Consider the following 72,089-nt stretch of genomic DNA (forward strand, 5'->3'; position numbering starts at 1 on the left):
CCAAGTGCCTACGTATCTCCTTATGGAGAATCAGAGTCAACGTAGTTCTGGCACAGGGTTGTACGCCTTAGAATTGATTATGAAGGTGTTTGAAGGCTTTTTGAATGGCCTATCGTAGTTTTGAAATGCGAAGTTCGAAGGTATTTTGAATTACTTTATCGTAGTTTTGAACATCGCGGTGTTGCAGAGATGAATTTTGTAGTTCCGTGGTTTAGTGTGTTTTAGATGTTTGGGCGTACAACCCTGATTTAATATGTCACCGTTAGTTGCGATGATCAATAGGTTTGATCATTATAGTTAACGGATTAATGGGGTATTGCTGGTTACTCTGACCGATAGATTCGATTGTCGCGGACAGCAAATAAAATTTATTTTAATAAATTTTATGTTTTTTATCTCTTGTCTAATGCGGCTAATAGGTTTAGTCGGATCGAGAAGAGAATTAATTAAGAGTAAATGTTTTGCCAAATGGCAGTGGGATTTGGCAAACCCTAATGTATTGATAATAATCTCCTAAGGTTTTTTTTTTGTGGTTTTTATAACTAAAATTAGATTAAAAATAAATTAAATCGAGTAATCGAAATAATCGGAAAATAAATCCTAAAACCTAATATGGCCCTAGTCCTAATTTTAATTATGTCATTAGTTCAATTTAAAAATCAAATCATGAATATAAAATAATATACTAAGTTTAATCATACAATTATATAAATAATATAAAAATATAATAGAACCTGGGCAGAAATCCAGTGTAACAACATATTGATAGTGTATGGTAGGGATGCATCCTTGGTCCTTCAGATCTGCCTTGGTAAGAATCCAAGAGCTGATGATGGGAAGTGCATCATGGACTTCGCCTTGGTTAGCACACCAGATCCGTGAGATTGTAAGTGTAAAGAAAAAAATGTTTTCTCCTGGGATCGAACCCAGGTTAAGCCAGATCCGTAATATCTTTTGATAGAATGCAAACCCTAATTTAGGAGGCCCTCGGTTAAGAGAGTGTTGTTTGAATAAACCCTTGAACCTTGAGTCATTGAAGATGAATTGAACAGGGCAAATTTTGGGGTATGACAATGGGTGGCAGCAGGATCACCTTCTCTTGCAGCCTGTGGTGGCATTTTTCGTGATGATGATGATGCATCTTTCATAACTAGCTTTTGTGCCTTCTTGAATCATGGTAGCTCTATTCAGGCTGAATTCATGGCTGCCATTTTTGCTATTGAAAAAGCCAAGGAAATGAAGTGGTCTATGCTTTGGCTTCAAACTGATTGTGTCTTGGTTGTGAAGGCTTTCTCAAATTCTAATTTGGTGTCGTGGAAATCAAATCTCATTGGCTTACGTGTCGGGCGTATACTCTCACTATTGATTTCAGAATCACACATATTTTCCGTGAAGCCAATTTTTGCGCGGATTTTCTGATTAACATAGACTTACAGAGCAAAGCTTTCGATTGGTTTAATTATGTTCACGAAGAAATGTATACGTAATACTTTTTAGACAAGGCAGGAACCCTAAATTTAGATTTTGTTTTCTAAGAGGTTTGGTTTGGTTCTTGTAATTCATTTTCCTTTTGATTATTAATATAATCCCCTGTTGTGTTTTAAAAAATAATTGCTTGTATACTTATTTATTTTTAATAATTTAAGTGTTGTTGTTCATTTTCCATTCGATAGCCACTTATATTATAGTCAAAAAATAATAAACTTTTTTACACAACTAAATGATGTAGAAACAATTGTTAGTTTTTTACATTTTTCAAAAAAGAACCCACAACAATTAATCCCATGATGCGTACAATTAATGTATGGACTCTAAATTTTCAGGTCTATTATCATATAATACAAATACTTTAAAAGTATAAAAAAAATAAAATATCTTAAAACTTGAATTCTCTTTTTAAATAAGATTTTAAATTTGAAACTTCTAGGAAATAATCAAAATGCTAATGAAGACAAAAAGCACATGACTTGTTATATATTAAGGTTTGGAGACAGTTGTATAATAAGAATAATAATTAATATATGCTTGTTGAATAACATTTATTTTAATAAATATCCAAAAAAAAACACATGACTTGTCATTGAGGCCTTGCTATAAATAAATGGAATAGTTTTATTATATGGGATTTTCTCAAATATGGGAATTCTTTCTCACCAAGTATTCTATAAATTGTGGTTATGTGTTAATTTTATACTTCAATTTCTCTCTTTCATTTCAGGCATAATCAATGGCTTTTGTTTTCATCTACTTTTTTTTTACTCTCAATAGTAAAAATAATTTTTCTGGATTTTACTTAATTTAGAAACCTATTTACTACTGTTTAATGCACAGAAGCTTATTATAGGTAAATGACTCTTATTTTTTTTTAATGAACTTTTATTGATTCTTTTTAATTTGTTGAATTTGAATTCTATAAAGTCTGTTGTATTTGTGTTCATTTTGTTAAATCGTTTTTCCCTAAACTAGCCATCCTAGAAAAATGAAGCAACTTGTTTGTCTTTGCATGATGATCATCTTGTGGGCAAGTGTGTTTGGAATGGATAATAGTTCTACATATCCAACGGAAACATCATCATCATCTTCGGTCGGTGAAGCATACATCCAATGGAGGATGAAATATAGAATCACATATCCAAACAGTTCGGAGGCGTTTAAACGTTTGCTGATATTCAAAGAGAATTATGACTTCATTGAAAAGTTTAACAATGAAGGAAACCACACTTACTGACTTGGCTATAATAAATACGCTGATTTAACATTGGAAGAAATTTATGCTTTATGTGGTGCATAAATTCTTATCATTCTCATGACTTTGACCACGTGAAGCATAAATTTCTTCCTCTGTTAAATCAGCATATTTATTATAGCCAAGCCAGTAAGTGTGGTTTCCTTCACTGTTAAACTTTTCAATAAAGTCATAATTCTCTTTGAATATCAGCCAGTATCAGTTGCTATGTCTATTGGCAGGAATCAATTTAATTATTACACGGGCGGGATTTATGAAGGGCCATGTGCTCTCCCTATCACCCATGCGGTTACTGTAGTGGGTTACGGTGACGAAAACGGAATGACATATTGGTTGATCAAGAATTTTTGGGGTAAACACTGGGGTGAGGATGGGTACATGAGGCTACTAAGACAAGATGGTGATGCTAATGGTGTTTGTCATATTGATGTACAACCTGTTTACCTAACTATTGTAAAAAAAAATTAATAGAGTAATGCAATTTTTAATAAAGTCCTAATTCAAATCAGTTGGTAGTTGTCATCCAATTGAATTGTAATTAGACTATTATAAAAGCATTTTAATATATTGTGTGGTTTGTCAAATCACTATTGGTTTGTTTGTTTGTTTAGTGATGATGATATATATAAAATTATTTTCTTTATCATTTCACTCTTTAATTCTCTTACTTATTTCATCATCAATTGATTAGGTTTTGATTATGTTTCTGTTACAAGTTCTTTTGGTGAGTTGAGTTGAATTCTGTTTGTGATTGATTTTAGTTAGGGTCTGAACTTAACTAGTCCCATGTAATTTCTAATATTTTAATTTTAATTATATGGCCTTTGGTATCCTTGTCTACAGATACCAGCACCCCACCACTCTCAGTTTCCAAAGATATTGCAATGTGCTTAACTTGGACAAACTTTTTACCTTTTACAAGTATCTTCACCAACTCACAATATTTCCATTGTAGATGCATATTTTCTACGCTGCCAGCCCTGGAAATCTCATGCTGTTAACAATTTTTGTAAGATAAATTTGCACAAAAGCATCTAACTATAGAAATTACTTGTTCTTACCTAGTTAATAGCTTCATACTCAAACCAATCTTCCTAAACAAAAATTTCTCTTCATTAGTTAATGTTTCCAAATCAGTAGGAAGGTCAGCTGGATTGAAATCACCCTGTATTTTCACTAAATTATGGCAGCATTGGTGTATTGGGTACTTCTTACAGATTCCTTTTTATTTTCTTGGATTTATTTTCTTTTGAACTTGAATGTTTTACTTGTTATATTTCTGTCACACTTGATTTGTTCACTGTTATTGGCATCATGGCATGGTTGCTCTGTTTTCTGTCTATGTTTAATATTTTAGATAAGTTTAGAGTTCTTACCTTAGCATATAGCCGCTAACTTTTCTCTTATTTATTATCCAGAGTATTTAAACTTGTTTGATGCAAGTTCAGCCCCAAACTTATTTTTTGATTTTTTTATTTTTATTTGTAAGTTAATTGTATTCTGTGATATGTGGTTGTTAGCATTTGTTTGTGAATCACTTTAAGACTTTTTTGTACCCTTAATTGATTATAGTGGAGCTATTTCTTTGGTCTGCACAACTCTTGATTTTTACTCTAAAATTGAGGGGTTTTCCACGTTAAAAATATTGGTCTTCTTTTGTGCATTTACTTTGCCGTCTTATATTTGTTGTTGATCCTCAAGCTTCCTGCAAGTGTGGGGAATTTTATATGCGCTGCATGTTGTTCAAATATTGTGTCTTAATTTCCCATCAGAATGGCATCAGAGCTCTTGGTTAAGTGTTATTTTACTTGTTTGAACGATGGAGTCAAATACAAAGATAAAGATGATATATATTGTTGAATTGTTCGGCCTTATTGGAGGATGATTGGTCGAACTCTCTTCTTTCTTTGGAAGATGTTGGTTCTGGCTATGATTAAAGCTTTTGGGTGGAGGGCTTTCTTCAACAAGTTAGCAACGAAAGATTAATTGAAAAAAGAGGTATTTGTCTCTCGATTCATGAAGGTATTTGTGTTTTTTTGTTTTCGTTCGGATGAAGATTTAAACTAACTTTTCTTTGATTGTGTTGTCTAAGAAAATTTGGGAGAATGTAGAAAATTGTCTTGGTTACGCTGAGTATATTGCCGCCCTCTTTGAAAGCTTTTTCCGCATTGGTGCAAATTTTGTAATTTGGTTGGCAGTTTTGTGGTGTTTGTGGAATATTAAAAACTATATTCTTTTCAACGGTGGTATTTGCAACTTGAACGATATGACGTGGTCTATCAAACATTTGGCTTGGAGATGGTGTCTAATAGGAAAAATTTCTTATTCCAACGTCAATTTTTTAGATTTTAGTATGGCTCCTACTATCATTTGCTTATTTTGATTTTGTTGGTTTGAAATTTTTCTTTGTTCTTTGATGGATTGATATGGGTTTTGAGTACATTGATAATAGCTTGCTTTAAGGAAAAAAAAAAAACTAATATTAATTGCTTGTATACTTATTTATTTTTAATAATTTAAGTGTTGTTGTTCATTTTCCATTCGATATCCACTTATATTAGAGTCAAAAAAAAATAATAAACTTTTTTATATAACTAAATGATGTAGAAACAATTGTTAGTTTTGTTCTTATTTCAAAAATGAACCGATAACAATTAACCCCATGATGCTTTACAATTAATGTATGGACTCTAAATTTACAGGTCTAGTATCATATAATACAAATAATTTAAAAGTATAGAACAATTATTTCCATAAAAAATATCAAAAATAAAATAATAATAATAATAATAATAATAATTATTATTATTATTATTATTATTATTATTATTATTATTATTATTATTATTATTATTATTAATATTATTATTATATCAATAATAATAATTAATATATGCTTGTTGAATAACATTTGTTTTAATAAATATCCAAAAAAGCACATGACTTGTCATTGTGGCCTTGCTATAAATAAATGGAATAGTTTGATATATGGGATTTCTCAAATATGGGATTTCTTTCTTACTAAGTATTCTATAAATTGTGGTTATGTGTTAATTTAATACTTTAATATCCCCCTAATCAATCGCTTTTGTTTTCATCTACTTTTTTACTCTGAATAATAAAAATATTTTTTATGGATTTTACTTAATTCAGAAACATATATACGACGGTTTAATGCATAGCTTATTTTTTTAATAAACTTTTATTGATTCCTTTTCTATTTGTTGAATTTGAATTCTAAAAACTCTTGTATTCAAATCGTTTTTCCCTAAACATTTTGTTCTATAACCAGTCATCCTAGAAAAATGAAGCAACTTGTTTGTCTTTGCATGATCATCTTCTTGTGGGTAAGTGTGTTTGGAATGGATAATAGTTCTACATCATCATCATCTTCGGTCGGTGAAGCATACTTCCAATGGAGGATGAAATATGGAATCACATATCCAAACAGTTCTGAGATGGTAAAACTTATGTTGATATTCAAAGAGAATTATGAGTTCATTGAAAAGTTTAACAGTGAAGGAAACCACACTTACTGGCTTGGCTATGATGAATATTCTGATTTAACCGATCAAGAGTTTTACGCTTTACATGGTGAGAGTCATGAGAATGATGAGAATTTTGTAGACGATTAAGAATTCTTATGGTACAAAATGGGGGTGATAATGGGTACACGAAGTTATCAAGGCAAGCTGGTGATGCTTCTGGTCATTTTCATATTGCTGTAAAACCTGTTTACCCAACTATTGTAAAAGCATTTTAATAAAGTGCAAATTCAAATCAGTTGGTAGTTATAAGGACATCCAATTGAATTGTAATTAGACTATTATAAAAGCATTTTAATATATTGTGTGGTTTGTGAAAGAGCATATATTACTATTGGTTTATTTGTTTGTTTAGTGACGATGATATATAAAATTATTTTCTTTATCATATCACTCTTTAATTCTCTTACTTATTTCATCATCAATTGATTAAGTTCTGATTATGTTTCTGTTACAAGTTCTTTTGTGAGTTGAATTGAATTCTGTTTGGGATTAAATGGCAGCATTGGTGTATTGGGTACTTCTTACAGATTCCTTTCTATTTTCTTGGATTTATTTTCTTTTGAACTTGTATGTTTTGCTTGTTATATTTCTCTGTCACACTTGATTTGTTCACCGTTATGTTTACTGAGTATATTATTAGCTTCATGACCTGGTTGTTAATCTATTCTCGTAGATATTTAATGTATCATCACTATGATACTTCCTTCTAAACATCTATTTACATCCGATGAATTTTTATCCTTTAGGTAAATCGACAAGTTCTCGAATGTAGTTTGACATTATTGAATTTATTTCAAGAAACAAACATATCTCTCTTTTAAAAATCATGTTAGATGACATGAAGAAAAACTTAGAGAGAAAGTAAGAAAATGTGGGAAGAATAGTTGAAGAATGGAATATCATTTATAAAAAAAAACATAAACACACTCAAAAGTCATATGTGATGGCGCCTTCTCACAAAAAAAAAATACATATACATAACCATTAATATTAGTCATTGCTGAAATTTTAAAATTGAATTAATATCCTTTTATTAATAAATTTAAACTAAATACTTGTGCTATGCATAACCACTAATATTAAATTAAATTAAATTGCAATTCGAAACTACATTTAAAAGCACGATATTGTTTGGGATAATCTTCAAAAACCGCAATATTGTCTGGGATAGTCTCTCTGCAACCACATCAAAACAATTTCGTGATTTGAAATCGTACATCCTTCCATACTAAGAACCGCTTCAAACATCGCCCAAATTGTTTCAACATTTCTTTATAACTCAAAATTCATACGACAAAACTCAATTTACTTTTAAAAAATTCTAACATTAAATGTTATTAAGCGTTTTTAGCAATATGTTACAATTTTCTCAATCAAAATTTACACCACAATGGCCGCATATGCATCGCCAAAGCCACAATTACTACAACTGCAATATCCGTGAGTGCAATTTAAAACGTATATAAATTTTTGTGAAGCTCCATCTCACAAGCATTAATATCTACTATAATTAACCTAGATTTTTCTCAGGAAAATAATCATCTTAAAGGAATTCAAGTGAAAAATCAATAACAAATAATTTCAACAAAACCACGACAACAATTAGCATTCAATAAACTCAAAAGTTTTTAATAATATGTGCGCAACATTTGTAAAAGAAAAAATGAAGAAAAAAAATGCTATCTCAGCATCTATTAGAGATTTGTCAGAGTGAGTGATGGAAAGTAACTGGCTTCGCATAGTGCAAAGGGAAGGGAAATTCAAAACTGAAATTGCAAATATTACACCCAATTAGTACACAAACCATTTAGCATAAACTGGAAGAATGATTATACATCACTATTCACAATAATTAAGAGACTTACAAAACAATCTACCTACAAGATTTACCTACCCTCCACTAAATGAAAAAGATATCTATCATTTTTCATATTTTGACTTGGAATAAATACAACTATATCCCAGTATTGGGATTGTTCCCTGCAAGGATTAAAGAAATTTCTAACCCTCGGCTAAATGCCTGGTTAAACATCAGGCGAGTTTGGAATGTTGATACAAATGGAAACCATGAAAAGAATGCGATGGGCACAAAGATGAGCATGCCCATGGCAGCGTCATATAGACGAGCAATCGATCGAACAAACTTCCACAGCCCTAGCTTCTTCATGACAGGCTTCCAAGCAGCAGCAATCTACACAAAGGACAGTCAACATATAAAAATCAGATTGGTACAATTAAGATATTATAACTATTGATGCAAAATCAGCTCCATTTCAGCACATGGAATATCTGGACAAGTTTAGGAATTTCTAGATTTCAAAAAATGAAGTACTCTAAATAACTTTAGGATCTATTTAATGGTTAAGATAAGATAGAAACTGAAAAGGGACATAAAAGGGATTTTTTTTATCAATTTTGCCAGTTAATCAGAGATCAAACTGATGTACTTGTTGATCACAATTCAATTGGATTAACCACGATGGAATAAGATAGCTAATAAAAAAAAATTATACAATTAAACTAACTATGGTTCAATATGATTCTAATGCACTATGATCCGTGGTTGAATCTAGAGTATGATCCGTGGTTGAATCTAGAGTAGTCAATCCCGGATGGCGGGATGGCCATTATTTAATCACTTTTTAGATAAATTACAAGAATAATAATTATAAACATGAAGTGAGAGGCGAGGGAGGTTAGCTTAGAGTCTTAACTCAAACTTGATTGAAAAACCCAAAACTACCCTTAAAACATTCTAAATTTAAGAGGTAATTTCGGTTTTTCAAAGGGGCAAAGAATAGGGGAAAGATTAAAAACACTAGTAAACACATTGCATCAGAGGAAAAGAGAACACACCGATAAAATTCCCCATCCAGTAGGAACGAAAGCTAAAATAGAAGCAAATATGTCTGTCACTGATAGGTCCGTCAATACAACTGCTACAATCAAACCGGCCAGTGCTAACAAGAGAGATAGACCTTGTACAAATCGCAGCACGAGCTGGAAGTTGACTGATACCTTCTGGCTAAAGGTGAATACCTATTGAGCAAGAATACAAAATAGCCTCGAGTCAAAATTAGCAACAAACAAGTAATCTAAGACAACATAATTCAACATTGCACCTTAAAAAGAACTATTAACACTGCCAGCACAACCCATGAGAATCCATAAATCTGTGCAAGATAGAAAACATAAGCAATCAGTTGACTTCTTTACTCAGAATCTGCAATAACGGTTGGTTATAAAACAAATAAAGAAACTACTTTGTTGTATTGAGCAATAAACTCTTAATTAGTTTCTATTAATTCCTGTTTTTCTGTTATACAGATTTAGTTTTCCTTGATTTTTGTTACTGTGATAGATTTCAGATTGTATGGCTGGCGGGCATTCATTAGAATGTATGTGCATTAGTCTATACAGTATTACAGTGCATATTATTGTTGTAATATGAATCATCAGAAATATTTAGTTTCCACTTTTTTTCAAGTAGGCATCAAAGTTCCTGATCTGGGAAACTAGGTTTCCATATCAGAACCCTAACCACCTTCATTTCAGCCATCTTAGGCTACCATTATTTCAGCCACGTAGACCATTGGTCACCTACACTTTCAGCACATCCATTGTGCTTCGAATTGCTACAGAAGAAAATAATGTCTGCAATACCGTAGCCACCATCTGCAACCACCCCCAAATCTAACAGAAAACTGTACACCACAAATCTAATAGGCATCTGTACTTAGCGAGTTCAACATCTCCACACCCAGATAAATCAAAACCACCCAAAAATTTGTAATGGTTTCCACATAACACCATGACCCAAATTCTTGGTAGTGTCAATCAACTATCTATTTTAAGCTTCACCCATCTCAAGATTTTGTTAAAATTCCAAAGGATTGACTAGGGGGTTTTCTTGGATCTAAAAGCCTATACAGTTTTCATGATTTTGGGTTGTCTCATCTAGAACAAAAGTGCGGATTGTCCCATTATCACATTAAATTAGGTCACACCCATTTGTTGTTAAATGCAAAGCCATCTCTTGTAATATTCCATACATTAATAAAACAGCCAGTCGCTTTTGTTCAGCTTGTTGTCTAGTTAACGCTAAGGTTAGGGCTAATCGGCTACCTTTTGTGCTTCATGGGCAAGCAATACTAGTAAGGGAACCAAAACGTTTGTTGCTCCTTTTACCATAGCACAGCATATGTGTGTTAAACAACATTTTGGGGTGACTTTCAACAGTACGTTATGGTGCTTTACGGAGAAGGAAGTGAAAAGAAAAAAAATTTAACAGTTGGAAACAAGAAAAGAAAATTTTTTAAAATTAGTAAGAATTCATGGGCAAACAGATGAAATATAAACATACCGTCAATGAAGTATCCATTCCTTTCACATCAAGCTTGTAGACAATACCATATTGAAAAATGAAAAATCTCAGACTCAGGATGGTCTCTGCTATCCTAGAACCGAAGCTCCTGATATGAGCCTGCAGATGGAATAATTTTAAAATAGTTTATCTTTGTCATAATTAGTCTCTTTTTTCTGATTGGGATTTCTAAATTACTTAGTCAAATATGAGGATATGGTTCGCAATTCACACAAAAGCAGCTTGGTTCCTATCAATTTTTTTCATAAAAAACCACCAGTCTTTACATTAACTACATAATGCATAATAATAGTCATTGTTCATGAACATGAAAAAAGATAAGCTACAGCTCCCTTCACTTGCTCAATACCCAACCTATCATCTTGAAGAAAGAGGAACGCCTACTTCAAAGATTAGTGTGGTCTTACTGTTTCAAAATAATATAATTTTTTTTAATTTAATCCCTCAGCATTTATACTAAAGGCATCCATTAATTGAGAAAGATTATGTATCCAATAGGTTTGTATTCAACTTCAGTTAGCAAATAGCACAAAACCGGTGGTTTATAAAAGTCACACTTTCCTAGATTCCAAAACAATTTATTTTGAAAGATAAAATTGAAATGACTTAAATAACTTTTTAATCCATGCAATATATAAGGATGTTGTGTTGGATGTATGGTAAGACTAGACGGAATAACATTAGAAATGACAATATTAAAAACACTATTAAAGAGAGTGTTGGGGTAGCACTTATTAGTAAAAAAGATGGTGGAAAATAGGTTTGGGTGGTTTAGGTATGTAAAGAGAAGAATAGTAGATTATGTTGTAAGGAGAGTAGATCAAACGGAGGTGTCAAAAAACTAGAGGTAGAGAAAGACCTAAAAATCTATAAAAAAATGTATTATGAAAGATCTCAAGATTAAAGATTTGGCTAGAAACAAGTCCTTGGGCAGAACATTATGGCGGAATTTGATCCATGTAACAAACCCCACAAGACTTGGTTCGGTTGTTGTTGTAGTCTTTGTAATTTATAAGATCAAAAACAGAGAAACCTGGTGTAATAAAACTCCCACACTGAAGGAATCAAGGCAATTTTTGAGAAATTGAACTGCGCAATAAGTAGAACAAATGATGTAATGCATGAAAAGTTATCAATATTTTGTGGGAGTTTAACTACCAAGTGCTCGAATTATTAATGACCATGATAAAATATACAAAAGCAAGAAATACACTTCAAATAATGAGGGAAAAATATTGAATACCAGTTCTTCTTCCCACCAAGCTTCCCAGCTTTCTTCTCCCTTAACACCAATTCCACCTCTATAGAGAAGCCAATTTGTCCAATCTCGGAAGTCTGAGACTACCCTAAAATACACAATAAGAGAAATTTAAAAGATGTAAGAGGTATACCGGAAAGGATATGAAAGTTGAGAAAGTGAGAGAGATTGAGTCCTTAAAATGAAAAAATAAATAAAATGATATTCTTGTTTCCTAGCTTCAGAAAGCTTTAGGGTCATAATTATAGAGTAGAATTAACCAAGCAAAACAAGGCCTAACAGCTCCACAAATGTATAAATCTCTAACTGACTAAACAAAAGGAATCTAACAACACGAGAGCATCGCGAAGAGAAAATATAACATAAACAGCTATTACAACTGAGGCATAACAGGCAGCTTAGATAGTACTTACTTTTGCCACTCAAATCCAGATGGGTTGAATAAATATGGAGCAAATAACCAGGATAGAGCCATAAACCAACTGCTTATACTCAAAAGAATGTATGATAGTGCACCATCACTGTAGCCATAAGCAAGATATACTACCAACAGAAGCACAACTTCCAACCTGAAGACAAGAGGATATAGGTAAGGATTATTCCCTTTGAAGCGTATGCAGTCTACACACGAATAATTTCATAAATGCGGAATAGAATAAGATGTGAGATATAAATCACTGAATCAAGCAAGAATGGGAGACAAGGGATTCAGAAGATTCCAAGCATTTAACTTTAGTAATTCTTGAAAAACAAGGATGGAGAATAATAAGTAACCAAGACTCCTCTGTCTGAGAACTTGGTTTTTCCCAGGAGAGGTTTCCTAGATCCGCACGGATACTCACCTGTTAGAGATACTGTCAGTTAAGGCATGACAGCCGCGCTTGCGCCAGCTGACAAGCTGTTAGTTTCTGTTATAACAACATTCTGTTAGTGCGTATTATAACAACATGCTGTTAGTTTGTGTACAGCTCCTTGAATTCAGGAACTGTTCCCTTGATTTAAGGGAGTTAGTTTAGCCTAACTACAACTATACAAATAGAGTTGAATCTATTGTAGTCTGTAACAATGAGATCATAATAATATATTCTAAAATTTCAGTATGGTATCAGTTTAGTTCTCTCTCGATTCTAGCCTGTATCCAAGGCTTCTTCCAATCCGTTTGGGAACCAATCAAACGATTTTCCCTCCTCTAAAATTAAACTATCTCATCTCATCTGACCTCTGTAAAGCATGAAGACAAGAATTTCAAACAATGGAAACAGAAAATTGATGGTGTAATCAGAGGCCACAAGTTGCAGAAAGTCATCCTTGATCCTTCACCTTCAGATCAGTACATCACAGATCAAGATCATGTTGCCGAGAATTTCAATCCTTTGTATCTTGAATGGAAACAACAAGATCAAGATGCACTCATGTGCACTTGGTTGTTATCAATAATGTCCGATTCAATTCTCACAAAAGCTGTTGATCGTCACTTTTCTTGGGAAGTTTGGGCAACAATTCAAAAATATTTTCACACTTAGCTTACCACCAAGGCGAATCAGCGCCCATCGGAATGGTGAAGTCTCACCAAGGGTTCTTTCACCATTGAGGAATTTGTTCGGCTTTCCATGTATGCATTCAAGTCTTTTGAGTAAGATAACAAACCTAACAGCTAAGATTATAATGTTCCTGCTCCTGCTTTTACATGGGACAAATCTGTGGAAGATTAAAGCTATTCCAATACTCACTAATTGGGTGTGAATTAGTCGGAACAAAATTTGTTTTACAGTACGACAACAACGACATGCCCCAATGCCTACGAAGGTGCTCCCACCTAAGCGGGGTAAGGGGGGTCGGATAGTATGCAGCCTTACCCCTGTGTAACAAGGAGGCTGTTTTACAGTAAATAAAATAAAATACAATTGTCAGCGCAAGATGTTGAGTACCATGTGATTCTTGGTTCAAATCTCAACTCACACTCACACAAGGACTCGAAGTAGTGGAGAAATGTAGGTGGAATAACATGATAGACAGAGTTGAATAATATAGGATATGCTCTCATAACAAGATGAATAATTTACAATGAATGACTTGCATTACAAAATAAGATTGCATAAATATAAATACAAGAGGATATCTCGAAAAAGGGAAAACAAGAAACAATACTAACGATAACAAACAGAGATAATTATGACTTCAATACTCCCTCTCAAGCTAAAGCATATATATATCATATGCATTGAGCTTGTTAAAATAAAAAAGATAATAATTAATTTGAGGTCCCCAGAGAGAACTTGCAGAAGATACCGACCCACTGAGCTCATTGAAGAAGTTTTAATGATGCCCAAAAGGATATTCTCTCTCATAAATGATGATTAACTTTGTGTTTGGTCCTCTCGTGAAAGACAAAGATAGATGCATATTAGTATCAGATCCTAACGATAGGGGGCTTAAAAATAGGCGCCTGTGTTTTGCTAGGCCCAATCTTAGATGGATTTGAAAGTAAACAGTGGTTGCTTGATCCAAGACAGAGGTTGAATACCATGACGGTGCTATCACTGCTGTGGAACTAAACACATCGAGTGCAAGTACTTTATCAGACAATGGCAATGCTATCCTATTTCTACAATATACACATGGAGTTCAACCTTTTTGTAATGTGAGCCAAAGATATCAGAAAAATATCTCCATGGGTTGCACATTCCTTCTGAAGACCATTGTTTCCTGAAAGTTTCCTTAAATAAAATGATAAACTGGAGATGTCAAACTTCTACACTAGTTCAACCGCCATGAGCTTGGGGAAGAGGAGGAGGGGAGGGGTGATATGTTAGTGTACTCAGAATGTAAAGTGAATACTGTTAGTCTGTTCAGCAATGACGCTCATTTAGTTGTACAATTAGCACTAGTTCTGTTTAGTTGGTTTGAGTTCCGAACTTGCGACAGTAAATGTAGTTACTGTTGGATACTCATCTTTGCGAGAAATTGTAACTCATCCTCTATACAAACATTAATTACATTAAATCATACACAGAAAACAACAGAACTTCACAACCAGCTTTTCTCTCAATTTCTATCTCTATAGTCTTCTCAGATTAAATGATTAGAAATTCAAGAAACTTAATCGCAGACCAATAAGGACAAAAAATATTGCACATATGTAGAGCCGACTTAGAGAAACGATAAGCCTCACCCTTTAACAAAATGGCTACGAGAGTAGAGTCTGTAGTTTTCGGAAAATTTGATATGGCGGACGACAAACCCTCGGCCAGTCGCTTGATACTGTTGCCAAATAAATATATTAACAATTATAAGAGAAATGGAGTAAAAGGGAGCATAAAGTTGGTCCACAAACCCTTGCACCACCATGAAGTATTGTCCTTCCAAAATAATGGGTTCTTGTACCCAAAGAAAAAGTGAAAAAAACAGTGCAGAGCTGAAACTGCATCGTGATAAAATTGACAACAGCCTGCAGAGCAATAAAAAAATAATAAGAAAAAGTAGGATTTTTCTCAAAGGATCGATTTTCATATAACATCATTCAGTATAAAAGTTCAAAGTAGAATAAAAGAACCGAAGAAAACCAGAGCACTTGTTCAGACTAACAGTATACACACGTGTACCGGATACAGGTACGTAACCACTTTAAAAGTACACACGCTTCAGAGATTAAAATAAAAACGTAGAAACATACACACTTACCCTCAAGAAGCCTTGTTCAAGAATAAAGCCCAAGACCATTGGCACAGCAGTGAAGATACCAATTTGGAAGAGAAATTGTGTATTTAAAGCAGCACTCAGAGCCGTGTTCTTGGTTATCTTGGCCCTTCCTTCAATTTCTTCTCCAACACCAGAGAGTGCCTAAAACAAAAATGTTCCTTTATACACCAGTATAGAAATATGTGTAGGTCTTTGTTAATTGTTAGTATTCAGTGTGTAGGAATACGAGCTTTGTAACCATTAACTTGCATGACATGTGTAGGCAACCCCTTTGACTGACTGATGAGAATAGCCCCCTAACTTAAATCTCTGAAAAAATAATACTAGGAGAATGATAAAAATTAGATGACCAATAACAATTATTCATTCTAGCCAATTTGACTCTTTCTTCCTTTATTTTTTGCTTTAGATTTAGACTTCTGTATAATCAAAATACAGCTCACATTAAATTCTCTTTCTGTTAGAACGGGTAACAGATTTACAAGCTTTGCAATTGACTCCTTGCCGTGATCTACTCACAACACTTTCAAGCAAGTCAACATCATTTTCTCTCTTTTCAGATCTATAATTTCTTTCGGAAAATTATGCCCTCAAATTTTCTTCAACCTAGAAATAGTATCAAGGCCTAAAAATCCAACTATGAATCACGCAAATGACAGTACAAGTAATGATAGTTATGTAAGAAAAATGTGATAAGAATCTTAGAATTGAGACTATCGAAAGGCCAAAATCTGGTTTGACCACAAAATTTCCACAATAAAACACTAGTACTATGAATAAATTTTGAATGCATGAAAAATACAATTTAACACTATGATAATAATTAAGTAACAGAAAGCAAAAAAAATGAAACATCAAATCATGAAGAAACTCAACTTACCAAGTACGTTTTTCCATATAGAAAGGCATAAACGGTCAGCACTGTTAACTGCAAAATGACAAAGGGGAACATAATCAAATTACACTGGTATAATACTTGAGTATTATTACACCATAGCTATGACCTTAATGATTTGGTAAGGTCCACAGAACTTAGGACTGAGATTTTCATTAAAATTTTAGCCAATGATTTCAATCTGTAAGTTTTTTGTTTCCAGTAGAACCAGTCCCCAACACCACAGGTTCGTCCCTGCTATGTTTGTTAATCTGAACTCACATAAAATTTTGAGCCTTAACAAGTTAGATCTGAGACCATGCAAGAAAGAGTCTCACATTGGATGAGAAATGGCCTGAAAATATGTTTGTAAGTGGGGGACCGGGGGTAATCTTCACCTCACAAACCGGTTTGGTACGGATGAGTTAGGCCCAATATAAAATCTAAGACTGTTGAAGGAAATGTTGTTCTGTTAGTTGAGTGTTGGAATTTCCGCATTCATTGCGCTCCACCCTTAGCCGCCTAAATTGTGGCATTTGGCTTGCCTTCATTGCAGCACCCAATACCTTCATTGTGTTGTGTTGTGTTTATAAGTGGGGGCAATCTTCACCTTACAAGCTGATTTTATAGGGATGAGTTAGGTCCAACCCACACATTCTAAGGATAATCGTGACCATTAAGAGCAATGAAAGGGTTAAATTCGGCAAAACTGTTGTAGTCGGAGTTAGGCAAACTTCTGCCCAAATTAACCACTTTTTACATAACTTAGATTTGACCGCACTCAAGCACCTCGATTAACTCTCAAGATACCTATAATCAGGTTGACTCTTATACTTGATTGGTATTATAGGTGAGTCTAAACTATTTTTACAAATGTCTTGTTTCTTTATTTTTTATCCAAAATTATTTCAATTTGATACTTGTGCGAATCGATAAAAAAATTAAAAAGGTGACGCATGAATGACATACCATGGTACAAAAGTAGTACCCAACTGTTGTGAAGTAAAAAGACATCATCCGGAAGAAATCAAAAAGTTGCCCAAGTCTGTATATATCCCGACTGAGAACTTGTTCACCATTACCACTTGAAACCTTCCCCTCAAATAGTGCAATTTGATTGAGGCCGACATCTCTTCCCTTACCAACCTGTACAATTTATCATTAGAGCTGGATTTGTAGAAGATACATCTTTAAATAACAAGCCTCACCTGAATATATTCATGATGAGTAATGTTTCCTTGTCGCAAGGTTGAATTGAATCCTGTGAATAAACAAGAATCAAAAGAAGAAAATATGGAGAAATGGTAACAGTGGCAATAAAAAAACGCAGGGACATTAAGTTTAGCTTATTTGAAATTCATTGAATCATACAGGAATGCGGTAAGAATTGTAATTATAATATATATTGTCAATATCAGCCATAGAAGATGCTACTATCAGCCACTATCACCCGTAGCACGATGTAGTGACCCTTAGGCACTAAGTAAGATGCTGTAGCATTGTAGTATTGAAACCGACAGTAATGACTTCTCCAGTGAAGTTACAAGTTGGTTATGCTCTCACTTTAAAGCCATTCCCTACTTTTTGACTTTTTGGGTCACTTTATCCTTGCCCTCTCCTGAATGACTATAAAATAGGACTCGAGTTTCTCATATCGTATTTGTTTTTAATAAAATTTGGATTAGGTCTAACGCAACTTTCAAAACCAATTTGTAACGTGAGGGATACCTCCCACTAATATACCCTTTTTTAGGTCATATTACATCCAATATGGGATTCTAATACAAGAAACAAAAACCTCTGATATTACCACGAGTTGAAATACAACATTCCATAAATATTTGTTGGACTTTCCGCCTTAACTGCGGTCCACCCGTTGTCTTAATTGTGGCACTTCGGTTTGCCTTAATTGCAGCCCCCAACATCTTAATTGTGTTGGGTTTAAAGGGGTGGATTTAGTCCCATATTGCTTAGAGATATGGTCAGTGTTGTGTTTATAAGTGGGGGCACAACACAATGAAAGTGTTGGAGACTGCAATGAAGGCAATCAAAAAACCGCAATTAAGGCAACTAGGGGCAGACCGCAATGAAGGCGGAAATTCCAACAATATCATATATATTTTCAACAATGGTAATATGCCTTTAGTCACGAAATATGGTTATTTGTTAAAATAGGCCCACCTTGAATTACATTTATTATTCAATGAATTGTTCCACAATAATTTTGTAGCCATTAGATTTCCAAAAAAGTCCAAAATGTTTTGAAGTATAGAGCGTGGCCTGGAGTAGGAACATTTGCAGCATCACCAGGGCAAATAAAATTCTATGAAGCAAAATCAACTGTTATACCTGAGTAAATATCTTCACTAATATTGATAACACGAGAAGCCTTGCTGATACCACCACGGGTTATATGAAACACTCTATCAAAAACATCAGGATGACCATAATGCATCCGAACCCTGAACAAATCATAATTAACACATTACAGATTTTGATATGAACAGATGAAATGAATATTTAACATCAATTGGGCTTACTTCAAAGGATTTGCTAAAACCCGCTGACCCAAAGTCACAAAACTAGTTTCTTGATTGGACATGAATGAAGCCAAAGATGACACACTGTACAGTAACATGAAAATTTGCTCAACAATATACAAACAAAATTTAGTCAAAAAAAGAAACAGAGTCATAGAACTTAAGCTACACATACCTTCCAGTAAAGACGTGCTCTCTAACACCAAGTATAGTGGGAGGACGAAGACCATGGTCAGAATGAAATTCCTCAAGAAGATTTCTCATCTTCAAAGCCTCCTCAAAATAGTTATCCTACAAAGCATAAAATAGAGAGACTTGTATAAAATTGTAATTGTCTACGGAAAGAATTCAAAATAGAGAGAATTGTAAAGATGAGAGAGAGAGAGAGAGAGAGAGAGAGAGAGAGAGAGAGAGAGAGAGTTTCGATCTGTATTTGTTATTTCTAATGTTCTGAGTCACAATACAATAGAAATGTAGATTTAGTTCAGACTTACTTAACTCTTAACAAAATAATCATGCCCACCACTAACAGACTAAGACCCACTGCTAAACGAACTAAGTAGAGTGTTCAAGAGCCCTGTCACTTACGATACACAATAATATAAGCCGAGTACATGACATGTCCTTCTGTCGTCTCCCCTCAAACTCAGAGCGGTTGCCTCTAAGTAAAGCAGAAATGTAGATTAAACCAAAGCACAGTACGGATACCCGTTGTGATGCTGACCATGATGGCAGGGCAAAAAAAGGTTACTTTTCCCACCCCATATTCAAGAAAATCCAAATTTGCCCTTCCATATTCAAGAAAAACATCTCCGGACGCACCTAAAATACACACAGCTCAGCAATTCGTGAGTTATCCATCCTATTTTTCTCGAATTTAGTCCGGAGATGCACTTCCGTAATGGTGAGACATGAACAGGTAATAATAATACTAGGTCGCCTCTTTTGCAGTTACAAATGGCGGTAAACATATGCATCATTGATTTTTATTTTTTACTCAACATAAGCAAAGAATCATTTCTAATGCCTGTGTTTGTTACCTCAATTCTGAAGGTCTTGCTTGCTCTCACAGTATTGTACCTCCTCTCAGCAAGCTACGGAAGTGCATCTTTGGAATTTGGGTGGCTCATGCGTTGGGTGACTGTAATTTGGGTACGTCCGGAGATGCATCTTCGGACTCAACCAAAATTTTGGCAAAATAAAGGTGGCTTACCAATTTCACTTAGGTGTGTGTGTAAAAAAGATGTGTCCGGAGATGCATCTCCAGATTCTAGAGGCAGTTGTGACTTTTCACTGTGGTGGAGGAGCAACCCTAAGGGTGGGAAAAGTAATTACCAAAAAATATTGGCTTCCAATCTCTTGGTGGTCCTACAAGCAAACCATGTTGCTAGATCTAGCATGAAGGGTGAGTACCCAACTCTAGAACAAGTTACTCCAGAACCACAATGGATTCAGACTATGCAAACTGAGTTACTCGCACAAAGTACGTGGAAATGGACTTGTTATATATTAGAAAAAAAATCTTTAGCAAGCAAATTGTAGTTCTTAGTATTACAAGCCAAGATCAAACCTAACAACTCTAGGACAGAACAAACGCCACAAACAGACAAATGCTCAATGATTAGCTAACTTGGTGGAGAGTATATGAGAGTGTTGTTGAACTTTGCAACTTATGATAAAAATAAATATTAGCCAAGCACATGATGTGTACTCCTACCTATCATTAATAAAAGTTTAATTGCACACTAAATGAAATAGAAAATTGATAGTAAAATGTAATACAAATTAGAAAAATCTTCAAACTGAAAGTGTATAAATCAATACAACTAGGAGTGACATACATATTAAGGAATACAATAGAATACTTATTGATGTAAACTGTTAAATTAACTACCTGATTCATGTCAATTGTTTGAACGGCATTCCCACGGGTAAATACAATTGCATGATTTTGATTCTCGGGCTTCCCTTCACCAAGTTTAGGATTTCCAGGTAATTTCACCGAGTATATTTCCTATGACATCAGAAGGGTTTAATTGAAGGAGTGAAAATTCAATAGAATACAAATGTAAGAGAAACCTAAGAAAATATGGCAAACAAGGGATTCCAACACACACAAACAACAACGATGATGATTTGGGGACTAGATTTGATGACCAACCCTAAACTTTTAGCATTGCATTCTTTTCAAATTAACCACTGACATGAACATGAACATGAACATGAACATGAACATGAACATCATGAACATCAGAGGCACATCATACAAGCATTAGGTGCTTACAACAAGTCCTTCACAGTTTCTTTTATGGCACATTTGTTTTCACAAAACTAATAACTGTAAGGACTTGCACACAGAACCTATCCAAAATCCATTGAACCTTGTTAAGAGTCCCACATCGGACAATATATAAACATGTGTTTATAAGTGGGGGCAATCCTCACCCTACTAGCCGGTTTTGTAGGGTTGTGTTAGACCCAACCACATTTCTTAACATGGTATCAAAGTCTAGTTTAAGATCCGGTGGCCACCTATTATGGTTTCCGCTATCGGACCACCCACCATTTATTTTCACGCTCCAGTTGTCTAGTCTTGAGCGTGAGGGGGTGTGTTAAGAGTCCCACATCGGACAATATATGACCTAAACATGTGCTTATAAGTGGGGGCAATTTTCAACCTACTAGCCGGTTTTGTAGGGTTGTGTTAGACCCAACCACATTTCTTAACAAACCTATCCAAGAGACACACGCCGATTTTCTAAGGTTTTCTTTCCTTAAAACTAATCAATGCAAAGACTTGCACTCGGAACCTATCCAAAGTTCGTTTAAGCACTTGCTATTAGGTTTTCTTATGGCCTGAAAATATGTTTATAACTTAAAAGTGGGGGCAATCTTCAACTTACAAGTTGGTTTTGTAAGGTTGAGTTAGTCCAAACCACAATTCTAAAACCTACAAAATAATTTATCTTAGTCGGTATTGATATCATGGTTTGTTTGTATTTTATTTCATGTCAGTTCATGATATTCAATCACATTAAAAAATCTAAAATATAGGAAGAACATACAATTATTAACCTTCATCCCTAAATATAGGAATTTGTTGACAAAACTACGGGAAATAAGAAAGTTGGTAGTTTTACTAAACTTGGTGACACTTGGTATTGTTTTATTAGTTTACCCTTCAAAAGCATTAATTAGTTTATGACTCCATCAAACTATTATTTATCACAGGTTGTATAAAAAGAGGTAACATAATTCAGGGTATGTTGCTAAAGAAATAAATAATGCCGGTGAAATTTGAAAAAGGGTCCCATAGAAAGGGACGAGAAAAGTTCTCAAGAGGAACCAATATTTAAGGATGGAGGTAGTACTCTCTAATACAGCAATACGCACACACATATTAAAGGAAAAAATAATCCCATCACTGTAGGTGTTATTTGAATGGCAAGAAACACACCCAACATAACAAAAGTTCCTGTTCTTTAGCATATACGCCATGGAAGCTATTACATTTACATGTATGTAGTGCAGGAAAAACACTGAAAATTTTTTGTAATTTGAAACTTCCTGCTCACATATTCATAAACTCTAGTCTCAACTATTAACCACTTATCAATTACACTAAGTGAATGTGATCTTTCAAACCAAATGGATTGTAATACCAAATTAATTATGAATGAAAAAGTTGGACAGTTATGCTGAGAAAAGCTATAAGAATTTAAAACAAATTGATTGACCATCAACGCCATTCTCACAAAGATAAGAAACTAGACTAAGAGGTAGATATTAAAATGTGGCTCGAAAGTGAAAGACGAAAACCCTGGCCATAGAACAGAATGTGGAACGGAAGTGTGTAAAGAGCACAGAAGAATGGCACACCTTGTCTTTTCCATTAATATCAGCTTTGACAAGCTTTGAGTAGTATTCCGTGTTCACTTGTCCATCTCTTAAAGTTTCAACAACATCAATGAAAGCCACGCGAAGAGCTTCATTTCTAAAAGCACAAATAATTGAAAAATTGGATAAAGCTATAGACTTTAGCATTTGAATAATGAAGAAAATCAAATAGAATATAACTAAGGAAAAAAAGTTTCACAAAAACATTGCTGAGCTGACCTTTGCATAAGTAAAGCGATATCAACAGCTTCAGGCTTTTGCTCCTCTTTCTGCTTACCATAAATTTGACATGTCACAACATAAGTGAACTTCAGATCCGCCTGAGCACGTGCTTCAGGGGATAAATCAAAGCCACGTGTATCAGATACTTCATCAAAACCATCTCCAGCCTCCAAATCTAAACCATAACAAAAAAAAAAGAGTTACAAGCATATATAGGCAGGAAAATATATGGGTGTATACCTCCCCTTACCTCCACCTGTGGTCCTCTCTAAATAGGTCTGAAGCATAAGAGCTTTCCTGTAATACATCATCCCTCGAACTGCATTTCAAAGTGCAAAGAATAGAAAATAAGCTACTTCAATTTTTCATGATAAACTTTTAAGAGGTTTGAAGGAATTTTTATTATTTTGATGTTATACTTTGCATGTGATAAACTGGATAATTGAAATGAAAGAATCAAAAGATATTTTCGTCTAAGATGCACAACGTGATAAGTCATAAATAAAACAACATTGGTTTTAGCCATTAACATATTACTTTACAGTCAAGATTATATCTATTTTATGAATTGCAAACGAATTGTGTTATTTTGACATCAAACTTCTATAACAAATAAAACGATAAACACAGTTCAAATATGTGGTTAATTATGTTAAGGAGATGGCTAATGAATATAACAATGTGTTCCCACTCAACTCATTTACCATCCTCTAAACCCAATTAATCACAATTTTAAATGTCATTAACCACGATTTTCAAGTGTTCATATATACATATATATCCTTTAATCATTTAGATTTTGTCCAAATATATTTGTAGATGCTCAAATATACATGATTTGTAGGGGTTCATAAACCATAACTTGTGTGCAACTACACACATGAAAATCATTTTAATACTGTTCAAGTTTGAATGGCTTATCTTGATTAAAGATGGTTAATGAGCTGAGACATCTGGTTATGTTTGTAACTTATGCGTTTTTAATGGTGTTAGAAAAATACACTGCATACATAATGAATAAGCACTAACCTGAAAAGTTGTATATCCTAAGAATATTAGCAATCAATCTAGGAAGTTGTACAACTATAGGAATATACACAGATTTACTTAATTCTACACTCCTCCTCAAGCTCGAGCATACATGATTTCCAATTTAATCATGGTTTAATAATTGACAAGCAAATTGATTGTGTCAATCAATGCTTTTACAGCTTAATGACCATTCTAGTATTAAAAACAACGATATAAAGGAAGTCTAGAAACTATGAAACAAGGCAGGAAAACAATATAAACTGGAATATGGGCCGTTTGTTTCAGCTTTTTTTTAAAAATGATTTCTGTAGTTATACATATTTTTGTGTAAAAAAAATTTACAAAGAAAGTCTTCATAAAAGATTCAAATGAAAATTTAGTTTGAATAGTTATTCTTAAAATATTATTTTAGGTGTTTTATCATTTTATTGAATTTTTTTTGGATATCAAAATTTCAAAAAAATCATTTAATTTTGAAGCTATTTCAAATAGCTTTTCATAAAAATTATTTCTAAGAAACAACTTTTTGAAAAAGTTGCGATTTCAACTATGTTTTGATCTTTAATAATATGATTATGTTATAGAATGTCAAAATTAGTCTTTCAATTTAGAAAAAACGAATTTAAAAATTTGATAATATTTTGAAAAACGTTTTTAGGAAAATCATTTCTGAAAATACAAAAAAAGAAGCTATCTTTTAATGGCTAAAACAGACAAATTTTAGATTGAAGAAGACAGATTTGTTAGCAGCAAGTAGATCTCAAACAATTGATACAACAGGAGAGACTAAAATATTGACACATAAAACATGGAAAAGAAAAAAGATGCAAATCAAGTACTGAAGCAAATATATTAAAACATTACCAGTTCTGGCCAATGTTTGCCCTCGATAAGAAGCCCAAAAGCGCAGTTCAAGAATATCACCAGGACTATCGAAAAGATCAGTGTCACTTGAATTTTCATCACGGCCGATTCTAGCAAGAAAGTTTTGCCACTCATCTGTAATGAATTAAATTAACCACAAATCGATAAATCACAGTAGAAAAACAACGAAGCACAAAAAGCATGAGTATACAATAGCTCAGACTTGAGTAGGAAGTAACAATAATCAATTCATTAATTACTGCAGGCCAAAAGCAATCCTATTAAACAGAACAATCTTAGCTTTTCAACAAATGGACACATTTCAAAAACACAAAAGCAATCCTATTAAACCAACTCAATTTAAGGTGAGAACTGGCCAGTCCTTCTTTTGACAACAAAAGCAGTTACAATTAACTGTAACAAGCAAAAGCAAGCCAGCTGACCAATCTCAAAACAGCTAATAAAAACAAATTAGTAAAATCATGCCAACCTAAATGTAATTTGTGACAGCTTGGGAAGAAATCAGGAAAAATTCAGGAAAGACGTTCATGGGGACTGGATCTAATTTGCACCGCAATTGATAGCACTGAGCCTGACCACTATTATTTAGTGATAGGTGGGCCGGTTGAAATACGTTCATGGGCTGGATCTAATTATCTTATTATTTGTTTCTCATTTAATTAATGGACCTACTCAAGTGCGCTTACTCTAAATGCACAACACAGCAACTACCAAATCAATCTGACTCTGTTGGTTAATCAGCGGTCTGTTGTGCTAGAGAACCGCCATTTGGTTCTTGCAAAACTTATTCTTAGCGAACTACGAAGAGCTTTAAGCTGCGATCTAAGCGCGTGAGTAGAGATTTGTCCCATAGTTGATCTAAAGAACATAACTTTTTGGGGATACTCTAGAATCATTGGGGTTCTAAAGACCCTATTTACATAGTTTCCTACTTAAAAGAATGCATAGCAACCCAATTATATATATTAACGGTTGTATGATGTAATGATTTACTATTTGACAATGGGCCAACCTAAATACTTTCAGTCTTGCACAGCAACCTGTTAAGAAATGTGGTAGGACTAACTTCACCCTACAAAACTGACTGAAACTCATACCACCAGACCCACCATCAACAGAACAAAAGAACCAAAATTAAATCAGAAATCACTGAACAACTCCGAAACAGATCAGTCCGCTCAAAGAGATAGACTAAATATATCAATTAAGAGTTGACATGTTGCAGAAGAGTTGCGAAAAAGACATTCTTCTTTTTATTCCAGAAAGTTCACTTTTGAAACAGGATGACACTTTAAGTTCCATTGCTCGTAAAACTCTTGTATTCTTCAAAAATATATATAGGAAAGATAAGATCCCTTTCCTTCAATGCAAATAATAGTGCAAATTCTAAGGTGTGATAAAAGACATTGTGGAACATATTCTGGTTCCACCCAACTTTCTTTATCATCACCTCCATCACCCCTTCACAACAAGAAACCTTATGAAGTTTGTTATGAAGTTTGAGATTTTGAAGTTTAGGGCACTGGTGGATCACTCATAATACCAAATCTCAATAACATTTGAAAAGCTCTAAATTAATCAAATTATAAAAGATAGAAATATTATCAGTTGGACCCCCCGAGCTGATGCACCTTGAATGCTTCATAGTGGTCAAATATATATATATAGGCGCAAGGACTTAGTAGTGAGTGCTTTCAAGGATAAACAGTTTAAATCACAACTCGTGATATTGGCAGTAGAAGCTTTCGTTCATTGAAAGTTTATACAAAATAGTGAGTGCTTTCAAGGATAAACAGTTCAAATCACAACTCATAATTTGGGTAAGTTTACGTTTTAAAATTATTTGAGAATAACAGAAGCTTTCGTACATTGAAAGTCTACACAAAATACTTTTAAATCCTCAAGGATTGGAGATCCAGATAAAAGCAACAAAAAATCTCTAAGTCCGCCAAGAAAACTAACATGGTTGAAATCAAGAATTTTGAGTGAGGGAAATTTAACTCCACTAGAAGACAATAAAAAATCTTCTACTGCCAATAAAAAAGGTTGTGCTTTGAACTGTTTACCCTTGAAAGCACACACTACTTCTAAGTCTCTGCACCTAGATATATTGGACCACTATGAAGCATTTAAGGTGCATCAGCTCAGGGGCCCAACTGATAATATTCCTATCTTTTATAATTTAATTAATTTAGAACTTTTCAAATGTTGTTGGGATTTGGTATTACGAATGATCACCACTGTCCTAAGCTTCAAAATCTCAAACTTCATAAGGTTCGTCTTTGGGAAGGGGTGATGGAGGTGATGATAAAGAAAGTTGGGTGGAATCAGAATGTGTTCCACAATGTCTTTTATCACACTTTAGAACTTGCACTATTATTTGAACTAAAAGTCAAGGGGACCTTATCTTTTCTATATATATTTTGAAGAATCCAAGAGTTTTACGAACAATGGAACTTAAATTGTCACCGTATTCCAAAAGTAAACTTTCTAGAATAGAAAGAAGAATGTATTATTGCCCAAAGGCTTCTGCAACATCTCAACTCTTAATTGATATATTTAGTCTATCTCTTTGAGCGGGCTGATCTGTTTCAAAGTTGTTCAGTGATTTATGATTTAATTGTGGTTCTTTTGTTCCGTTGATGGTGGGTCTAGTGCTCCGAGTTCTATCCAGATTTGTATGGTTGAGTTAAGTCCTACCATATTTCTTAACAGGTTGCTATGCAAGCTTGAAAGTATTTAGGTTGGCCCCATTGCGAAATAGTAAGTAATTACATCACCGTTAATATAAATAATTGGGTTGTTATGCATTGTTTTTTGTAGAAAACTACGTAATTAGGGTCTTTAGAACCACAATGACTCCAAAGTATCCAAAAAATCATGTCCTTTAGATCAACTATGGGACAAACCTCTGCTCAAGCGCTGAGATCGTAGCTTAAGGCTCTTCGAAGTTCGCCAAGAATGAGTTTTGCAAGGACGAAATGGCGGTTCTCTAGCACAACAGAGCGCTGATTAACAAACAGAGTCAGACTGATTCGATAGTTGTTCGATAGTTGTTGTGTTGTGCATTTAGAGTAAGCGCACTTGAGTAGGTCCATTAATTAAATGAGAAAGAAAAAATAAGATAATTAGATTCAGCCCCATGAACGCATTTCAACCGGCCCAACTATCACTAAATAATAGTGGTCAGGCTCAGTGTTATCAATTGCGGCACCATGTCTGCTACGGCGGCACCATGTTCGTTATGGCGGATATACATGGTCGTTTTGGGGCTTGCCGCAATGGTAAATATCAGCCAATATTGGGGGTTTTTCCGCCATAATCCGTTATAACGGCACCGCAAAGCGACCGGGAAAGCAGAATTTTGGCTCTCCGCCATCAACAACATCGGTCAGGCTTAAATTTCACCCAAAACAATCTAGGTAGATAAAGCAAAAATAGATCCAACCAGATAAATTTTACTTGATACACATTAAATCAAATATGCCATTCAATAGGATCTTATATTGTTGTGATTGAAGCCAAATTAAGTAAAACTACCTGGAAATATCTTCTGAAGGTAGAACAAAATTGAAATACCATCTTCATTTTTCTTTTGAAGTTCAGCCATGCTATAAAGCACTATCTCAGAATAGTAAGGGGTGAAAACACTGCACAGCCAGAAGATATGATGAGCACAGAAACAACAAATAGCATAATTTCTTTTTAAAAAATATTTACCTAAAAGATAACATTTGTTGAACTGGCTTTGCTTGAGGCATCTTCATAAAGAGTGAATTTGCAAAAAACTCCAGCCTTCGCCTAGCCTCAAGATTTCTAGGAACGCTTGACGCAGAGTCTTTGATAGTCAGCAATGAATATAATCTTTTGACTTGCATTCTCTGCATATATTCAAAGTTGGTAAACTTATAGTAAGGTTTAAGGAAAGTGCATAAAGAAAAATATAATAAGAGCGTACTAAGTCTGCATTTGGCCATTTTAACTTTTGAAACAAATGCCCTTCATCTCTAGCTTTGGTCAGTATACTCCATGTGTCATAATGATCCCTACATAAAATAAAAAATCAGCATTAATCTCATAACTAATGAAATGGAGAGAGAAGGATAGAAACTCTGACATGCCCAAGGAAGAAGTCTATTTCTAAAAAAGCTATATATAATCGTACAAGAAAAACTGTAACAAACCTCATATTTAGAGAAAGGACATCATGTCGTACAACATCATAGAGATCCTGAACAGCCCTAACTGCACCTCTTTCAAGATCAGGTGTTTCAGTCTCTTTCTATAAGATGCCAATACAAAGATGAGTTCAAACTCAACTGTTAACTTCCAAGTAAAAAGAGCCGAATTAAAATGAAATACATATAAACATGAAAAACCTCCCCAATGGGCGAGGTTGAATTGGAGAAAATGTTATCCAAGATTATAATTTCTTTTTGTAAAAAATGCTTTGATAAACAAAATAATAGAACTTAAAAGATTAAATACAAACCAGAATTCCCATCAGTGCAGTTATTCTTGATATCACAACAGCCAACTTATTTAGTCGAAAGTCCCTAGGAATACTTCTTTTTGTGATACTGGCATTAATATCATCATATATCCTTTCAACCCTGGTACAATTGCAAATGAATAACAGCACATAAGTAAAAATATCAAATATAAAACTCATCATATAATGAAAACATGGTACCATGCACTACAACATTACAGCAGTTACATACCACATCCTTCCAGCATCATCTAATACTTCTGTTAAAATGAGTTTAATAGCATAGTAACACTCCTGAACTGCATACATCATATATTCATCACGTGAAATCCGATCAAAAAGCTCATCTTGAGTATCATCTTTATTCTCAACAGCAATATCCCGGGCCAAAAATATCTACATAATTGTTCACAATTACTAATTAGTGAATCATAACAAAACATAAAACAATTAGCATATTAGAGTATAGTAGATATAGCATTTTAGCTTGATCCTTAGCCAGAAGTAAATGGAACCTTGAGTGCACAACAAAAAGGGTTGTTTTATCACTTTCTGCCATAATAGTTAGTAAGATAGTTACTACGTCGAGCTTATCTAGCTGATAAATAAACCTATTATTATGTACTCATTTTGTTACATAGTAAATAATTCTCTCAAATAACACAAAATCCTAACATTCAGATTCTGTCATTTTTCTCTCAAAATTCCGAGTTTAGCAGAGCACAAGTAATAAGCAAAGGCCGTATAAAATTTTATGAAAACAATTCGTGATAACATCAATGATTACTTGTAGAATTGGGTTAGGCCTAATTTAACCTCAAACTATAGCTAAAGAGATTAAGGTTGCCCAAACCTTATATGTACTAATTTGACCATATCTTTAGTCAATGTTGGATTTCAATATACCACCTCAAACCCACACCCATACAACCCATACTCTAGCATGGACAAATGCAAGTAAATCAATAATAGAGAAAACAACACACTCTCACCACTGTGATTGGAAATTTGGAAAGTAAACTAAGGTGAGTGGTCCATTAACATATCTATGATAGACTATAATACCAAATTGCAAATTTAGAATATGTAACTTGCATTTCATAACAAAACTTTTGTTTTACCCAATACTACCAGCTTGTTGGTGCCTATCAAAGACTTATTAATAAGCCAAACGAATCATCCGCGCACCAAACCAAATAGGGTGTGTCATCCACGCACCAAATAGTGTTTGGTGAGAGGGAGTATTTGAAAACATCCAAAACAAAGCCTATAACACTAAGGCTATCCTATCATAAGCTTACAAGCTAGCTTAGATAAGTTCAATTAGGCCTAATCTAGTATGGTAATAGAGTTTACCCTGAATCAGTTAACGAGGTAGATGTATTATTTGTGCAGCAGAATCAACAGTTTGGCAACGCATCGTTCAAATTTTAGCCCTATCAACTTTCAATGGTAGGATAGCGGCCTACCATGATGGTTACAGATGACGGAGAATTAGGGTTCGATTCCGGAGAGGGAAACTGAGAAACGGCTACTACATCCAAAGAAGGAAGCGGGCGCACATATTATCCAATCCTAACATAGGGAGGTAGTGACAATATATAAGAACATCAGGGCTCATTGAGTCTAGTAATTGGAATGAGTACAATCTAAATCCCTTAACGAGAATCATGGAAAAGCAAGTTTGGTGTCAACAACCGCGGTAATTCCAACTCCAAGGCGTGAGGTGGTATATTGGGTTAAACTAAAGGAAAAAATATGGTTTTGGCCCCTTGTGTAGCCAGTAGACACTTTGTCCCTTCTTTCTTCTTTGTTGCGTTTTCAGGATTGATTTTCCAATGTGTTCTCTCTGCAACAACTCAAACCCTATTATCTTTAGCAAACTTGCTAACAAATATAAGGTTGTGATATCATATCAGTAATAAGTAGTAAGTTGTTTAGTGTCAATTGTATGTGATCTCTGTGAGGTGCGTGAAGGTGTGTGGATCCTATTGAGGTTATCAACAAACCTTGACCGATACCAAGTAGAACTTGATCAGAACCTGGCAGGTTAATTTCATCTTTAGGTTATTTTATGGGTCCCACAAAGCCACATCATTTTTAAAAAAACTCATTCAATTTTAACTTCAATAGTATAACTCTCGAACTCATATTAGATCCCACAACTTTCCCTCGCATATTAATATTTTATTTGTATTTAATTTTTTTTATAACTTAAAATATTAATGTGTGTAATTTTAATTATTGTTAAAATAGAAAGAAAAAAATGAAGTAAAAGGTATAACAGCAATATTTTATTGTGTTTATTATAATTATATTCAAAGGAACCAATGGTTCACAAACAATGCAACGGTTGGACAACTCCACTAGTACTTGGAGTTAGGTGACCGTTCTCCAACTTGGGGAAAAAAAACTTCCATTAGAGTTGGCCTAACACTCTTGGGATTGCTATTACATTCAGTTACAAGTCCTTCTTAGGATTGCTATATACTTATGCTATATTAATCATTTTAAGATTTGTGGAAACCCTTTTTGTTCTAAATCATCTCTTGGGCCTCCGTATATCACTCTTGTAAGGTAATATTGCTTCAACTAATATTACCCAATCTAGTGAGAATGACTGGTTTTATCTATTATCGTATTCCTTTATTAGGATCAGGTATCCCTTAGTTTTGAAATGGTTGAGAAACTTGAGGTGAGGAATCCTTGTGTTTGTAAAGAATGAAGTATCCCTTAGGGTGGGTTATTGTTGAGGTTGTAACAACTCTTATTAGCATAAGAAATAATGAGGAAATTACGAGAAACATCCTCAATAATCTAGAAATAACATTCTAGTAAATCTTTAAAAAATTTCAAAAGAAAATTAATGACTAAATTCAGGACTCCTGAAATGACCTTGTAATACAACCGAGGTTGAAATATATACCTTGCTTGCAAGTAGAAAGAGTGGCCACTGAACCAAAGGAATATCTCCTGAATTTCTTGGCATTAAAAGCAACTCCAGTTCACTATAAGCAAGGAAAAGAGGGCATCAATAATACACAGGTCCTTTGATCGAACCAGGATCTAACATCAATATAAAGTTGAATGATAATATATTTGTTTTTTTTTACACGAATAATAATATATTTGTTGTATAAAAGAGAAAGGAGTAAACAATTAATATTCATAAGGCATAACCTACTCGATCCCTAAGACTGGATCCCTAAGACTGAACGGAATCAATTAAAAATGGAATAGAATTCAAACTTCAAACAAATAAGACAATATCTCAATAGCATGCTGGTATCAGAAAAGAAGTGGAAGTAAATGAAGATACAGGAAAGATTTCCATGACTAACAAGTTGGCTATATAATCTTCCTCCCTTAGATTTCGTATAATCTCATTCCAAAACGGGGAGAATCGAGCAGCATCAACCTTGTTCTTTTCAACAACCTTCAAAGGAACCGTAAAAGGATAAGTAATATAACCTTGTAATCAATATGAATAAATATATCATTTGAAATTTAGTGAACAATTATCCTGGAAAATCATATCAACTTAAACTACTCTAATTTTTCCAGTCTCCGTAGCTAAAGGGCTACCTGAACTGATGACAGTTGAGCATTCCTGAAAAAAATAGAGAAAAAGCATGTAAGCTTATTTATTTAAAAAAGGCAACACAATTTGTGGGGCAAAACAGAAGAGAAAGGATATATTCGCTGACAGCTATAGAAAAGACAGCTTGGCCAATTACGGAACACGGAAAAGCAGTTAGTTAAAATGTTGCTACACAACATTGTCATAACGCGGTATAGCCACCAATTAACAACATTATGTACTAATTAGTGTATCGTAGAACAACAGAAAATTGTTCAAACTCTTCCACGCTATAGCACCGTTAGATCTTCTCTATTTAACAACACCGAGTAGAAATAGGACAATAATATAGTTTTCACTATTTTTTTTCTATTTTTGCGGATGGGCCTAATGGGCTTTTTGTTCCCTTCCAGTTTTTATTGCTTTGTACAGCTGTAACTAACTGCAGTTAGTCATAGCAACGTTTTCAGCTCCTCTTTATATACAAAAATAGAGTGGGCAGTACCATTTTACATTTCAGGAAGTCAAATTAGATTTTCAGACAATGGATGTTTTCTCATTCAAATTCTCATATAGCTGGCCAACTTCCAACAACAGAATCAAAAATCACAATTAAAATAAGAAAAAGTCACATATGTCAAGCAACACCTGTTGGGTAGAGCAACATGAAGATTGTCCATGAAAGCTCCAGGAAACTGCTCAAAAAGCTTTTGTAGCGCCTCCAATGACCTTATCTGATTACAATATGCAACCAAGAAAATAAATATGCTAAAAAACTTCATTTTAACATGAAGAAAAGGACAGGACCATCAGCATGTAAAAGATATTAATAATAACAAAGCATGTATACTATTAAAAGGATTTAGAGGTTGATCAATCATGACATACCTCACCGAGACGAGCTCTTGCACCCAGCAAGAATCCCCAGACAGCCGATACAAGTGTATAAAACACATAAATGTCCAATAGATAAATCTGAAATTAAAAGAACTAGCAAATTCAAAACAGCAACCAAAACCCACCAAAAACAAAACAGAGAAAAATATAACATTGTGACAATTAAAGGTAAATAGTATGGATGATGGAAAAACAATTAGAAATATGTGTATAACCAGAAATATGAACTTATATAGGTTTTCTCAATCGCAAGCTTCCATACTATTTACTAACTAATTAAACCAGAAAAATATAACCTTCAGAACTGAAAAAATTCCAACTCAATATCAGTTCAAAACCTCTACGATAATATATTTATTTGAGTTACAAAAGCTAAGCATGTTTTTCAAGATATAGGCTGCGGCATAAAAGCTTGTTTTGAGTGCAAATGAACCTACACATATCATGCTATAAGGCTTAATAAATCATAGCAGAAACTAAGTTCCAGCTATATCATGGAAACAATAGCGTGCAAAAATTTCACATTAATATTCATACTATGAAACCTCTCATTCATGAGAAAAGTAGAAGCAGCAAAGCAGGGGATAAGATATCCTCTTCTCAGTTGATACTATTTGAGGAAAGGCAGTCCATGGAACTATTTATAAGATTAAATGGGTTTCTAGAATCAATTTATCCATTTAGCCTACTCCACTTAGTAGAAAAAGACTTGAATGTTGTAAATTAAAAATAAAACTAAAGCAAAAAGGGGGTAAAAAGGTAGTAAAACAACAATTATACACTTACGCAAACCACTGGAGCCCATATGCTAATAACTGTCAGAGCATTGTGATTATCTGCAAGAATAATGACACTTTAGTAGCCAATAGTATCGACAGGAAACAAAAAGACAACCATAAATTTAAAACGACCATTGCTTACTTTTAGAGACAAAATCATGCCAAGAGTACACTATATTATTTTCTTTTATTATATCCCTTGTCGGGGCTACAAGTGGCTTGATCTGCAAACCACAAAAATAAAACATTCAAGTTCACAAGCATGTAAGCATATATACATTAGGTACAAGCAACATTATCCACCCACCCACCCACACACACACACACATGAACAAACAGATGCATAGTTCCAATTTGGAGGCAGCTATGAATATAACACGAACCTGAAGAAAGTAAGCAAACGAAAATTTTGCACTCAAAATGACAAGCCAAAACAGCATATACCTAAGAAAAGCAACAGAGTATATGTTAGACTCAAAAGTTTGATGCAAACAAGGTAGTTTTAATCATATATTTCTATGTTAAACTGGGAAGAACACAGAACAAAGTCCCTCGGAGAGAGAAACCTTTCTTATTATTCGCTTCTAGTTATAACACAAATGCCTTATTAGTATTGGAAGTGGAAGCAAGAAACTACATGCGTTATAAGTTAAAAAAAAAGCACAAAAGAGTGAGAAGATGATATCTAATGCATACTTTATGAAATCCAAACTTCTTTCGTACATTCCCCGTCCAACATAATACCGTTCCTTCATTTGTCAATATAAAAGAACCGATATCAGCATTCAGCATAACCACACATGATATCAACAAACAAAAAAAGATGAATTAATAATACAATTACAAGATCAAATGCAAATCAAGATACAAATACCTGGCGCAGCCATTTCACAAAGCGAATGAGAGGCCAACTATCACACCGGTTCGTCAGAAGATGACATGCAGGAATCCGCATGAGGAAACTAATGAAAAACTGGACACCGGCATAAATCCCAATGACAAGCACGTATAATTTGAAAATAACTGAATTTGAATCTCCTTTACTCTCTTCCTGAAGTGCTTTTCTGCAGTCATACAGAGTTGTAAATGTAAAATCATCAACACAATGCAATAAAAAATTGAACAGAAAAATAATAAAAAGCTGAAGATATAAGATAAAAATTCATTATTTTAGGTATACATACACATAAAGGAAAGTTACAAAAACTGAAGTTACGCTAAACCAAATAAATCTTAGAAATATTCGTGATAGAGCTGAACGCCTCGTCGTTCTATATGCACCGTACATCATGAAAATGTCCAGGACACCTGAAAAAAGAAACAAAAAAGGTGAAAACTTATACTTGATGAGGACAAGAAATATAACACTAGCAACAACATAAGTTATTGCATTCATGGAAGACATTCAACAAACAAAACAGAGTGTAAACTAAGATGAGAGATCTAAAACTTCAAAACTGAAATATACATACTCTCAAAAAATTTCATCACAACAAATGTGGGTCCAAGACTAAGAACCTCTCGCCAGGTCTTGGCATCAAATCTTCCATTATTGAAAGCAATAATTGCTAGACCCTGAAAAGATCGAATAGTGTGAAAAACATAATAATGCAAAAATTAAATATTTTAACAACCATGAAACCAAATACCGATTAAAGTATATAAATAAATAAAAAGCATAATAGAGAAAACAATTTAATGTTAAAAACAGCATATGAGACCAGAAGCATTTAAGAATATATTATTTTTTTCAAAAAAAAAAAGAATCTATTATGACTAGTCAAAACTAAACGTGTGTACAAACCTGGAACATCATGAAAAGAAATATCCATAATCGGTGGAAACTATGATAAAGATGAAAAAAAGTCCGATGCTCCACAAAAGATGTTTTCCCCTGACGTTGACTTCTGCCAGATGACATTTTCTGCATTGTACACAAGATAAATAAATAACCACAGCATCAAAACAAACAACGTATTGAAGTTAGATGTCAACAGTTCGTCAAGACCCAAAAGGATATTAAGATTCATCTTTTAGGTATTCTGCAATAGGTTAAGCTACTTTTGGGGCCAATCTACTATAATCTGCTTTGAAAGCGTTTATGATATATGTTTACTCATCCACACACATCGTCATACATTTGTTATTCCAAAACTCTAAATCAACAAAACATTCCTTTTATGCATCATTCTTAAAAATTAGAATAAGTAACACTGTCCTTTAACAGAATCCAACATCGATGAGCAATAAAATGAACTGCGTGGTGTAAAAAGGAATGTTCCTAACATATAATTAAGAAAAGACAAACCTTAGACCTATGTTCGGGCTTTTGGAAAAATGAAGAACTTTTGCGCCACGGCCAGCTAAGCTCAAAGCAATGTAATGACCTGAAAAAATTCAGAGGTCAAGCTATTAAATAATAGTGTAATAAACTAGCAAGTTTACCGCTGAATAGTCAGTTAGTGGTTAATAATATTCTAAAGACAGAGGCAAAGTTAGTTAAATCTGTCAAAGGAGAACTAAACAAAATTTATAAAGCTGGATGTATTGTGAATTCGTAATTGTATCAAAATCATTTTACTCCCAACAAAAATCAAACTCTCTAATTCAGTTTTATAAAATGCACCAGCACATTCAAATGGTTTCCATTCACAACACACTGCTCCTCCTCCACCGTCATAGGTGGTTATTCCAATGAATTCAATGCCACTCCTATGATATCTTTCATCATGGCATCCAGATCATGTCCTCTGTCAGCAAATCTGACTTCTCTAGCAGGCAAATTCTTGCTCAAGCTCATGTAACATTTTTCCTACCAATTCAGGGTCTGTTATCGGAGACCATACACTACAAAGTTATGTAGTCAATCTTCAAATTCCATCGAGTTTGTCCCAGAACAATACCATGGCAGTGGCAAAACCAATCATACATAGTTCTACCAGGACTAGCAAAAAATAACATTGTTAGAGCATTCCCTTCTCAAAGAACCAAAAGATTTAAGGGCCAAAACTAATAACGAAAGTGAGCAAGAGTATTGGGACAACTACAAATCGTCGATTTAGTGGTAGAGTGAAAAATCAAAACCAAAGATAAACGTGCAAATAGTAAACCCAATAGATGAGGCAAGAGACGAATATGACAAGCCAATGAAACACAACCAACAAAAGCGAGATATAACTCTAGTAAAAGTTTGCAAATTCATTTTTAAGGGTAACAAGGATACAGTCAGCATCGAGAAAAAGGTTTAAGCAGAGGAAAATAGTGTTCTCATGGGTAGAATGAGGAAACGAAAAGAGAAAACCGACATAGTTTCAGTCTCGAAGGCCATTTTTTGACATCAAATAACTGATAGAATATGTAAATTGACATTTATTTATGAGAACATTTATAAGACGGGCACGTGGTTGTGCTTTGTTTTACATATATTTTATTGTATAATACTCCCTCTGTCCCAAATTATAAGTCGTTTTGGAAATTTCACACAAATTAAGGAGTGTATTTAATTTTGAATGAGAAAGAGAAATCATGCATGACATTACAATATTGTCCTTAATTAATTATATAGGAGAGAGAAACTAAAAAAATTGGAAGAAGAGAGAATAATTAATAGTAGAGGGTATATTAGGAAAAAAATCATTAATGTTGCATTGGAATTGTAAAGTGATTTATAAATTGAGACAAAAAAATTTGCAAAGTGGCTTACAATTTGGGACGGAGGGAGTATTTGTTTTAATTTAATTTACTTGTTTCAATTTTATATCATCTAAATGAAAAATCAGTTTCAATATTCATGATGTATGTTTTCAAATTTAATTTCAATTTGGGAAATTGTGAGCAGTTAAGGGTAAATTTTCCAACAAAAAAAAAAAATCAACTTAACTTTGTAGGTTATTTTTTACCTTTAATTCTATTTTAGATTTTAAAAAATGACCAGGTTGTTAAGGGTAAATTTGTCCAGAAAAATGTCCCACCAATATTATTAGTTAGTTAACTGGTCATTAACTATATAATTCCCTTTTTATAATGGTATGAAGTATCTGTAATTATTAGCCAATTATCCCCCTAGTCCCAATTATAATGTGCATCAAATGGCTCCCTCTCAACCCTGCATTCCTATTTATAGCAACAAGCTTAGTTATCTACAGATAAGAAATTATTCAAATAAAAGTGATGGTTGCAGAAGAATATTTACCAGAAATACTCATTAAAATCATCATAATTTCTCCAGGATGAATGAGATGCCTTCCCATTATCATTGTTTGCAGCTTCCTGAAAGTCCATATAAATAACTGATAAGTTCCTACTGTACCACAGGGATTAATAAAGTTTTTCTTAAAACTCGGTATCCGGTCCTAGCACTGACTAATCTGGGAGATCAATCACACCGTCCACTAATGAGGGGTCAATTGAAGCGAGCAAGGCTATGTATGGATCAGATTGGCCCAATTTGAACATGATAACAAGGATTAATAAAGTTTTACAGAGAAGAGATTTCAAAGAGTGTTTCCCAAAACTGATTTTCGTATTAACTAATCGATTTGAAGTTTTTGAATTATACTGAAGATTCTAGGGTTGTAAAAATTAACTCCTAAATGAAAACAAACATATACTGGAAAACTGGCTGTAAGACTATATGAGACTAAGAGTGTTCTTAAATGAAGAAACTATAATTCAAATTTCTATAAAATTCGATTGTTTCAATTGAATTTCCTTCATTACTAATTCTTTTATTTGAATACAATAATTAGAATTATGCGTTTCAATAGAGTACCATAATGTACAATAATCAAATTAGGGTGAGTAATGCAGTACACTATTTTGTTAGTAATAGTATACAGATCCATTTCAAAATTTAAATTACAAAAAAGACCCTCCATCTTTATGCCTCTCACCCAAACCATATTTACTTTTGTTACCTTAGGGTTTTTCCAACACCAATTGGCCACTTAGCAGCATTCCCTAACCACTTGGCAAAGCAACCCACCATCATTTCTGTGCACCACAGAAGCACCACAAACACAAACCTGTGTCCAAACTACTGTGAAAATAGAGTCGCAGGCTCGCAGCCAAGTTTGCTATGCTCCCACTCCAGGCAACAATACCTCCACCACCGCTGCACATATCCTCCCACCACCAGCAGCTCAATCATTTCCACACCATGGAATCTGACATCCCTCTACATCACCACCCTCACTCAAACCCATCCCACCTCAAGCAACATTTCAAAATCATGTTCTCTTTTCATTAAAAATACATCCGCAACACACCTTTTACCCACTCCTCAAAGACATCATGGCCAACAATTGCCAAATCAATGTTGCATGGCAACTGATTGTCGAAATTGACCAACGAAACATCACCCCCAACCCTTTGCCTTCTTCATATTAGTACGGTGCCTTGTCTTAAATGACCCACACAACAAGCTGTTAGGGCCTTTGACGACTTTGAAGATTTTATGGAAACCAAAACAACATCCAAATACTTCACTGTTTTTCTCAACACACTCTAAAAGTATGACCACAGGGAAATTGTTCAAGTTTTCATTAAAAACAAAAACCACATCATGTTAAAGCCCAATGAGAAAATACACATCGCTGTGTTTAACAGGGGGTGCAGGTAGGGAGCGTCAAGCGGCACTGTTGTTCAGGAGGGAGATGTAGGAGCTAATAATTAAGCCAAACTCATTACTTACAAAGTTGTTCTTGATTTTGAAGGAGATGAAGGTGCTGCTGAGTCTGCACAAACGGTAGGGACTGTTTTCTTTTTGCTATTTTGTATTTAAATGTATGGTACCACCAAACCAATGTGAAGACAGTTTAAGAGGTTCATTTTGTTCTCATGTGTCTTTGTAGGACTAGTTTTAACATTAACTCAAAGAAGTGAATATATTCACTAGTATCTTCTATTCAAATTACTGAAATGAATGGCCATGCATATTCAAAAAGTAAGATAGATAGATAGATAGTTAGATGATTTTATGCATGTCCGCAACATAAAATAAAGGCAGCATAGACTGCTGATTTGCAGAACATATTTTAAGTTTTGACATTGTAAAGTTCAATAAAATTTTAATTTTACTGGAGCACTGAGACTTACTGCAGAAATAACTTCATAGAGAGGAAGGATAACTTGATCAAGAAATGAGACACCATTCTCAGAAGTGCAACTATTAGCTGTATGTGCAACCTGCTGCCTTAAGATCTCATCCATCTCTCGAGCCATCTGCATATATTTAAAGATTTAATCAACAAGTGATATCCAAGGAGGTATATGCAAAAGCAACACAAAAAACTAAGATTTTTATATTTAAAAAAAAAAACAGAACAGGAAATAAAAAGTTGACAATATAATTTTTTTTTTTAAAAACTAGTGAGCAACAAAATAAACGGATTTTATTGTGATTAGAAATTTTAAAAAAAATTGATCTGAGAGGAACCATAATACTAAATTAGGATATCTCATATCATTTTAGAGAAACATCAGTTGCCTTAAATAGGAGTCTTACATTATTTTCCGGGACGTTTTCTTATTCATAATTAGGATTGTGTTAGACTTCTCCTAAAGGCAGATATGGAAAATTATCATGGCATTATATAATTTAACTTTAGAAATAAATAGAGAAAGGATATGAGAAATTGATGATAGATAGTCACTGAGTGGTTTTGGGTGGGCAACTCCAAGTTCTCAAATACTTGGAGGGAGAGACCAAGACTCTCGAGTTTCGTGAATAGGAATTGCTTTATACATATTATATCATTGTCTCTTTAAACTTCATCTCATGTAAGGGTGTGTTAATTTTGTACTAATAATATAAATTGTTGTGCTAGACAAATCCGGCAAAGATTGTAAATTGTTGTGCTAGACAAATCCAACAAAGATTGTTCTACCATTTGTGCAAAGTACAGGGGAATTAAACTTATGAGTCATACCAAAAATTATGGGAAAGAATGATTGAAACGGAGACTAAGAAATGAAACTCAAATCACTGACAATCATTGTGGTTTTATGACTGGGAGGTCGACCATGAAAGCAATCTATCTACTACGACGTGTGATGGAGCAATATCGAATGGATCAACAAAACATGCACTTAATTTTTTACTTGGAAAAGGTGTATGATAGAGTGCCTGGTGGAAAGTCCTAGAGAAGAAAAGGATTAGGATTGCATATATTCGGGCTATCCAAAAGATATGTATAAAGAGGTATTAACCAGTGTGCGGATATAGGGTGTGGGGACGGACGATTTCCCCATTACAATAGGTTTGCATCAAGGTTTAACCATAAGCCCCTATCTTTTACTTTAATTTGGTTGTAATCACTAAACACATCCAAGAGCAAGCACTTAAATGCATGTTTTTTTGCAGATAATATAGTTCTACTTCAAGGGTCGAAGGAGTATTTAAATGAGAGGTTGGAGACTTGGAGACGAGTTTTAGAAACGTCTGGCATTCGCCTAAGCAGAAGTATGGAAATGGAATTTAAATTCAACAAAAGAAGAAGCGTTGTTAACCTAGAGGTGAAAGTTGGAGGCCATATCATCCCATAAGTCACACGGCTTAAATATCTTAGGTTCGTAATACAAAACGATGGAGAAATAGAAGAGATGTAAACCAATTCAAGCAGGGGCGGCTGAAATGGATAGGGCTTTAGAGATTTTAGGTGACGCAAAGGTATTGCTCATGCCGAAGGAAAAATTTTATGTGACATAACATATGTAAAGTATTATTCATGTAATTTGTAAAAAAAATATATTAAATAGCGCTTATTCCACTACCCTTAAAGTCAACCGTCCTGCCGCTATCCGGAATTGACTACTAAGCTTTAGAAGGCACGGCAACAAATGCCAGTCAATTGAATACCAAAAAAAATTTACGGAAACAATAAAATATACATATGACGTAAACACTGATCAAATTAACTTACATGATGGAATATGTAGCACAAGCATTCAGGTAGAAACCTGACATTTGAAGCTTCTCCCCAAATTAGGAGGTATAAAGAAACATACAGCAATTTCTTCTCTTTACTAACAGCTTCCAAACTAAAACCACAATAGCACAATATCAATAATCATGTACATAGATCACAAAAATACAACTGGTTATCATATATAATATAAATAGTAGCAGTACCTGCTCCAGACAGGCTGAATGCATAGATAGTTGCACCAATTAGTATAATTATCAAGGGATTTGAGGAATACTTCATGCAAGGCTGCGTCATCCAATTTCTGGAAACAAGATATACATGATGAGAATAAGAACAAAATAGCAGAAAAAATTGAAAATGGTGGGGGGAAAAAATAATGATAAAATATGAAATTATCATGCGGGATTAGTGGGCTACTCCTTATTGTGGTTACTTTGACTACCTTGGTTTAGCTAGCTAACTATACCTAGATTAAATGTAAAGACTGCAGTTAGTCATTCAATAAATTTTCAGTTTCACAAACACTTTTAGAACCCTCTTCTCTCTCAAAATTCTCAAATCCTCGTATAGCATCAAGAACCCTCTGATCCTGATGGCTTGTGAAAATACTCTTCATCCGCCACCAGCACAGCCTCCAGAAACTCCATTTCCGGCCCTCTTGTAAATGCCTAGGCATTAGTATAATTCAGAAACTATCATTAAACTACAATCACACACTTATTTTTCTCTAAAACTTTCTGCATTTCCTTGTAAGGCACCCTATCATTTGCCCTATTTTATATATTAATGAAAATCTAGAGTAACTCTTTTTAAAGTTGGAGACCACATCACATCATCCCACAAGTCACGCGGTTTAAATATCTTGGGCCTGTAATACAAACTGATGAAAAAATAGAAGTGAAAATCTAGAGTAACTCTTTTTAAAGTTGGAGACCACATCACATCATCCCACAAGTCACGCGGTTTAAATATCTTGGGCCTGTAATACAAACTGATGAAAAAATAGAAGGGGATGAAAACCTAAATAATCTCTTCATCAATCTTTGTAGCAGGTATCTTGCTTACCAGGTAAACCTAAATAGCAAAAACCAAATTTATTTTCTATACTGCATGACCCTTCTCTTAATCTCCTTTAAGAGTATCCTCTCCCATGGCTTGATGGTATGGCTATGAGCTTAATCATCTTAAACCCACCTAGTTTTATATGTAGCCCTCGGTCACATTAACAAAGAACAAACCACACATGTTTTGAAGTTGTGAATGTCTATTAAACTCGTTTCATGCAAATAAAACAATTAACAAAAGAAAAACTTAAGGAAATCCAATAAGGCAAAGATCCTCAAAGCGAAGAGAATCAAATACTTACGGGTTCGGTTTTGTCTGGAACTCCAAGCCGAGATTGCTCATTTGCAAGCAGATGAACTATGTGTTCCCGCTGATTGGCTACATTATCTTTCTGGGAGCAAACACATCACCATAAGTGAGAAATATGAGTTCACAAGAAATACCAATGTGAAAATGATTTATACTTATAATAGATCAAATAAGTCAGAGATGATAAAAATTACTTCATACAAGTAAAAGGAAATAAAATCAGAAAGAACACCGTTAATCTCAATTGTGAAGAGTTTTAAATCTAGTCAAATTACTTTTCATTTTCAGACTGAATGAAGTCATTGCTTTAGAATCCAATTATGCAGTGCCACCAAATAATATCAGTGGAAGAAAATCCAATCCAGCAGCAAAACAAAAAATTATTGTTTATTGTACATGCATCGTGATTTTTACATTGGGAATTCCTTTTCTACTTTCTAAAAAACTTTGCAGGTTTAAATAATCTAACTACTTTCCATGATATGGCCATTTCAAAGTTCTATTTCATCCGGTGTAAGTTTTAAAATTGAGACTAAAGTTATTAGAGACTTGGGTGATCCGGAGAAATACAGTCTCTTGGTCATCATTTGTATACATAGGAGTATACAACTGGACAACTACAGATTTGTTGCAGCTCTGTAGAGCTCACATTATTCCCCTGATAGGATGTTGGTAGTGATATTTAGTTCACAAACAGTGGTCACATACTTTTTCATTTTAAACTTTTAAAAGTAGAAATTTCACTTTCGGGAGCAATCATTTTGGAATGAAAAGGAACTCATGGTGCAAGTTGCAACTTTCCGCCCCTTGTTTTGAGACAAAATAGTACACAAGAAGCCAGTTACTCTAGGTGGCCTCCCAAAGCATATATGTATGCAAAGGGACTCTAAAAGTATGTCTAAGTGTTGATGCACAGCCAATACTAGTATTTGCGTACCAAGACTAATATATTTTAATAGATACGACAATTTAGTTTCACTGCATATTAGAGATAAAGAAAGGCTAATTCAAACCCAAAAACAAAAAGAATAAATGAAACATGAAAGAACAAGACCAATCTTGACTTGACAACTGACACCAAATAAAAACCCCACTTGTACAGACCTGAAATCCAAAAGTATACTGCAGAAAATCTAACATGTTGGCATTCCTCGTAGGAGGGATGAAATAGGCCCTGGGCAGTTCGGGCAAGCCATTGAAATACTTCAGAGCTGAAATTGCTGCTTGCACCTAATAATGGAAAACTCCAGGTAAGAATACATCAAAAATATATGGGATCTAAAATAAAGAAGCTCAAGAACCTCGGGGAAAAAAGCAATAGCATTTGTTGAAGAAGCAGCATCTATAGGGATGATGTTGTAAGCAATCAGATCCTCGGTTGATGCAGAATCTGATTCCATGACCCGCTTAAGCTGCAACGAAGATAAAAATGTTTAAGAGTTGTGGCAAATTCAGACAAAATTCAGAAAATGTAAAAAGGAAAGAAAGAAAATAGTACTCTTACTAAATTACCCATGTCAGTATTGGTGCATTCACCATTACTATAAATGCAAAGTGGAAGAGATTGACTTGAAAGTGATGTAATGTAAGTAATATAAATAAGACGGTGCAGTTTGAAAGGAAAAAAAAGTAATTAATAGACTTTACAAATGGAAAGGGTCATTCATTCCGAGACAAATGTTTTTTACAAATGGGTCACTCATTGTGGGACAAAAGGAGTAATAAGTAAAAAGTCACTGCCGCTTTTACAAAGTTATTATTTATCAGCAGTTCCCATGCAAAAATTTACCCCATCCACTTCAGTTATTTTTTAACTATTAAAAAATTTTAAAAATTAAAAGAAGCAAGAGAATATTGCATAATTAGAGTCTACTCAAAATCATATATTGGTGTTAGAGTATATAATTATATAGGGTATAAGTGCTTGCACAGTTTCTGTTAAGTAGTTTATGATGTACTGCATTATTACTAATAAGGCTTATGTGAAACTGGCAGCACTGTGATATATCTAAGATTAAAGTCCCTACAGATTTGTGAACTCTACAATAGGGATTTAATTGAACCCATAACTCAATGAACTAGACTATGCATTTCAGAAAACATTGCAATGCATATGGTTTTCTCTCAAATCCTGATTTTTCAGTTTTTATAATAATTGGAATACCTTATTCCATAATCATATTAATAGATTAGATTAGTTCAGAGAAGGAAGAACCGAACCTCATCAGGAATTTCTTCACTCAACTGCTCAAGTACTGTTCCTAAAACCTTTAAGGTAGCAAAAACCCTTTTCCTCTTCACAGTCTTACGCTCCAACCTGTATTCAGCATGAAAGACTTAATGTAAGAAGGGGGTGGCAAAGAGCAGTGTTATCGAAGACGGATGGCAGTCCAGGGCGGAGAGCCAAATCTCGTCATATTGGCTGCTTTTTGGCATCGTGATTGCAGATCATGGCAGAAAAACCAGCAATATTGACCGATATTTACCATGGCGGCCAGCCCAAAAACCACCATGATATCCCGCCATGGTGGATATTCAATAACACTGGCAAGAAGGAAGAACAGTATCATCTAAATAGGCATACACACATATCAGTCAGAAACATACTCGCCAAGATTACGGCTGAAAGCACCAGACTCCCTCAATTGCATTTCCTCCTCAAGTAATTTATCCACATTATTTTTCTTTCTGTAACTCTTGTAGAACTCCTGTAATCGGGCAATGTCCTGACTTCTATCTATGGTTCCAACTTCCCTTTTAGCCAGCTTTTGCTGAAAATATAAACAAAAAACAAAGATAAAATGAGGACGCTGAATCCTTTAAAATTGTAAAACCACACGTGATTTTACAGCTTAGATATTTTATAAAACAGCTACACTATATAGCTATCTCTCAATAAACTGGTGAGGTATTAATAATTACTGTAGAGCATGTGCCCCAAACTATGAAGTGGTGAGGTCTTAGTTGGAAATATTTAAAAACATAGTTTGATCTAAAGATCCTGATAACGTTGCATTATACAAAAGCCAGTATGAACTAGTCATCAAAATGACTAAAAGGCGAAACTCTCAAGAACTAAATAAAAAAGATAAAGCATGCAATAAGATTATAAGAAATGAAGCTAAATGGTGTGAACATTTCATAGTAGGGCTTTCACAAACCGTGCAGCAAAATTCCAATATACCAACCAAGCCTGAGCTGTAATACAGAGTCACAGTCACAAATAAATAAAAACATACTAGTACTCAGAGTTCAAGTGCTCCGATCAAAACTTTTGAGCTACATAAAGCTAGGCATTCGATATTACCTTAATGACAGACATCAAACCAGTCTTGAATTGTAAAACACCTCGGCCTTCACTGTTAGGGTCCAAATTTTGAGATAATGAATATGCATGCTCACATACTGCAAAAAGTAAGAATTTTTAAGAATGAAGAATGGACATAGACTCTAGAGGATCTAAGTTGTCAAATTGAAATATATAAAAACATTTTCAAACAAAAGGGTTTTCATTAAAAAGACTTTTACATTTTTCATCAATTAACATTTTCCTATAATCCACCACTATCACAGGAGAAAGCTAAGAGATGATATAAAATCAAAATACTTCATATAGCCTCTAAAGCAATGATGCAGTAAGGAAAATAGCAAATACAATATAATGGAAGACTCATCATATAGAATCGGCACAGATAGAGCACAAGATAAAAACAGCATGAACACCAACATACATATTCGAGAAACAGTGGGAGCATCGTCTTGAATTTCATCTGCTACTCTTAAAATTTCATCAATATCTCTATTTTTAGCAAGCGCAGATGGCACATTTCCCGCAATTCCACCAGCAGGTTGCCCAAATGCATCATCGCCAGTTCTTTCCCTTCTCAAAGCAGCCCGAACTAACCGCTCCCAAAGCTCTTCAACTCGAGACATCTGCTAGCATGCATTAAATACAACACAAATTAAAGTTTTAGAAGACAAAATGATAAACCAAAACTCACTCATTAACACAAAATGATAAACCAAAACTCACTCATTCATCAAGAGTGCAAGAAGTACAAATCAAAACAACCAGCAACATTGACATACGAAATATTTGACAAAAAATGTACCGGAGTTGAATTTCAGAATTGATTCCTAAGGTGCCTTTCTAGCAGGAAAAGTAACCATAAGCTAAAACGAAACTTCAAAAAAAGTAAGAGTGAGCAAGAAAGAGTGACTCGGCATTGTTTCACCATCAATCAATCAGTATATCTATACGCAAATAACACTCTTATACAATTCAAATCAGTGAATTGGAACTATGCAGTTAATTCCACAGATTCAACGCGGAATTGCGTTTCAGACTGAAGCTCTACTCTACTGCGATGCAATTCAATCGTGCGTCGCCTTTGGCAGGGGTAGGTGACTATCGCCACCGCAGATCGCGGTTTAATCGCGTCCTAACGCACGTTACAGAAGATTAGAAAAAAATGAAAAACCTGAGCTCAGTCACTGGATGCGGCGGTCGAAGACCAGCTCCGGTGCGTTTTCCGGCCAGTTGAGTTCAGGGCTACTCCAACTCGTATTTCTGATGCAATGCTTGACGCGGTTTTTGAATGGAGTTTTCTTGTGTTAGGGTTTTGAAAACGGTTTCGTCTGAGATGAGGTAGAAGAAAGTGAAAGGAAATGAACGTGAATCGAAAGGAAGATGCGTTTTGTTTTTTGTTTGGTAGGACCGAAAGTAAGACGAAAGAAAGATTAACTTTTCTCTACTTTTATTTGATTGATATTTGATAGAAGAATAAGAAGAAAGCTATTAGAAATAGTTTTAATATTAAGTGATTTTTAAAAAAGTTATAATAAAATGATATAATATTTAAAATAATTATTTAAATCAATTTCTATTTTAAAATTTTTATTAAAAATATGTGATATTATAAAAATCAATTTTAAAAAAATTGAAATAAACAGACCCATATTTTTATAACAAGATGTTAATTAATATCTTAAATTAATGTATTAAATAAGAGTTATGTGTGAACAAAATCTAAAGGAAAAAATAAATAAAATAAATTGTATAAGATCTTTTTCTCAATAAGAGAATTATAAAATTGTAACTCATAATATTTGTTAAAATATATATATTTCAAATAAGTGAAATATCATAATTTTCAAATTTTTAAATCAATTTTTTTATTTTTCTTTTCTCTTTCTCCAACATTCAAATACAATATTAAGTCTTTACATATAAACCAGACAATAATGTGATATGATTTTATTTTATTTTATATAATTTGTTTATTTTTTAAAATTTGTATTTGTGCGTATGAAAGTGTATATATATATATATATATATATATATATATATATATATATATATATATATATATATATATATATATATATATATATATATATATATATATATATATATATATATATATATATGAGGAGGGTTATATTGACTCCAAGAGTAAGTTATAATAACTTACTCCACATCTTCACCATTAATTATTTTCAATCTAATGGTTAAAAATAATAAGGAATAGTTTTCTCTTTCCACGTTTAATGACTTATTATTTTTAACCATTAGATTGAAAATAATTAATGGTCAAGATGTGGAGTAAGTTATTATAACTTACTCTTGGAGTCAATATAACACTCCTCTACATATATATGTATGTGTATATATATATATATATACTAGTGTTTCTACCCGTGCGAGGCACGGGATAAAATTTCTTATACTAATTTTTTTTTTATAATTACTTATGATTTACAAATATTAACATTATAATCTGTCTATGTTATTATTTGCAAATAATTTTTTTTATTAATAATAAATTATATTTTGTTTATAAAAATATCTTTATTACTTAAAAATTTAATTTATTTAACTATAAAGCAATTTTATAATTTTTAAATTATGATGCTAATTTAAAAATAATAGAATTTGTTAAAAAAAAATTGTAAGTTACCAAAAAAATCATTTTTAATTTATATGAAATCAATTTTAATTTAGAAAACTTATATTTATAGATTTTTGTGAATAAAATGATAAAGATTAGAATCTCATCGAAGAAATTAAAAGTTTAAATATTTATAGTATAATGATTTGAAGAGATTTAGTTTTTGGAAAACAACTTAGTTTATTATTCCATGTTTGGAATAATTTATAAGATTTAAAATGTCAAATAAAAGTATTTTGAATAATTTAAAATTAGTTTGTCAAAATAATAATTTTTTTAAAAAAAGTTTTCTTTTAGAACCTTAGATCAATTATCTATTACAAAAGTGGATTGATATAATTCTAAACGATTTTAAGTTTTTCTATCATCAATTTTTATGTTAGAATTTACCAAAAAAGTTTCTTATTTCTAAAAGTTATAATAAATTAGTGCCTATAATTTTTTGGATATATAAAAAAATTTGAATTAACAATATATATTTTTTATATAAATATTATTTTTGTTTTAACATTATTTACAAAAATATTTGAACCAATAGTAAATTTATTAGAAAGACAAAATTATTTAACAAAAACAATTTATTATTTTTTAAATGAGATAATAAAAACATACCTATAATTTTATCAGTATATAAAAGTATTTGAATCAATAGTATAATTTTTTCATATATAAATATAATTTTTGTTTTGCCATTATTTATAAAAATATTTGAATCATTAGTAAATTTATTTCCGTTTATAAAAATTAAATAACATCATTTCAAAACATGTGAATCTTTAGTCCCGTTTCATAATATTTTTTAAAAATGAACATTTATTATTGTCTGATCTGATTTTATCCCTTTTTAATGTTTATTAAAATAGCTCCTAATATTTCAAAAAATGGACATTTATTATTGGATGATTTTATTTTATTCCTTTTTAATTAATTTTAATGGGAATTATTATATCTTCAATTTTAAAATAAATGATATTTAAAAAATAAAAAACAAAAAATATTATTACTCTAAGTAAAATTAAAAAATTCATAACGACACAAAATTACAAATAAAATTAAAAAAAAATGGTGAATTCTTATCTACCCAACTCAAAAAGTTGGGTAAATCTACATTCAATGTAAAATGTCTTGGAAACAACTAAAAAATATATTATTTAATAATTAATTAAATAAGATAAAACTAAATGATGCAATGTGATTGGTAGAAGGTACACTAACCAACTTTTTGTGATGGGTAGAGAAGTTGTCCCCATAATTTAAATTAGAACTAAATAAAAATAGCTTAAACAAATAAAATAAAATTATATATTATCCAAAGACAGGTATGTTTCACTTATGTTAATTAGTTAATTTTTTTCTGCTTGAACAAAAATAAAAAAGGAATTATTAAAATGGATATAAATAAAAAAATCATTATTAAAAATATATTTACGTACTCTATAATTGAATGGACGGTAAATACCTAAATAAAATGTCAATATGAAATATTAGCTATTATCATTTTAAATCAATAATAATAATAGTAATAATTGAATGATATTGATTTTGTTTAAAACATACTCCTACATTATTTAGTATAATAATAAGTCTTTCATGAATAGTTAATGGTAATCAATTTCGAGTAGTTAATGGTAATCAATTTCGAGTGACATTTCAATTAAAATTTCATCTTTCTTTTTTTAAAATTAATTTTGATTTTCCAAATTTAAATTATTGGATAATCATTGGTCAAAAGTGTACTTAAAAAGATAAATAAAAACATCTTTATTTTTTTAAAATTATTTTTGAACTTTCAAATTCCAAAAATATATATAACACCAATTCATAATTCAATGTCTGGCAAACGCTAATTATTTTGAATATATTTCAAGAGAATTACCTCCACCCTATAAACACCTAACAATGAATATCTTTCCACCTTATAAACCTACGAATTGTATAACTTCCATATAAAACTTTTTTTCAATTGACAGCCACAAACATTTCATTCATTCAAACAACAATTTTATCAGCTAAGAAAGGTCTGCTTCATTTGACTAAATTCCACTCTTCTTTAGGATGATGACTATCGAGATTCTTTCTTCCGGTAAGTAATTCCAAAAGAAAAATTCCAAAGCTTTACAAAATTCTCTTTGGTGTGAGAATTCCTTTCTCTTTGGCTGTTGAAATTATATTATACATGGCCTGTAGACATAAAAAGCTATATCAACAAAGATAATGATGAACACATAACTGTAAAATAGATAAGCGGAAACAGTATAATAAACATGACATTTTCGAAATCAAGACTTACTCCATATAAGACATGTCATACAACACATGACCCTAACCAATAAATGAAAAAATATTTCACTACAGACTCATCAAAAAGACCTTGTGATTCTGAACATCAGAAGTAACCATTTCCTTTTAGCATCAAAATAATAAATTATACCTAAAGCTATAACTAAGCCCCAATAATTATTGCACCTTGGTGACCCATTTTCTAACCTGTGATGTATTAACATCTAACTCATGAGCTATTTGAGCAATTTGGAGTTCACCTGCTCATTCAAGGCAATCGTTGGCGATTAGTCATTACTTTAGTGAGCATATGAGCTACAAAGCAAACAAACAAAATTCTAAAAAATAAGTTTGTTACCTTGATCAATATTATCATGGGATGGAGATGGATTATTTGCACCTTGGTGACCCATTTTCTAACCTGTGATGTATTAACATCTAACTCATGAGCTATTTGAGCAATTTGGAGTTCACCTGCTCATTCAAGGCAATCGTTGGCGATTAGTCATTACTTTAGTGAGCATATGAGCTACAAAGCAAACAAACAAAATTCTAAAAAATAAGTTTGTTACCTTGATCAATATTATCATGGGATGGAGATGGAGATGGAGCAACTAAATGTTAAAATGCTTTGGATAAGTTTGTTACTTATGAATTTGAAGGCTCCGGTGATAGGGCATCAGAGATGTGTAATCTTTCCCATAACTCATAACAATTTGTTTTCCAAAAACCAACTTACCTTCGCAGTGGTAGCAACACAGATATTAGTAAGAACATAAATCCTGCCAAAGTTATATGTAACCAAATAATTTAAGAAAAACCAGTGCCAAGATTATAAGTTATATAATATTATGAGAGTAACAATTACAGATGATACTAAAAAAATGGAAGCAGCAGTTTACCAAGTTTTAAAAAAAAAAAGAAACTCAACCAACAACATTTTCAATGCAGTATCTCATCATTTGCAGCCACACAAAGATTGAAATGGGAATTACACATATAGTGTTAAGTAGCCGCACTTGTGATCAACATATTTGTTGGTAGGATTTTTGTTCTTGAAAGTCTCTCTGAACTCAAACCTAAAACAATAACAACAACACGCAACTAAAATCAGAAACTAAATCACTTTATAAGCTCGATAAATTGAAAAGATGCAAAAAAAAAAATAGATCAAACAATTTTTAGCACCGAAATATACATGAAAACGAAGGAGAACTGAAGGATCGACATCGAAACATACTATTTCCTCTAAGGATTTCGATGTTGCTTCAACATTCATCTTTGATTCCGGTGTCGGAGTTTGGAGTATTTCCTTCATTTTGCTGCAAAGATGAAGATTTGTTTATTGGTGAGAGACATAGTATACCTTAACTATATGTCACAAAATATCTATAATGAGGCATAAAACAGAAACAAAACATAAAAATTGACTTACTTGTCTATGCTTTTCAAACATTTAGTACCAACATCATCTTCTTCATTCTCGGAAGACACGAATTTGGGATGAACCTCTTTCTTTCTTTAACTTGAGGGGCTCCTTTTCCTGAAAGCTTGCAAAGAAATTATAACAGGCACGCCATTGCCAACATTTCACCTACTCTCATAATCTATACCAAAGAATATGTAAAGTATACAACATTAGCAATCTACTGCGAAGGACGTCCCGACTCCCTCTGTTTTTTCTATCAACCAATTAAAACCAAGTTTAGTATATGGATCTTTGGATTCACATTAGAAAGCATGAAAATTGACAGTGCCTCATGTCAACCATGATATAAGTAACAAAACAACAGTTTTCCTCCCTTTTCACTTCCAACATACACACACAAACTTAATAGAAAAAATAACAGAAAAAACCACTACAAATAGAAATATCTAGGTTACAAAATTGGAATATCTATAGTAAAAACACAAATTTGTACAATTATTTTTAGGAATTACCTTAAATTGATCAATTTCGATATCCATGTCATTGAAACATGGTTTAGGAGGGGAAGATTCGAGAAAGGAAGTAGTGGGTCTTTGAGAAAGCTCTCGGGAGGTGAGAAATAAACAGAGCATTCGAAAACTTGTGGTAATTGAAATTGTTTTTGTTGTTGTTGGGGTTGGAGATGATGGTTAGTGAATACGAATGAAGAAGGGTTGGTGGAGAGGGTTTTGGGTTTTGAAGCGATATCGAAATCGCCTTTGATAATTGAACGAAATTAGACCAAATTTAATAAGACGTGAGGGTAATTACACTGGAAGGATTCGTTGTATGCATCGAGAAAGATTAGAACAAAATCGAGAAACCTACATTTATTCCGGGTATGCATCGAGAAGCCTAAAGTTTGCAGTTGTTTTATGTGAACGGTGGAAATTGAAAGGACACTAATTAGGAGCAATAAATAAATATAAATTGTATTGGAATATTAATGAAAATCCAAAATTAAATTAAAAACAATTAAAAAATAAATTATAACAAATATAGAAAGATTACCTAAAATAGAAATTTTTAAAATAGTAAGGTGTATAAAATGCTGACACTTGGCAAACTTGCCCAAATTCTCATTTTGCTTTATTCTATTGTATGATATATATATATATATATATATATATATATATATATATATATATATATATATATATATATATATATATATATATATATATATATAGGGAGCATATCAAGTGAGAGCATTTTAAAATGAGAGATGAGAGGAATAAATATCAACTATTGGATTCATCAAGAGAGAGAAGTTTGATGAATCCAATGATTGATATTTATTCCTCTCATCTCTCATTATAAAATGCTCTCACTTGATATGCTCCCTATATATATATATATATATATATATATATATATATATATATATATATATATATATATATATATATATATATATATATATATATATAATATATATATATATAATATATATATATATATATATATATATATATATATATATATATATGAGACGACTCAAGTGAGAACACTTAGTTATTATGAGAAATGAGAACAATGAATCACGATCATTAAATTTTGATTTTGTTGATTTTAATGGACTGGATTGGTTTCTCTTTCTATGTTAATTTAAAATAAATATTAAGGATAATAGAAAGAGAAACCAATCTGGTCCATTAAAATCAACAAAATCAAAATTTAATGGTCGTGATTCATTGTTCTCATTTCTCATAATAACCAAGTGTTCTCACTTGAGTCGTCCCCTATATATATATATATATATATATATATATATATATATATATATATATATATATACATATATATATATATATATATATATATATATATATATATATTGATCTTTTGAAAGATTTTTGTGTGCTATAATATATAAAAGTCACGAAGTTCGTTAAATTTGTAAAATTTAGTCTTTTGGAAGATTTTCGTGTAAAATCACAAAGTTCGTTAAACTTGTATACATTGGTAAGGGTGCAGTTACCGTGCATAGATAAAAATCTATGCACCATGCATAGATTATTATGGACCATTGGATTATTGGATCAAATTCTAGACATCAATTGTCATTACTCAATACTCACCACTCAATATTCAATACTCAATACTTGATTAAAAACATGATCCAATGGCTTATGTAGGCTTATGCATGGTGCATAAGTAAAATCCTTATGCATATTAGCCACAGCCCATTGGTAATTTGGAGGATTTTGGTGTGCTATACTACAAAAAACTCAAGAAGGTTCTTAAACTTCAAAATTTGGTATGTTAATAGATTTTTTGTGTGTTATACTACATAAAAGTCACGAAGTTCGTAAAACTTGCAAATTTTAATATTTTGGAAGATTTTCGTGTGCTATACTACATAAAAGTCAAGAAGTTTCTTAAACTTCCAAAATTTGGTCTTTTGGAAGAATTTTGTGTGTTATACTAAATAAAAGTCACGAAGTTTGTTAAACTTGCAAATTTTAATATTTTGGAAGATTTCCGTGTGCTATACTACATAAAAGTCACTAAGTTCGTTAAACTTTCAAAATTTGGTACTTTCGAAGATTTTTGTGTTCTATACTACATAAAAGTCACGAAGTACGTTAAACTTGAATACATTGGTATTTTGGAAGACTTTCGTGTGCTATATACTACATAAAAGTCACAGAATTTGTTAAACTTACATACATTGGTATTATGGAATATTTTAGTGTGCTACACTACATAAAAGTCTTGAAGTTTGTAAAACTTGCAAAATTTGGTCTTTTGGAAGATTTTCGTGTGCTATACTACATAAAAGTCACGAAGTTTGTTAAACTTCTAAAATTTGGTCCTTTTGAAGATTTTTGTGTGTTAAACTATATAAAAGTCATGAAGTTCGTTAAACTTGCAAAATTTGGTAATTTGACAGATTTTCGTGTGCTATACTACATAAAAGTCAAGAATTTTGTTAAACTTTCAAAACATGGTCTTTGGGAAGATTTTCGTGTGCTATACTACATAAAAGTCACGAAGTTCGTTAAACTTGTATACATTGCTAATTTGGAAGATTTTCTATGCTATACTACATAAAAGTCATGAATTTCATTAAACTTGCATACATTGGTATTTTGGAAACTTTTCTTGTGTTGTACTTCATAAAAGTCAATAAGTTTGTTAGATTTGCAAAATTTGATCTTTTGGAAGATTTTTGTGTGCTATACTACATAAAAGTCACGAAGTTCGTTAAATTTGTAAAATTTGGTCTTTTGGAAGATTTTCGTGTGCATATACTACATAAAAATCATGAAGTTCGTTAAACTTGTATACATTGGTAATTTGGAGGATTTTTGTGTGCTATACTACATAAAAGTCAAGAAGTTTCTTAAACTTGAAAATTTTGGTATTATAGAAGATTTTTCGTGTGCTATATTACATAAAAGTCACGAAGTTTGTTAAACTTACAAAATTTGATCTTTTGGAAGATTTTCGTGTGCTATACTACATAAAAGTCAATAAGTTTCTGAAACTTCCAAAATTTGGTCTTTTGGAAGAATTTTGTGTGCTATACTACATAAAAGTCATGGAGTTTGTTAAACTTGCAAATTTTAATATTTTGGAAGATATTCGTGTGCTATACTACATAAAAGTCACTAAGTTCGTTAAACTTTCAAAATTTGGTACTTTTGAAGATTTTTGTGTTTTATACTACATAAAAGTCACGAAGTACGTTAAACTTGAATGCATTGGTATTTGTGAAGATTTTCGTGTGCTAATAGTACATAAAAGTCACGGAATTTGTTAAACTTACATACATTGGTATTATGGAATATTTTAGTGTACTATACTACATAAAAGTCTTGAAGTTTGTAAAACTTGCAAAATTTGGTCTTTTGGAAGATTTTTGTGTGCTATACTACATAAAAGTCACGAAGTTCTTTAAACTTCTAAAATTTGGTCCTTTTGAAGATTTTTGTGTGTTAAACTATATAAAAGTCATGAAGTTCGTTAAACTTGCAAAATTTGGTAATTTAGCAGATTTTCGAGTGTTATACTACATAAAAGTCAAGAATTTTGTTAAACTTTCAAAACATGGTCTTTGGGAAGATTTTCGTGTGCTATACTACATAAAAGTAACGAAGTTCGTTAAACTTTTATACATTGCTAATTTGGAAGATTTTCTGAGCTATACTACATAAAAGTCATGAATTTCGTTAAACTTGCATACATTGGTATTTTGGAAACTTTTCTTGTGCTGTACTACATAAAAGTCAATAAGTTTCTTAAACTTCCAAAATTTGGTCTTTTGGAAGATTTTGTGTGCTATACTACATAAAAGTCACGAAGTTTGTTAAACTTCCAATTTTAATATTTTGGAAGATTTTCGTGTGCTATACTACATAAAAGTCACTAAGTTCGTTAAACTTTCAAAATTTGGTACTTTCGAAGATTTTTGTGTTTTATACTGCATAAAAGTAACGAAGTACGTTAAACTTGAATACATTGGTATTTTGGAAGATTTTCGTGTGCCAATACTACATAATGAAGGATAAAAAACACTTAGAAAGGGGGGGTTTGATTAAGTGTACTTTAAAAACTCTTAAGATAAAAACAATTTGCACAACGATTTTTATCCTGGTTCGTTGTTAATGAAACTACTCCAGTCCACCCCTTTAGAGTGATTTACCTCAACTGAGGATTTAATCCACTAATCAGACTTGATTACAATGGTTTTCCACTTAGATACTCTCTAAGTCTTCTAGATTATTTTGATCACACCTTGATCACTCTAGGAATACAATGCTTAGATACCTTCTAAGACTTCTAGAGAATCCGATCACAACTTGATCTACTATAGTTCCGTTACAAATGAATGTAAACAAATTACAAGAGTTTTTCAATGCTTCTTAAAAAGCTGTAATCACAACTGTGATATATCTCTTAAGTTCTAAGCTTAAATCTCACTAAGATATTACAATGAAGTGAGGTTGAAGATGAAGTTTGATAGCTTTTGAATTTGACAGAGTTTCAGCAAGTTTGCGTTTTTACGCTCAAGTGTTGTAACCTTGCTTCTGATCAGAACTTCACTATTTATAGGCGTTTGAGAAAACGACCGTTGGGAGCATTTAATGCGTTGCGTGATCCGTACAACATTGCATTTAATGTTTCACTCTTTTGTCAACTACCTCGAGCCTTGCTTTTCCTGCTTTAACTGACTTTGCCTTGGATAGCTTCTAACGTTCCTTTTGTTAGTCAGTGTAGCCTGCCATCTTGTACTTGATTCTGATTCTTGTATTTGTTGAAACAACGTTTGAATATTCAGAGTCAATACAGCTTGGTGCAGAGCATCGTCTTGTCTTCTGACCTTGAAGTGCTTCTCAGCGTGATACCATAAGAACTTCGGTGTTTCTGCTTCTCAACTCAAAGTCCTTCTGATGTTTCATTAGACCATGTTCTGATTCTGCTTGACCATCTTCTGATGTCTTGCGAGAGCATGTTCTTATGTTTCCATCTTGAACTTCTTGAGCCATAGCTTCTTAGCGCTGATTTGTGCATACTCTTAATATATTTCCTAAAATGGAAAATGCATAGGATTAGAGTACCATATTGTCTTATACAAAATTCATATACATTGTTATCATCAAAACTAAGAATATTGATCAGAACAAATCTTGTTCTAACAATCTCCCCCTTTTTGATGATGACAAAAACATATATAATTGATATGAATTTGCAATCAGAATATCATATGACTAAAGACAATAAACACAGTTATAGCATAAGCATATAAACGTAGTGTGTGAATATGTCTCCCCTGAGATTAACAATCTCCCCCTGAGATGAATAATCTCCCCCTGAAATAAATACTAGTAGAATCTTAAATAGAAGGACTTCCCTGAGTATTTTTCCATTTCAGTTGAGACAAACACAAAGCTTAGATCTTCAGAACATTCAGAGCTTCTGCTTCTTGCTTCCATAGGACAGCTTCAGAGCTTTGAATTTCTCCTTGAATCATAGCTTGCTTGACTTCTTATCAGAACTTAATTTGAATCAGAACATCTATGAATGTACCAGAGCTTCATCAGAGCATCTTTACATCCTGAAATGTTTCAAAGCAAACTAGATGATAATAATCAGAGCATTTATATTATCAGAATATTCATATAAGAATGAATATATATCAGAGCAATATGGGAGAAGAAAAAGTATAAGAGCATATTCTGTAACAAGAATATCAGAACTTCTTTCTTCTTGCTTCTGATCTTTGAAGCTTCACAGCACTAAGCTTGCTTCAATTTCCAATTCTTGCTTCTCAAGCAGAATTGCATTTCCCCATGTATTTGCTTCTCATGTTGAGCTTTTTCAAAATGTCTTCAATCCTGCAAAAATCTCAAAGACATAGAACTTGCAAATATTGTTAGGAATGTTGAGACTTAATCCTAGCAACTGATATAGTAAATCAAATCTATTATCCTATTTCTCCCCCCTTTTGTCATAACATCAAAAAGCAATTAATCAAAAAAGATTCAGATGAAAAATAAATAATCTGAGAGAAGATAAGAGATTTCATTGATAAGAGATTAATCAGAAGGGATAACAAAGTCAGATGCAGAAAACAGATGCAAGAAACAAGAAACAACTAAGACCAAAGGACTACGACTAGCCTAGCTTAGAAACTATCTTGGCTAGAAGGCTTTGAATCTCAGAAGTGCTCTCAGTCTGCGTCTTCATGAATGATATGAACTTATCATGAACATCCTCATGCTTATCCAGGCGAGAAGCAATGGCAGCTTGATTCTGTTGAAGGGTCTTCAGTGTATTTGACAAAGTAGACGATTCACCAGAAGCAACAGTGTTCAGAGGAATAGCATCAAGCATGAGAACATCATCACATAAATTTTCCTGAGCAGGAAGTTCTTCTTCAGGATGATTCTCAGCAACACTTGTTTCAACATTAACAACTTCAGCATTAGCATCTATAGCATCAGCAACAGTATCAACATCATCAGCTTCTATCATAGAAGCATCTTCAGAATAATCTGGGACAAGAATGTCAGAATCTCCATTCTCAAGAGCTTGAAGAATCTCAGCCAGATTCCTCGGAGGAGTAGGGGCAACAACTTATGATGGGTATTCAACCTCAGGAATAACCATGTTAGGTGCCTTCTCAGAAGGATTTTCCCTAAGCCAGTTGAATAACCATTTGAAATCTCCAGTCAGAACAGAGAACTGAGGCTTCCAAACAACAATCTCAAGACAAGGTTCATCTTCCAATTCGTCCACAAACTTCTTCTCTTCAAGAGAGCTCCAATTTCTGATTGGATGATTGTATCTACCATCATCAACTTCCAGAAGACAACCATAAGCACTAGATGCTTCAGCCACGCATCTTCTCTGGATGTGCATAGCTTCCAGCTGAAAATCCCTTCTAAAGAGTTTCCATAATCTCCGAGTTGCAACATCATTCAACCTGGAGTTATGAGCAGCTCTCAGAACTTCCATTCTTCGACTGACCATGAGTTTAAACAGCTCAATATCAATAAGACTATATGGTCCAGGAGGATTGAAGGTGAATTTATAGTCAGGGTAAAGAAGGCAGTAAGGTTTTGATTTTCTGGAGGTTATAATAGATGAGAAGATAGGAGATGGGGGGTTGGAAGAAGATAGAGAATCTGGTGAGATTGGTGATGAAGGGTTATTTTCTGAAGGTGTTGGGGGAACGATAGATAGTGGAGTAGGGTTAAGAATTGGTGTAGAAGGAGATGGTTGAGAGATGTTTGGTATGGTGAAGGTGTTATGAGGTTCAGAAGGAGGAGGGGTTCTCTGAGAGGAACAAGAAGCTCTTAGAGCATGAAAATAATCTCGAATGCGCTTCCCACGATATTCAGCAGATTGTACCTTGAGAGGATCATAAGAGATCTTCTGCTTCTTAGCTTGCCTAGATTCTGCTTCTGAAGCTTTTCTTTTTAATCTCTTTTCTTGCTTCTTCTGCTATTTCTTCTTTAACTCAGGCAGAGATGGAAGAGTTCTTCGCCTAATCCAGGCAGGATCAATGGACGCTTGAGCTTTAACAGAAATCTTCAAGTAACGCTTGACAGACTTATGAAGCTCTTCTTGAAACAAATGAGGGAAACCTTCAACAGGAGATCTTCTGATCAGAATATCTGTGAATATTCTTGGAACAAAAGTTATCTGCTTAATCAACAACATGCTTTTCAAATCAAAAGCATTCAGAACATGTCCTTGAAAGACAGTGAAGAACTTTGGAGTACCAACAGATCTTAGAGCATCCAAAAGATCACTCTTCACCAGAATGTCTGAAATCATTCTTGCAAGAGGAATGTAATTCTTCTTGAAATTTGGATTCTTCTGCCTTTCTTCGTCTCTAGACTCTTCAATATTTGTTCTCAAATGTTGAAAGAGAATGTGAGAGAGATTAACCGGAATACCTTTTGTAATGCAGAAAATAACATACTTCTGATCTTGATTCACATAAGTAGAGGCAAGAGATCGCTTCCTATGATAAAGTGATCCCAGAAGAATTTCAGCCCAAACATGATAGATAGGCTTCAGCGAAGTAGTTTGATTTGGTGAAGCTCTGAAGGCGGACAGTTCTTTATCAACTTTCTCCCAATCAACTCTACCAGGGAGAGCGCATGTGATTCCTTCTAAATCATCAAGACCATATATATTTCTAATCATCTTCTCAGTGATGACAACTTCATGCCCTAACACGAAAGAGATGATTGCAGTTGGAGTGACTGTTGCATAAGTCCAGAAATCCTTCACCAGAAGAGGATAAACTGGTCCATGCAATCTTTCAAAGTAGTTCGTCCATCCTTGAACTACTACTGCATCTTTGATTTTGAAACCATGTTCAGACAAACTTTCAAAATCTACCATTGATTCACATAATACTTCCAGTTCAGTTGTTGGAATGGAGCAGGTCTTCAGAGGACAATAACCAAACTTATGTTGAACAAGATGTGCGGACGACATTTTTGGTTGATTGCTTGAAGATGAAAGCATGAAGGGTTTCAGAGATTCGGTTTAGAACTTAGGGTTTATGCAACAATTAAGAAACTCGAGAGAGAGAGAGAGAGAGAGAGAGAGAGATGAAAATGAAGAAACAATGAATGAAGAGAGAGAATGTAAAAGATGAAATTATTATTGAAGGAGTGTTTAAAAAGAAAAACAGATTTGAAAAGAAATGCACTTAAGTGTTTGAATGACATGACAAATTGCATTTAATGAAGAGTGACGTTAGGAGAGAGAATATGATAAAAGAAGTGATTTGCACAGTTACCTAGGGCGGCGTCTCCTCAGCTGCACGCATGCTTGTCCAAATAGAGTAGACACGTGTTTAACACTTGGAAAGCTAGTGACAGCTGTTTTGCTTTAAAATAACTTTTGAATCAACTTAGATAATGAAACGATAGTAATAACAAAATCAGAACTTCTAATTGATCATCATCAAAACTTCTTATAAGAAAACAAAATCATTTCAGAACTAATCCATACGTCAGAACTTCTCATCTTCTCATTCTGGGCATAAGTCCATACTGATGTTCTTCAGAATGAACTTAAACATATCTTCACCAAGGGGTTTTGTAAAGATATCAGCCCATTGATGGTCTATATCCACAAAGTTTAAAGAAAGAACACCCTTCTGAACATAGTCCCTAATGAAATGATGTTTAATCTCAATATGTTTGGCTTTAGAGTGTAAGATAGGATTCTTAGATAAACATTTAGCAGAAGTATTATCACAGAAGATAGGAATGTTACTCTCATATATCTGATAATCTTCTAGCTTACTCTTCATCCAGAGCATCTGTGTACTACATCCAGCAGCAGCAACATATTCTGCTTTTGTAGTAGATAGGGTGATGGTAGCTTGCTTCTTGCTGTACCCGGAGATCAGATGACTACCAAGAAATTGACAACTTCCAGAAGTACTCTTTCTTTCAATTCTATCTCCAGCGTAATCAGCATCACAATATCCTACTAAGTTGTATTCTTCAGATCTTCTGTAGACTAAACCAACATTAGTAGTACCTTTCAGATACCTCAGAATTCTCTTAACAACAGTTAAGTGAGATTCTCTGGGATCTGATTGGAATCTAGCACACAAACAAACACTGAATAGAATATCAGGTCTAGAAGCATTAAGATATAAAAGAGATCCAATCATACCTCTGTACAACTTCTGATCTACCTTCTTACTTACCTCATCCTTACCTAAGATACACGTTGGATGCATAAGAGTCTTTGCTTATTTGCTTTCAGAAAGATTGAACTTCTTCAGAAGTTCTTTCACATACTTGGTTTGGTGAACATACGTTCCTTCTGATGTTTGATTGATCTGAATCCCAAGAAAATATTTGAGTTCTCCCATCATGCTCATTTCAAACTCAGCCTGCATAGACTTAGCAAACTCCTTTCCAAGTGTAGCATTAGATGTTCCAAAAATAATATCATCAACATAAATTTGACAAATTAAAATATCTTTCTTAAATGTTTTACAGAAGAGAGTAGTATCCACTTTTCCTCTAGTGAAACCTGTAACACCCCAAATCTACCCCTCAATTAATAAGAGCAAACAAAGCATAAAACATCGAAACAAGCAACTAATTTGAGGCGTCACTTATTCGACTTAAACAAAACTACAATTCATGCTCAAAGTACATGGATACATAACACTTATATCGGAGGAAACTCATAATTCATCGGACATATAAATCCAAACAACTTCATCATATTGCAGCGGAATTCAATTAACAACACAATATCCAAATCTTATATTCTTATCAACATGGCACAATAGGTCCAAAACGTCTCCACAAGACATAACATCAAAGTTCAAGAAAAGATATTCAACATAAAACAAGACACAAGCAAGTATCGCAAACATCCCCCCCGAGTGCTACGTATCAGAGCATTGACACACCGACTCGAGCTATAAGGTACACGGCTACTCCACGTTGTTACCTGCATGTTACCAACGGAGGGTAACATTCAAACATAAGGGGTGAGATATCATTCATTATAAAGAAACGTATGATAATACTCAAAGCAAGAGAAAAGATCATACATTGGTCACCACTTCTCATCACAATGCTCAATACAACAATTTCACATCACATAATCAACTTAAGAAACGGCAAAAATGTCATCAATTCAACTATGAAAATATATATAATTCATGAGTAAGATTCCAACACAATCACAACAAACATCTCATCATTAAGTCACCACGTCTTAACAATTATATCTTCATTAAGTCACAATATCATAATCAAATAAGACTCAAATGCAATTCACATGTGACTCGACTTATGCAAATGCATGTGGTACCATTTGAAGTAAAACTCCCACGTCTCAAGATTTGCCATTGGGCACACCGTCGCTAATTGCCATTAAGGCCACCGTCACTTTTTACCATTAAGGCCATCGTCTCTTAATGCAATGGACGTGACTCACTAAATACAACATCCATATAAACACGATATTCACAAATACATCACAAATACCGACTAAACATCACTACTGTTATAGTAGTTCACCACTTCCCAATCACATCGCTACGTTGCATCATCATACAACAACACACCACTTCACCACACAAATCATAACATCAAACAAATTCATTTAAAGAAAGATTCAAAAAGGTTTATAAGTGTAACACCCCATATTTTCTAATTTTAATTTAATTGGAAATTAAATTATTTATTAGAATTATTTTGGTATTTGGTTGAATTATTGTAGGATTATGGATTTAAGGGCCATTGGGCCGGATGGTGAGGTTAGTAGTATGAGGGTGCTAAGTGAGTAAGCCCATTACTAACCATTTTATGTTTTCATAAAATAAGGGAAATATGGAAAAAAGAGTCAGTACGTGAAAAATGAAAAGTTGGAGAGAAAAGGAAGAACACGTGAAAGAACAAGAGAAGAGAAGAGGAGCAAGGAGGAGGAAAACCCCAAAGCTCAAGGAGAATCAAGAAACTAATTCCAGGTAAGGGGTGATTACTCTAATTATGTAGTATTATGATTTTGATGATGATAGGATTGAATTAAGGGATTAGAATCTCTATTTGGGATGTTAGGTTTTGTGAAATTCCAACACTGACATGTATGATTTGATGAATTGACTGCAATTGATGATGTAGTATTGTTACATGGTGTTGTGGTACGTTGTTTGTGCCTTAGAATCATGTATTTGGAGTATTTTGATGTTATTGGTGATCAATTTCGTAATGGTATGTGTTGGTATGTGTTTGGGATGCATAAAAGTCTTAAAAATCACTTTTTTCAGCTACTGGGTTCGTGGGAACCGGTTCTCATGTGGGAGGAACCGGGTTCCAGTGTTTGTAAACGTTAAAAATGGCATTTTTGGGTCCAGGAACCGGTTCCCATGTGGGACGAACCGGGTTCCAGTACAAATTCCAGCAGCACGTTTTGAAAACTATTCTAACTTTAAAAGCTTCTAATTTTTGAACCGTAAGTCCGTTTTAGACGCCGTTTTGGATGTTGTTTCTTAAATTAAATACTCTATGATATAAAGTAAAGAAAACAACAATAACTTGATTTTATTTCGAAAGTCTTGATTTATTTCGTTTATGGCGTGTTTTGTACATTGTGTGCATGATTTGGTTAATGTGACAATGTGGTGATGTTGTAATGATATAACTGTGATTTGATGTTATATGTGGTGTGAATTGTATATGATGAATAGGTGATATGGACGTAAGGTCCGAGTTTTGTATCGTGTTTATACTATTTATTGGGTGATGTTTTACATGTATGCGTGTGATATAATTGTATGAATGCTAAAACTATGCATGCTTATCGGTGATGAATTGGTGATGATAATGAGACGATGTGATACATCGAATTGGTGATGTTGTAAGCATGTTATATGTTGCATTCATTCGCATACATTTTTGGTGATGGATCCCGGTGATGAAATGGATCAAAATGGTGGGCATAATTCCCATTGTGTGGAATTTGTGCTGGTTAAACTGTATCTCGGTGATGAAAAAGATCAGTTGGATGGGTGTATCCCATGTATGGTACCACATGCATAAGAGTCTGCATGGTCTTTGTATAAATTGTGACATGTCAGGATGAAATCCGGTGTTATGATTGTGTGGTGTTATTGGTGCATATTTTTGACTTGTGCTTGTGATTGGTATGAATTGATAAATCTGAATATGCTAAGTAGGGTGGATAATTGCTTATGAAATTCTATATCTGATGATTTATAATGCTATTTAATTATGATGTAGTCTCACCCTTACTTTGATGATTTCAGATTTAAGTGGCGGTTTAAGCGATCGGTGAGGATGACTCGTAGAGTTTATCCGGTTATGTGGAGTCGTGTCGGTCATGCTCTGATCTTGTAACACTGGGGGTCGATAGTCGTAGAGTTACTCGATATTCGTTGTTGCCATTATTGGTTATGGATTATGTATTGTTGATTTGTTTGGATATGTTCCTTAACGTTGTTAAAATGAGTTTCCGCTGTGCAAGACACATGTTTGATATTTGATTTAATTCTAATAAAGCATGACAAACGACTTGGAGTTTTGTTTATTTTATTAATTGTAACATCCTTGTTGTATAATTACTCTGATTTTTATTATATTTCCGCTGGGGTTTAGAAGGGTGTTACAATAGTGGTATCAGAGCAGGTCGGTCCGTCTTGCCAATTGTTGAGTCTGTTGAGTTGCACGACAGTTGAATACTGTCGGCGTATTAGCCCTTGGTACGCGACATGTGAGTGGATCACTGTCGGTACTTGTTTGTTTTGTTGCAGGGGTTGGTTTGAGCGAAGTGGGGGAGAAGCTTTGCTTCTCGGTTATGTTCACTTGTAAGATGATTGATTCATTCAGCTATTGTTGGCAACCGTGCAAGCGTTGTTGGAGTTTGTTGTTTTCTGAATTGAAGGTGACTTAGAATTAGGACTCGACTGGTAGCTAAGTTGGAACATCTGGAAGGAAGATGATTAGAGGTCATTGATGATTATCTGTAGGAGAGGGAAATTAAGAAGTTGCAATGTATCAGCTCTGCTGAGGGGCTGCAAAGTTGTCAGTTGAGTAGCCTTGCGTCTCGGAAGAGGTTCAGCTGCAAGTTGCAAAAAGGATTGCGGTCGTAATGTTTCAGAAATTGCACTTCGACAATGGGATGTGTTGCTCAAGTTATAATAATGTTTGGAAGTGAAGAGATATGATAAGGGGCTGTTTGGAATATGATCGAGTTGAAGAGAATGAGTTTTGGAATGAAATTTTCGTAAGCAAAACGCAGGAAAATTGCTGAATAGCTGCAGAACTTCGAAAATTCATAACAGGAGTTCTGGACATCCGATTTGAGTTCCGTTTGAAGCGTCGGAAAGCTAAAGAAATGAAATTTGTTATAAAAATGGTTACAGCAGCTGTAACATATTTAATTGTGACAGGATGATGTTAGAAAGAGGTGAAGTTGCGGTTACGCATGCTCTTAGAACTAGACTTGTTTGTTGGTACGACACGGGATGTCAGTGTCAGAGTTGAACGGATTGAAGGAATAATTAAAAGGTTTGTTGAGAAGAAATTTTAGGAATTAAGTGTACCATTTGAGGAGTTTTGGAAATATCATTTAAGGTGTCGCTGCATGGTGTCAGTGTTGCAATTTCGAACAACGATTGGAAAATTCATGTCTTGAGATCCGAGTGTCTGATTTAAGTGTCGTTTGGGGCATTGCGAAGCTGACTTAATAAACATGATATATGTTGTTATTTGATGTTTAAAACTTGTCTGAAATGTGTTCTCATTATAAAAACAGAGGCGTGGGAATTCTGGGTTGCTGGGAACCAGTTCCCAGATAGAGACAACCCGGTTCCCCATAGTAAAAATCAGAGACGAGTCATGGGAAGCAGCCAGGAACCGGTTCCTGTGTGGGAGGAACCGGGTTCTACTGTGTGTTTTTGGAAAATTGTTTTTACTTTAAAAACCCATAACTTTTTATCCTATGAGGAGATATTCTGAAGTCGGTTAGGGAAGCGCAAAACTTATTGAATAGGAAGGCCTACTACCGCGATTGTTTGAAACAAAATTGAGTAGAATATGTTGTTGAGGAATAAGTTGATGAGATGTTCGGCAATAAAGATGTTTTGAGTACCGATGGATTTCAGTGCGGAGTGAATTAGTAGAAAAGGTGAAATAAGTTTTAGTACGGTTGAAGTTGTATTTATGATGCCAAAGCAACAACATGTATAGAAGAAGAATTGTAGAGGACTTCTTACACATATTGGTGTGAGGAAGAATTGTTGAGATTCTGAGTGGAATGATACTTGGACGCAAAAGATGTCTTGGGATTTATAGTGAAACCACGAGTTATGAATGTTATCGCGGTCTTTTGCTAGATGAGGATTTTGATTCAGAATAAGATAAATAGAAAGGTACGAGTATATTAGTGATTATGAAGTTGGAAGTACTTAACAAGTGTGTGATGCTAAGTGACCATGAAGCAGATTATGTAAAATGTTTGGATGTTGGTATCTCACTGACAAGATCCAATGAGAGAGAAGTGTGCAAGTTGTAGAGACTCAGAGTGAACTATTGGACTATGACGATGTTAATGAGTTTGAGTGCAAACTCAGAAAGGACACTATTATGTAGTAACGACAGTTTATGCTTAAATATGGTTGTCGGTTATCTATTGACAAATTGAGGACTTGATCACCCTTAATCTCTTGTTGATAGTAGACGGAATCATATAGATAGGATGAGCTTGTTTGTTACCTTAATGGTTTAGGATATGATGGATACTAAGCCGTGAGAATAATCACTCACCATGTTGTGTGAACTTATGAAGAAGTGAATACGAAAGAGTGCAATATATTGGAAGATGACTTAAGACGGGTAATCAGAATCGCGCAACGAAAGTGTGATGTGGATTAGTGTGCGAGTACTACTCGTGGGCAGTGAGGAATTAATAAGCCGGGAGCCTACGTAGAGAACATGAATTGATCTATATGCTAGATTTAGAATCTAGTGGATGCGAGGATGTCGTGCTAGAGAATTAGAACTCTTGTGAATAATTGCCGAGATGATGAGTATGTTATTATGGATGTACTTAGTCAACGAGTATGTATTAAGCGAAACTAAGGTGATGAGTTGATACTATATGATGCTATAATAATTTTGTACTGTTGTAAGGTATTATTGTAGATTTCCAGATATAATGAGGAATTATACTCTATGAAGAACGAAGTTGATTCAATCCTTAGAGAAGAGCGAGACTCGGTTTGAGCTATTTTGTAAGCAATGGTATATTAAGGATGATGAGTGTAATTATAATTACTTGTGTGTACTCATTCTGATGGTTGAAATTTTTAAATAGAGGAAGTAAATCAGGACTTTGTTTTGAGTGCGAGTAAGTGTTGCTAAATGGTAGATGAGTACCATGTATGATAAAGAAGGATTCTGGAACGAATGAGTAAAGAGAGTCGAAATTGGATAAAACTGAGAAATCTAATTGGTAATGATGATTGTAATGAGTAATCAAAATAGAGCAGCAAGAGCGGAATGTAACGTGTTGGATAATTGCTGGTATGACTTGAGAGGAGTCAGATGGTTGAAATTCAATGGTATAGGAATGTTATTATTGAGTTTTCTTGAAAGAAGCAGTTGGTGAAAGGTGTAAGTATTATTTCATCGTTCAAATGAAAAAGTGTTTAAGGATGGTACTTTCAGTAGATGGAATACATTACTGCAGTGTTGATCAGGTGTGGTCATACCATAGTTCTGTACCTATATTATCCAGTTATTGAGCGCATTGTATGGGATGCACCTTAATGTTCTTTTGTCGTTAACCTTTTGGAGGTATAGCGAGTGGTATACCTTGGGATGGTCAAATGCGACGTAAGAGCTGAGATTGAATGCATGAGACATGCTTATGTTGGTTATGTCAGATGAGTTTTGAGGTTCGACTAAGAAAGTGTTAACTGAGAACAGGAGACTCAGATGAAGGACTCCTATTTGGAACTTTTCACTTGAAGTATGTTTTCGAGGACGAAAACTCTTTTAGTGGGGGAGAGTTGTAACACCCCATATTTTCTAATTTTAATTTAATTGGAAATTAAATTATTTATTAGAATTATTTTGGTATTTGGTTGAATTATTGTAGGATTATGGATTTAAGGGCCATTGGGCCGGATGGTGAGGTTAGTAGTATGAGGGTGCTAAGTGAGTAAGCCCATTACTAACCATTTTATGTTTTCATAAAATAAGGGAAATATGGAAAAAAGAGTCAGTACGTGAAAAATGAAAAGTTGGAGAGAAAAGGAAGAACACGTGAAAGAACAAGAGAAGAGAAGAGGAGCAAGGAGGAGGAAAACCCCAAAGCTCAAGGAGAATCAAGAAACTAATTCCAGGTAAGGGGTGATTGCTCTAATTATGTAGTATTATGATTTTGATGATGATAGGATTGAATTAAGGGATTAGAATCTCTATTTGGGATGTTAGGTTTTGTGAAATTCCAACACTGACATGTATGATTTGATGAATTGACTGCAATTGATGATGTAGTATTGTTACATGGTGTTGTGGTACGTTGTTTGTGCCTTAGAATCATGTATTTGGAGTATTTTGATGTTATTGGTGATCAATTTCGAAATGGTATGTGTTGGTATGTGTTTGGGATGCATAAAAGTCTTAAAAATCACTTTTTTCAGCTACTGGGTTCGTGGGAACCGGTTCCCATGTGGGAGGAACCGGGTTCCAGTGTTTGTAAACGTTAAAAATGGCATTTTTGGGTCCAGGAACCGGTTCCCATGTGGGACGAACCGGGTTCCAGTACAAATTCCAGCAGCACGTTTTGAAAACTATTCTAACTTTAAAAGCTTCTAATTTTTGAACCGTAAGTCCGTTTTAGACGCCGTTTTGGATGTTGTTTCTTAAATTAAATACTCTATGATATAAAGTAAAGAAAACAACAATAACTTGATTTTATTTTGAAAGTCTTGATTTATTTCGTTTATGGCGTGTTTTGTACATTGTGTGCATGATTTGGTTAATGTGACAATGTGGTGATGTTGTAATGATATAACTGTGATTTGATGTTATATGTGGTGTGAATTGTATATGATGAATAGGTGATATGGACGTAAGGTCCGAGTTTTGTATCGTGTTTATACTATTTATTGGGTGATGTTTTACATGTATGCGTGTGATATAATTGTATGAATGCTAAAACTATGCATGCTTATCGGTGATGAATTGGTGATGATAATGAGACGATGTGATACAT

At 33.5% G+C, this 72,089-nt stretch overlaps 1 protein-coding gene and 1 long non-coding RNA gene across 12 annotated transcripts; both read right to left on the reverse strand.

The window, feature by feature from the left end:
• Positions 1–8,085: 8,085 nt before the first annotated feature.
• On the reverse strand, positions 8,086–48,866 carry LOC131648718 (callose synthase 9-like). The gene is made up of 52 exons (XM_058918450.1): positions 48,617–48,866; positions 47,867–48,068; positions 47,443–47,540; positions 46,743–46,906; positions 46,356–46,452; positions 45,437–45,547; positions 45,240–45,365; positions 44,128–44,217; positions 42,965–43,062; positions 42,756–42,873; positions 40,930–41,055; positions 39,026–39,102; positions 37,142–37,220; positions 36,638–36,757; positions 36,306–36,408; positions 36,018–36,141; positions 35,708–35,897; positions 35,530–35,582; positions 35,217–35,277; positions 34,976–35,057; positions 34,841–34,890; positions 34,046–34,132; positions 33,806–33,891; positions 33,163–33,187; positions 32,919–33,013; positions 32,504–32,585; positions 29,810–29,973; positions 29,578–29,698; positions 29,270–29,367; positions 29,044–29,131; positions 28,806–28,966; positions 28,626–28,735; positions 25,065–25,199; positions 23,419–23,487; positions 23,166–23,343; positions 22,929–23,043; positions 20,944–21,063; positions 19,225–19,340; positions 19,050–19,133; positions 18,859–18,971; positions 17,718–17,770; positions 17,479–17,655; positions 16,516–16,563; positions 15,618–15,776; positions 15,271–15,384; positions 15,109–15,197; positions 12,350–12,505; positions 11,922–12,024; positions 10,658–10,777; positions 9,417–9,467; positions 9,151–9,333; positions 8,086–8,485 (listed from the first exon to the last, which is right to left on the reverse strand). The coding sequence occupies exons 2-52, from the start codon at positions 48,066–48,068 to the stop codon at positions 8,249–8,251; spliced, it is 5,706 nt and encodes a 1,901-aa protein (XP_058774433.1). The 5' UTR covers positions 48,617–48,866; the 3' UTR covers positions 8,086–8,248.
• Positions 48,867–51,916: 3,050 nt separating this feature from the next.
• Positions 51,917–54,744, reverse strand: LOC131648719 (uncharacterized). 11 transcript variants are annotated; one of them, XR_009298161.1, is made up of 8 exons: positions 54,308–54,743; positions 53,802–53,973; positions 53,607–53,688; positions 52,939–53,445; positions 52,725–52,840; positions 52,518–52,626; positions 52,377–52,408; positions 51,917–52,267 (listed from the first exon to the last, which is right to left on the reverse strand). It is a non-coding gene; the product is annotated as an uncharacterized LOC131648719 (long non-coding RNA). The 11 variants fall into 11 exon arrangements; XR_009298158.1 differs by having other exon boundaries at positions 52,377–52,626; positions 54,308–54,744; XR_009298164.1 differs by having other exon boundaries at positions 51,917–52,626; positions 52,939–53,105; positions 53,269–53,445.
• Positions 54,745–72,089: the final 17,345 nt, after the last annotated feature.

The sequence above is a fragment of the Vicia villosa genome, linkage group LG2, assembly GCF_029867415.1.
Source record: "Vicia villosa cultivar HV-30 ecotype Madison, WI linkage group LG2, Vvil1.0, whole genome shotgun sequence".
Classification (NCBI taxonomy): Eukaryota; Viridiplantae; Streptophyta; class Magnoliopsida; order Fabales; family Fabaceae; genus Vicia; species Vicia villosa.

Bases quoted from the DNA above. Each gene is read 5' to 3' on its own strand.
- LOC131648718 (XM_058918450.1), bottom strand. From the start codon at position 48,068: ATGTCTCGAGTTGAAGAGCTTTGGGAGCGGTTAGTTCGGGCTGCTTTG. The intron at 36,409-36,637 runs GTTTGTACACAC...CGATCTTTTCAG, and splicing joins TTCTTTTCATGATGTTCCAG to GGTCTAGCAATTATTGCTTT. The intron at 35,058-35,216 runs GTTCGTGTTATA...TGTGGTTTGCAG, and splicing joins CGTTTGCTTACTTTCTTCAG to ATCAAGCCACTTGTAGCCCC.